Source organism: Bombyx mori, chromosome 21 (genome assembly GCF_030269925.1).
Source record: "Bombyx mori chromosome 21, ASM3026992v2".
NCBI lineage: Eukaryota > Metazoa > Arthropoda > Insecta > Lepidoptera > Bombycidae > Bombyx > Bombyx mori.
In genome coordinates, this window is record NC_085127.1 from 3,548,090 (window position 1) to 3,620,178 (window position 72,089).

Sequence of the window (72,089 nt, forward strand, 5' to 3'; positions counted from 1 at the left end):
AAAAGTTATTATAATCTATTTTAGATCTTGCAACTGTTGTGGTTAATTTCATTAAACTTTCATATTAATACGTGAAGCAAAAACTTTGTATCCCTTTTTACGAAAATTGCGCGGACGGAGGAGCATGAAATTTTCCACACTTTTAGAGAACATAGAGAAGAAGTGCACAATGCTAATATTTTTTTAAAATAATGCATAAAAGATACATTAAATCAATAAAGAAAACATTACACACACTACATACCATGTACTTGACGCACACACGCATGCATACTATTTATTGTCAAACTTTTGTTCTTGACGTCTGTTGTCAACTTGAGAATAGATTAAATATTGTTTGTCTTTATTAATATTTTTTATAGTGTAGCCTTGGCGAAATTTGTGATTATAGAAGTATAAAATACAATCGTAATAGTGTACAAACTTACAATTCCAATTAATTATAGTCGAATTTCGACTACTGCGGGACCTCTAGTTGTTATTAATACGAGTATAATAAATTTTAATGTACAGTTTTAAAGTGTCAAAAGGTATGTCTAGTTGTATATTGGATCCCTCCAAGCTTCTTATACCGCATTTGCCGAAATTAGTTCGCGGAGAAAGTAGTTTAATTTTATTTCTAATCAATATTTATATGTGAATTAGCAAAACTTTGTAATAGGACACACGCGAGGTAAGTGTAAAGTTTTTCAAACCGAAATCAATGCGTGTTAAGTCGAATCCGATTTCAGGGGTTTACGTGATTCGCTAAATACATTATACCGTAAACATAATTTGGGGCAGCCCTGCGGAACGTCAACCAAGAGTTTGACAGTTGACAAACCTACGTACGTACGTCGAAAATTTGCGTCACTCCCTCCATTTTCCACGCCATTTAACCAGGCCGAGCCGCCTTGGGGCAATGGAAATTATTAGCCGCACCGTGAAACGAATTTTTGCGCACACGCCGTGGCATATCCTGTTAAACCCAAATTTGAATAACGGCCAATCAGCGCTCGACTGGGGCGCGGGATGACTCCCATCTAGAAAGGTCCATATTTAGTTGATAGTACATGTATTGGGTATTTCATATTCTTGAGATTTTGATTAGATTTCAATGCCAAGCATGACGCATTCTATGTACCCAATAAAATACCCAATAATTAATTCGGACAGCGAATATAAAATGTCTTTTAGATAGATACGAATTCCAACTGGTAGCTTAACATGGACTTCGAGGTCCCGTAGTAGATTTTATTTGATTGCTTAGACGGGTAGCCCAGTTTCCGGTCCACCATTGGTATTCAGAGGCTGCTGGACCCCACATACCCCACAGCGGGAATGCCGCGACCATTTGTCTATACACAAAGTCTAAGTCTGACTTGTGTAGTATAACCGTCCTACCTTTCAAACTGGAGCGCATTATTGCATCGCGGTAAAATAGGCAGGGTGGTCAGTGTCAGAAGTCAGTGCTACTAACTATCCGAACAATTCGAGGTGTGATTTTTATAACACAGTATCTAAAAGTTGCGATATTCGCGCTGCGAAATTTCTGAAGTACATTAAATGCTTATTATCAAAAAGCCGTCGTGGCCTAAAGGATAAGACGTCCGGTGCATTCGTATCTAGCGATGCACCGGTGTTCGAATCCCGCTGGCAAGTACCAATTTTTCTAATGAAATACGTACTTAACAAATGTTCACGATTGACTTCCATGCTAAAGGATTATTAACATCGTGTTGTAAAAATCAAACCCGCAAAATTATAGTTTGCGTAATTACTGGTGGTAGGACGTCCTGTGAGTCCACATGGGTAGGTATCACCACCCTGCCTATTTCTGCCGTGAAGCCGTAATTCGTTTCGGTTTCAAGGGTCGGGCAGTCGTTGTAACAATACTGAGACCTTAGAGCTTATATCTCAAGGTAAGTGGCGGCATTTACGTTGTAGATGTAACCACTTAACACCAGTCGGAGCCGTGAGCTCATCCACCCACCTAAGTAATAAAAAAAAGCGGGTGGTAGTATAAAAGTAGCATTAAGTTCTCTTTATTACAGCGATTTCAGCTTGGGTGTTATGAGGTCAAAAATCAAAAGACTATTGTTTGCAAATGATCACTAGTAGCTGTGAGCTTTAGTGCGTTTTTAAATTTGATTGAGATAAATTAAATTCCTGTGTATGTACATGTGTGTATGTTAATTTTATGTTATACTATACGTGTGAACTATGGTTGTTGATTTTTTTTGTACCGATGCTGGTAACCTCGTGGGTTTATGCCAGTTTAACCGAGCAAGTAGGTGAGCTCATGGGGCTCTAACCTGACGGCGTTGCTACCACTAGCCCTAGTACTAGCAGTGCTTCGTAGAATCTACCACCGAATCGGAAACGCGACCCACTGAGAAGATCCGGCGAGAAACTCAGTGGGCTGTCTTTGAGGATGGTTGTTGATACCTTGTAACATTAATGCTAAAAATTACGTTAAAATCAAAATATTAGTAAATTACTCGTGAATTGTCCTTATTATTTTTAATTTTGTTGTTATCTTTAAAATAATAGATGTAGAATTTAATAATGATATCTACACAGAAATAGAAACAGTTGAAACACGCACTGCTCTTTCCTATCTATAAAAATGCTCTATCAAAAATAGTTGCAAGTTAAAAATCACTTTTTAGAGTTCGCGCGTTGAATGCGTTACGTCTTTTTTCTGTTATTTTTGTTTATCGAATGTTGATTTATGCGGGGCTTTGTTGAAATCAAGGGATATGCAAAAAGAAAAAGATTTTTTTTTATATCGAAACTAGTGTAGACTCGGTTTTGATTTTAAAATTGAGGATATATTTATTTAATTATTTACTAGCGACCCCCCTCCGCTTCGCTTCGGAAACATTATATTTTATTATTGATAGCTGTGTCCCGCGATGTTACCCGTGGTTATTGTCGTACCGCAGGTGACGCCGCGGGGTGAAGCTAGTCTAAAAAAAGTAGCCTAAGTTACTCCTTATATCATCAGCCTCCTATCGGTGAAAGTCCCGTCGAAATCGGTCCAGCCATAGATTAGCCGGAACAAACAGACAGACAGCAGACAGAAAGACAGACAGACAAAAATTGTAAAAAATGTTATTTTGGTGTTTATACCGTATATAAATTCATAAGCATGCAGTAAAAAACGGTTATTTCAATATTACAAACAGACACTCCAATTTTATTTATATGTATAAATTAAAAACCGGTAATGAGATTAATCCATATTATTACGTATCTTGAGAATCACGTATTAATATGTAAGAGATAATTGGGTGAATGAACCCACCGCCTTCTGATGTAAAGTATTTATTGAAATCTATAGAACCAACGAAGTGAATGAGACGATCGGCACACCTGAAGTGGAAGTCTTGATTGATTTGCATCAGAAATAAACAAGATTTTGGGACTTACCCGTGCGGGTTCACTACTTCTTCTTCGTCGCTTTCTTCATTGCTGAAGGTCGTGTCCCTGAAACTCGACCGTTGCCTGTCTCGTGCGCTGTTTCCATCTCGTCCGGTCCTCAGCTGCTCGAATGGCGGTTGCGACTGGCAACCCAGTTAGAGCGGTTACTTGATCACACCAACGGCTAGGTAATCGGCCGCGGGGTCTCTTTCCTTCTACTTTGCCCGTCACAATCACTTTGTCCAAGTTATTCAAGTAGTTCACTACAGATCCTACTAATAGTAGCGTAAACTATAAGATCATCGGGCATCAACAAATGTTAACGATTGACTTCCACGGTGAAGGAATAACATCGTGTAATAAAAATGAAACCCGCAAAATTATAATATGCGTAATTACTGGTGGTAGGACCTCTTGGGAGTCCACACGTGTAGGTACCACCACCCCGCCTATTTCCGCCGTGAAGCAGTAATGCGTTTCGGTTCGAAGGGTGGGGTAGCCGTTGTAACTATACTGAGACTTTAGAACTTATATCTCGAGGTGGGTGGCGCATTTACGTTGTAGATGTCTATGGGTTCCAGTAACTACTTAACATTAGGTGGGCTGTGAGCTCGTGCATCCATCAAAGCAATAAAAAAAAAACAGACATCTAAGTATTTTGTAGTTGGGTAGAAACCGCGCGAATCTTAAAGTATTAAAAGTTTACAATTCAAAGTGCTTTAACATGTAGAATATCTTAACGATAATTCAGTCTAAATAATGAATAGGCTTGAAACTATACTTCGTTCGACGATTCAAATGCCTATAGGCACGTAATTAGGAACGTTTTGGTATTCGAACTTCGCAAATTAGTTACGTAATGATAGACGTTACGTCAGCTATGTCTATATATACATATATACAGTTATAACGAATTGAATGGTACCACATTGACAGATTAGTAAGTAAATTAGACAAATAGGTGTTTTTGTTTATAAAAAAATTTGGCTCCGACCAAGGTATTGATTGATTTTGCCAATGTCAGAGTATGCACAAAATTACAAGTTTTTTTTTTATTTTTTTTATTGCCTTTGTAGACGAGCGTACGGTCCACCTGATGGTAAGTGGTTACCGTCGCCCATGGACTTCAGCAATGCCAGGAGCAGAGCCAAGCCGCTGCCTACTGCTTAATACTCTCCACAAGCCTCGTTTGAAGAAGGACATGTGTAAGAAGTGCTTAGTAAAACTAATTACAAATAAATTTGATCAGTTTTTCAGATTTTAAGAACAGCATAAACAAATATGTTAGACTAGCTACCATGATCTCGATAAATGGGCTGCGTTCGATAAGGCTGGTGTTACATAGTCCGTATTTCGGCATCGGATTATCGCTTTAAGTCTCATTAGGGCTTAATCAACAATGTTCGTATGTACCGTATTCTTCTTCTCTGGTTAATTTAAAGTAACTCCCAAGGTTTAATGGTCGAGTTTATGTACCGTTTTTTATGTCCAATAAAGTCCCCGTGGAATGGAGCAACATCGTTAATCTGGAGTTTCTAATAAAACGCGGGTATGACGCGGCCGAAGCGTTGCTGCGAAATGATTTTGTTTTGTTATTTTATTACACGCGAAAAATGAAAATACACATTATTAAAAAAAAAAAAACCTAAAAAGGTTCTTCAACGGACTTCTGTGAGTTTAATAACGAAGATAAAAATGTAAAGTCGTTTTGTTGTCGTCGTTAATATATATTATTATAGTAGTGGTGTTAATTCTGTTTTCGGTATAGCGAAAAACACATTTTTGTTTATGGGTAGCTAATAATGTTCGCCCGGTGGTAATCCAGTGACACTTCAAAATCTAAATTCCTTTTCATGTATTACGTTTGTTTTTATCTTTGCTTGTTTTTGAATTTTTTGTATTAATTCAATTTTTCTTTTATAATTTGATCTAGCGATTTTTCGTTGTTAACGATGGAGTATTCGAAAGGTTGGTAATAATACAATTATAATTTAAAAAAACGATGAAAATACAAATTTTCCTTCTTAAAGTTGGTATAAGAACTGTACCTTTTACTGGTGGTAGGACCTCTTGTGAGTCCGCATGGGTAGGTACCACCACCCTGCCTATTTCTACCGTGAAGCAGTAATGCGTTTCGGTTTGAAGGGTGGGGCAGCCGTTGTAATACTTGAGACCTTAGAACTTATATCTCAAGGTGGGTGGCGCATTTACGTTGTAGATGTCTATGGGCTCCAGTAACCACTTAACACCAGGGGGGCTGTGAGCTCGTCCACCCAACTAACCATTAAAAAAAAAGTACCCAAATTGTTTATTGATAGTATTAAAGTTTGTCAGTCTTTGCTAAAGAAAATCGACCGGCAAAAGCAGTAGGAAAAAGTACTGTTCGCTTAGTTATTTATATTTAGGTATAAGAGTTTCTAATCTTATTTATTGCGTAGACAAGTGAGCAGCCTAATAGTCCGCCTGGTGTTGAGTGGTCACCGGAGCCCATAGAAATCAACAACGTGCCGTCATTCACCTTGAGACATAAGCTCTAAGTTTTACAGCACAACGGCTGCCCCACCCGTCAAATCGGAATACATTACTGCTTCACGCCGAAATAGTTACCACTACCCATGGGGGCAGTGGTATCTACCCGTGCGTACCCACCATCTTATCTGCCGCCATCTTGATCTTTGATTGACAAAGCCAAACTGATTGTACGGAAACAGTGGAAGTGGACCGGCCATATACGCCGTCGCACTGACAATCGGTGGGGCACTAGAGTACTGGAGTGGAGATCTCGTACTGGACGTCGTAACGTGGTCAGACAACAAACGAGGTGAACCGACGACCTGGTCAAAGTAGTTGGTAGGTACAGGATGCGATAGGCAAGAGATCAAAGAGAATAGGGTGCATTCAAAGAGAGCTAAACTCAGCATTGGGAGGACACGGGTTGAAGAAGAGAGACTCACCATTTACCTACTCACCTACCACCAGTAATAATGCAAAATATATTTTTTTCCAGTTTGATTGTTATTACCCGATGTTAATCTTGCATTGTGAAAGTTAATTGTGATCATATGTTATACTTGAATGTTTATGTTTTACTTGAATGAGAGATTTGGATATTATCGAACTCGTATCTACTTGGACCACGACGACTTCAAATACACGTGTATAGATAGTTTGATATTTCATTAAGATCTTACTTTGCGTGTAGTCTCCAGCCCAGAGTTTCTCGCCGGATCTTCTTAGTGGGTCGCGGTCCCGATCCGGTGGTAGATTCTGCGAAGCACTGCTCTTGCTAGGGCCAGTGTTAGCAACACTCCCAGTTTGAGCCCCGTGAGCTCACCTACACGTCAAGGAGAAGCTGAAATAGCCTCTAAAGGCTATCAGCATAGATAGGGGAAAAAAGTGCAATCTCAAACGAAAACTAAACACATTCGTGACCGTGTTCACAGATTAATTTTAATTGAATTAAATTTAAGAAATAATAAAAATAATTTTCGCTTTTTGCTTACGATTTCAGGAACAATTATCAGGAACAAACAATAAAATAAAACAAAACACCCCGCCTACTCTTAACACCGAAAAAGCATATTTGTAAAAGCAACTTCTTCCTGACTATAATAGCTTGGACGAGAATTAAGAGTAGAAAAAATTGCTGTCTTTTATTATTAAATATATTCTTTAAATACTTATTTATGGTAAACTGGAAAGATCATAAACACACATATTATGTACATAATAATATTTCCTATTTGAATTTCAGCATTAACTAAGAAATTGAAATATTGTAAAATAACATACTGTATATACACCGAAAGGTACATTTCAGATGCGTTTGACTTATTAAAAAAAAAAACAAATAGAGCTAATAATTTATAAAGAAAAAAAACCACTCGGAAGCTGTACTATCACGTGTTGTAATTGAATGCAGCCCAGGAGTAAAATATTTCTCAATACCGTATTGTATCACGGCGGATGATGTCTGTATCGGGAGCCAGTTGTTTTGCTTAAGCAGCGATCTATGCGCGTCTGGGGATAGAAAAAAGCAAACAGAAAGAACACGCTCAGAATTTATTTTCGCTCGTTTACTGATTCGAACCTATGCTGTGTTGTTTTGAAATGTGAACCAAAAAGTAACTCAATATCCTAATAATAGTAACTAGTGGTCCCGCAGTAGTCGAAATTCGACTATAATTATGTAATTGAAATTATGAGTTTGAACATTACTATGGTTCTAGTGTCAAAGGCTTATTATGCTTCTATAAATATAATCACAAACTTCGCCAAGACTACACTATAGACAAATAATATTACAGATAAACAATATTAACCTGTTCTCAATTTGACCATAGCAATCACTAGCAATAAAGCAAAAGTTTGACAATAAACAAAGAGTATATACTTAAGTATAGTGTGTATGTCATAAACAAGGTAGTGTGAGTAATGTTTTTTTATTGATTTAATGCATTACTAATGCATTATTTAAAAAAAAATAGCATTCTACACTCCTTCTCTATATTCTCTATAAGTGTAAGAAATTTCATACTGCTCTGTTTGCGCAATTTTCGTAAAAAGGGCACAAAGTTTTTGCTTCACGTATTAATATATGGATAGTTATTATTAAAATAATCATCGGCTTAATTGCATCAAACAATACAAATTTCTTTGTTTTAATTGGTTGGACGGGTCAATGTTAAGTGAATCGAACCCATAGACATCAACAACCTTAATGCTGCCACCTAACTTGCGAGAAGAGTTTTCTCATCTCAATATACTACGAGTATAACGGCCCCCACTTTTCAAAGTGGAACGCATTACTGCTTCGCAGTAGAAACAGGCAGGATGATATTACAGGTATCACAAGAAATCCTATCACAATACACAACATTATCTCAAACAAAAATACATTTCACAGTAATTTATTTTTCGTCCTGTGCTGCGTTATAGAACAGATCATTAGGCAAGGCAATGGTAAACAAAAACAATCAAATTAAAGCAACAATAAAACGTTACTCATGTTTATACGTCAGTCGTTTACGCGCGATGGTTTTGTGTGAATTTCACGAAATTACGTCAACGGCCTACTAAGCAGTTACATAAATAAAAAAACGTGGTTATGACCCCGATGTGGGTTCTTATGGCTTCAATATGACGAAAGTGAATCATCCAGTTGCGAAACCGAATCGCTTTCAGTCTAGTTTTATGGCTGCGTTTAGGGGTTAAGTGCGAACCGGAATGCAGATAGGGCGTGGAAACACTTCGTGATTGTGGTATTTTTATTGGAGCACGAAGACACCAAAAGCCTGCGTCGCGTCGGCTAATGGCACTGAGTTTCTACTCAGTTATGTGAGTAAGCATCTTTTTACTCACAACTACAAATAGGTATAGTTGGTGCAAATTCAATAATTTATAATAAACTAGCTTTTGCCCGCGACTTCGTCCGCGTGGAATATTTCACAAATAATGCTTTATTGTAGAACAAATTTGGTTAGCATAAAAAACGTTATAGTGAGCCAACCTTAACATATAGACATATGCTGTCGCGGACTTTTTTTTTAGATCTTTTAAAGGGGAACAATTCTGTCATACATTATTTTAGCGAAACTTTAACCGTTTCTGCAGCGCACGCAGCGGAAGCTCTCAAAAGGGAAAAAAAACCCCGATTTTGAAACATTATTTAATGGTGCTTCGCTTGTATTACTCTTAGCGTGATGTTATACAGCCTATAGCCTTTCTCGAAAAATGGGCTATCTAACACTGAAATAATTTTTCAAATTGGACCTGTAGTTCCCTGTAGTTCCTGAAATTGGCGCGTTCAAACACACAAACCCTTCAGCTTTATAATATTAGTATATATATTTCTTATAATTCGTTTGTGCTGGTTTTCGGCAGCTGATCAGGACATTTTTATGATAGCCTTAGATAGTTTTAGTTTAAGATAGATATATATTTTTATATGATAGTCCGTCTAAAAATTCATAACGTGTCGTAGTGCAAAAGATAAACGCTCGATTACTAGTGTCAAATCTTGCGAACATGTCGATATTCAAATCCCGCAGGCAGGTACAAATTTTTTGGTGAATTTTTTTTTTTTTTTTTTTTTTTTTTTTTTTTTCTTCTTCTCTTCGTCTTCTCAAATGACTTTTACTACGAAGGAATACTATCGTTATATAAAAATGAATTGCTGTTTCGTTAGTCTCGCTAAAACTCGAGAACGGCTGGACCGATTTGGCTAATTTTGGTCTTAAATTATTTGTGGAAGTCCAGGGAAGGTTTAAAAGGTAGATATATAAATATGAAGATGCTCGAAATTAAATAAAAATAATAATTTTGTCTTCCCTTTGATGTGCCCCCGTCGAACAGATTCCTTTTGTTTGTTTTAAGTTTATTTTATACAAAAGTTTAGGTCTTTTATTTATCGATTGAGGCACTACGAAGTCTGCCGGGTCAGCTAGTAGGTAATAAATATTAAGTAATATATACACCGAGAGGGCTGGTGGTCGTGGCGCCGACGATCGCTGGCCCGGCGTCCCGAGGGGGAGGGTGATGGGAGAGATGTGCTCCGCACTAAACGCTTCACTCTCCTCCCCTTGCCTTTTCATGAGTTCTGTCTCATGCGAGGGTTGGACGTTGGTTGTTGAGCGACAGGAGGTTTTAGTCGGTTCGACTCCGACATGCCCCACCCTCCATCCCCAGTGGAGGGTGGGAGTCCGGCGATTTCCTCCTGACAAAAAAAAAAAAAAAAAAAGTAGTATATACGAATACGACGTAAATAAAATATTACAGTTTTACTTTTTGTACTTAACTTATGATAAAGAATGAAACTATTGTTAACGGAAGTCTGTATTTATTGCTACAAACTCGTAGACCCTGTGTAGCTGCGTAGCTCCGGCGTAGATAATTTGCTACGCGCGCTTTTGTTACGTAAAGTTAATCAAATTTATACGTACAGACATTATATTCAATTAATAAATATATTGACGAAATAGATAGAGAAAACAAGCAACTATTATGTATGTAACGTATGTTTGTAAACTCTGAACGTGGTGGAAGTATTCATCACAACCAAATTATAATATCTAAGTTAGATTAGAGAATTTGTTATTGTTATTATATTGATTTGCCCATATATTGACTAACATCAAGGAATATCAAAGTACTTTATAATGCTTATCTATATATTATCTGGAGCAGTAGTATTTGTTACTTACTGCCTTAGACTGCAGGCGAGCATGGGAAGCCATCTGATGATAAGTGCTCGTACTTTATAATGCAGTGAATATTTTACCTGACATAAAAATCGAGTTAAGCAAAACTTTCAGTATACCCTAAGTGAGCACAGTACAAACGTCTGTATTAATTAATTGCTGATTTGCTAATTGCTAATTTATTTTTTTTGCTCTACAGGAAGAGTTGTGCTCAGGATTCAGTGATGACTGGAGTTGACAGGCATCACAAAAACCCGTGGCCTCAGGCTTAAAAGTCAGGTGGAGTGTAATCTCAAATTACACTCTGAACAGAAATATTAGGTCTTTACCTATAAAATTGCAATTTAGTATACAGAAAGATAAAATCTTTTTTTTTTTCTGTCAAGCGAAATATGAACCCATGGTATTAATGCATCTCTGTTAGTGCAGTGGGAAATTTTCAACGGTCTTCTTGAAGAAGTCAGGTATACCTCTGCTATAGAATTTTTTAGAAATAGTAGAAGTCTGTCGAAGCAAATGCTGGTGAGTATGGTGGTGGTCTTCCAACTCTTGCAGATTGGAGACCGTGTATTATATCGTATTAGTTCGAGCGTTATCATTTACCAGCAGCGGGAACGAACGATTAATCAAGGCTGACCGGAGATTCGCGAGCTTCTGCATCATTGTGGCCAGATCTTTACAGTAAACATCCGCAGTAATGCTGGTGCTATTTGGTAAGAAGCTGTGATGATGTGGCACTAGTCCGCCAAACAGTAATCATGACATTTTGGGCGTAAATTTTTGGGAATTACCTTAGTGCTAAATCAAAGTTTAACCAATACGATGACCGCTTACGATTTTCAAAAAGATTGAATTTTTGCATCGCAAGTGACAATGTGGTTCAAAATCCCCCGCGTACCCCCTAAGCGTGGACACCTCGTAGGAGGTTCGACCACCTACCCAAGAAATAAAAAAGCCCACATATAAATTAAGTTTCAAATGACCAGTATTGTACCATATAAACCACTTCACCATCACCACTTCATAGGTACCACTTCATAGGTAAAGAAAACTCTTTTATTAATATGACTGTTTCACATTATAACCGAATAATTTCGTCATTATTATAAGATAATATATTTTATTAAATTACTTTGTTACAATAATGTGATGTTTAATAATGATAATTTAGGAGATTAACGACAAAGACAAGGTTTTCCACCGAGCGGATGAAATTGCTCGGTAGACCGACGGTCCGAATGTTGTTGTTCGGAACTTGTCTTGAAAATGTCCTAAGCGGGATTCAGATATCTGTCAAATATCATGTGTTCTATGATGGCTACCCGCCACAGATAAGATTATGTACAAACCAATTTATTATTTTAGGTATTACCCGTCACATGATCTGTTCATCTATATATTAATACGTGAAGCAAAAACTTTGTATCCCTTTTTACGAAAATTGCGCGGACGGAGCAGTATGAAATTTTCCACACTTATAGAGAATATAGAGAAGAAGTGCACAATGCTAATATTTTTTTAAAATAATGCATAAAAGATACATTAAATCAGTAAAGAAAACATTACACACACTACATAACATGTATTTGACGCACACACGCATGCATACTATTTATTGTCAAACTTTTGTTCTTGACGTGTGTTGTCAAATTGAGAATAGATTAAATATGGTTTGTCTTTGTTAATATTTTTTATAGTGTAGTCTTGGCGAAATTTGTATAAAATACAATCATATGTACAAACTTACAATTCCAATTAATTATAGTCGAATTTCGACTACTGCGGGACCTCTAGTTATATATTAATTTTCAATAAAAACAGTTGAAACTCGTACAAAGAAAAGGAAAAACGCGATCACTGCTCCCATTACAGTACTAAACATAACAATAGTATGAAATAAAACGATTCGAACACAAACTCTTCAGTGAATATCTTTCGATAATGACTGCTTTTCATCTCCACAATAGAGTGCGTTGGATCTAAAGTCGAGCTTTTCAGACGTAGGTGCTTTCATGGAGCTTTCTTAGACTGAAACGAGAGCATTATTATAACAATTCATTATAACGCTATTGAGTTATCTCTATTGTGTTCGCACTCGCCTTTGCCGATTACGATTAGAGGCTTTGTGATTGAGTTGAACGATGCTGTTACTTCGATTCATATTTGATTCCTAATAATTATATTGTGTTGTTATAAATTCTTATTTTTTATTGCTTAGACGCGTGGACGGGCTCACGGCCTACTTTGTGTTAAGTGGTTACCGGAGCCCATAGACAACTGCAACGTAGAGCAGCCCACCTTGAGACATAAGTTCTTAAGTCTTTAGTAGATCCATATATTATCAAGTAGTAATATGACTAGCCCTATCTAGAATTTTCTAGAAAGTCAAAAATAGACAGTTTGTTAAACCTTGCACTAAACTCCGAATACGAAGTGAAAACTTTAGGTGTAACATAAAATATAGCATTTAAGTTATTCAGTAGTTCATCTCAAGACCTCATCCGCGCTTAAAGTTGGGAAGTTCTTTGTAAAACAAATAAGGCATTTGAATTCCTTCGCCCAGGCCCACTTCGAATCGTATGCTCAGCCAGTTCGCTTAAGTTACAAAAGTCCTGTTTTTAAAAGACCTCGGTCATTTAAATACGTTGCGAGCTGAACTAAAAATGTACGACTGAATTTTTTCTGAGTTTCGAAATGATATTTTAATCTTTTTTTTTTATTGCTTAGATGGGTGGACGAGCTCACAGCCCACCTGGTGTTAAGTGGTTACTGGAGCCCATAGACATTTACAACGTAAATGCGCCACCCACCTTGAGATATAATTTCTAAGTATAGTTACAACGGCTGCCCCACACTTCAAACCGAAACGCATTATTGCTTCACGGCAGAAATAGGCGGAGTGGTGGTACCTACCCGCGCGGACTCACAAGAGGTCCTACCACCAGTAATATCCGCTTGGTTGGCATACGCGAATGGAAGCTAAGATTTTGTGGTTTAAGATCGAATTTTGCAAAATTATATTTTGTATTTGGGTTGTTTGGATTAAAAAAACATCGATTGTCTTTGAACTAGGTATCCTTAGATGAGATTTCTCCTGTGTTACGGATCCTCGGAATACCATGACGAGAGTTAAAACGAGGTACAGCTACAACAATACCGTGTACTTGTGACAAAGATGCGCACTCCAACCGGTAAACAAATTTGGACATTCACTAATTACTAGACCAATGAGCAATACATTTAACAAAATTATTGAGTTCAATTTATTTATCGTTTTCTATCAGTCCAATATTATATTTAAGTTGTCTCATATATTTTTGTATTTGTTTGAGTTCTTTGAAAAGCGAAGACTTTCAATACGCTCTTCTTTGTTCCTTAAGGAAATCGCCTGGTTTCCGTCTACACTTTGAGGTCGGTAGTCATTTATACCAAAAAATCATGTAAAGAGATTCTGCAAAAAATGATTTCCTGATTCAACTTTCGAAATAAATATCTCTAGCCCATTAAAAATCAAAGCAATTAAAAATATGTAACAATAAATTAACGTCTATCGATGCTATCCACTTACGTATTCAACTCAATTGCCGGCACCTACAATACGTTTTGATGGCGAATACACTGAAGAAAGGGCGCCAACTTACGCGCATGCGCACAAACATATCCCTCAGTACTCCAGTCATCTGGACTCAGTCCGCGCGTAGACGTCTCGGAGGGCGTTCGTGTCGAACTGCGAAGCTCACGAGTGTTCACGCTACGTTCGTAGTTCAAATGGAAATACGGTAGTAAGAAATGCGTTATGTTCGCGTTTGTGCTAATGTTTCTCTCAGTGCTGGACTGTTGTGTGCCGTTGTATCATCACCAGTTCGCGGTTTATGTGCCTAATGGACTGGACAGGGCCCACGAGATCGCGCACAGACATGGTTTCATTAATCACGGAGAGGTGAGTACTCGATGAGGTTTTAAGACTTGCGGAAGCCCATTTTTTATTTAATTGAGAACAAAAAAAATTTTTTTTAATTATATCTACATCACTCATTACTTTTTAACGTATCCACTGAACTGTTATGCCTTACTTCATATTTTTAAACGGTTTCGAATTCCACAACTTTAATTCTTAAGGGCGTAATAATAAATAATTAAAAAATTAATAATAAAGCACATTTTTTCGAAGATCGAAGATTTTGAATATTTTTTGTAATAACGAACTTTTGAAAATAATTTAATGTTAGCGAAGATAAAGAATCGGATGAAGATACGACACTATCTTGTTACTGGCGATTTGTTTAAAGTAAGCAGCGTTGTAATCAATTTAATGCTTGATTTCCCTCTAATATTTGATAGTAAATTTATCCAAAGAAATTCTCTGGAGTTTACACATAATATAATGTCAGTATCCATTTTAGGAGTAAACTCTTGTCTTATGCACAATAATACAACTTATATATATAAATCGAACACAGAATTGTTTTAGACGAAAATTCAGCTATATTATATATTATAACGAATAATTAGAGCAGTAAAAGAAAGGTAAATAATATTATTTCCAATACATATGTTTCAGTGTAATGATTAGTTATACTATGAGTATGTAGAAAATTACAATGTTATTTGACAAGTCACCTGAAGTTTATGAATTTTCTGCATTGTAATTGTTGTTGTGCCTTACTTGATATATCGTATTTATCTACTTGTTAGGAAAAAAAATTAAAATCGTTATAATCCATCACTCCAAGTATTCATAAAATCATTCAAGCCTTTCTTCGATAATAAACTTAATAAATAGATTACTTAAATATCTCTCGAATGTTCCGTAAATAAAAATCCCTATTTGAGTCGTCTATTATCAAAGGTGGCAATCTGTGCATTTGGACAAAAAAATGTTATTGATATGTCAATACAGATTGATTTGAATATAACCGTCTCCTTCAAAGAATACGGTTCAAAACCTGCATTAAATAAAGGTTAATACCTAGTTAACCTGTTATTTATCTAAGATGTCGTTCCGAAGAGTTTTGTGACTGCCAATGGAATACAAAGTCAATAATTCGTTTTTCTGATTTACCAATCATTGTCCAAAAGTCAGATTGCCGGCTTTGATAATAGTCGACTCATTTATGATCAGATAGTGTATGGATCGTAGAACACGTCGAAAAAGAATCTAAAATCTCACCATCCGAACTTTTAAGTGTTTAAATGTGCCGAAATACTGATACCCGAAAAACAGCTTTATATTTGTAACTATACTGAGATCTTAGAACTTATATCTCAAGATGGGTGGCGCATTTACGTTTGTAGATGTCCATGGGCTCCAGTAACCACTTAACACCAGGTGGGCTGTGAGCTCGTCCACCCATCTAAGCAATAAAAACAAAATTACATTACATTTAAAACGTTAAGAAGTTAATTTTACGAATGACAAGGAAAACGTTTGTTTGTACAAATCGTAGAACTTGAAGGGCCACTTCCCTTAAATGAAATTCTTTCTATAAATCCTTTATATTTTCTATACATTTCTCTTGAACCCATATCAGATTGACTCCTTTTAATTTACTCAAAAATACGTATTTAGCTTCGTTGTTTTGATTACCCGATAATTCGTACATTTTTGTTATGAATATTGCATTTGTTTTTTTTTGTTTACTACTTAGGTGTTGTATTCAAAGATCCTTATTGAATCTTTTTAAAATTTTCGTTCCTTTATTGTTAAATCTGTAAGCATAAATTATTTGTTGATTTTTTTTAACTTTTTCTTCGGCTCTTAACGTTTAGAAGTCAATTTTTGGATTCATTACTTAAAAAAAAATGTTATCCTACAAAAGGGTTTTTTTTTTCAAAATACTTTTAAATTAGTACTAGTAACATAAGGCGTGAGTGAACGAATATTGAATATTAAAAAAAACTTTTTATTTTTTTTGTGTTTGAGAATTTACTGGTGGCCCGTTTCCTAATGACTGACTCGGGCAACGCCTAGTATATCGGTTACGATAAATATGATAATGTATGCCATAGTTATCGATTTTTCTTACAACCAATCTAAATATCGATTTGTAGCTTATAGATCAGAGAGTGACACAAGCAACTCTTTATCACGGGTCTTATCACGGGGGTCATTCAACGGATTTTTAATACATATATCAGAAATTTACCGCTAACTAAACCGCGGCACTTATAACACACTATCTATACATATTTAAGTGTTAACAATAGTGTAGAATATGTTAACATTAACATTTATTTTAATATTGTTTAAGGAAATCGAATTCCATCTTATAGACTGAAGGCAAAAACACCCAATCCAAATCAAAAGAATGAATTATGGATTCGTAATTCTATGAAATGGGCATGCATTAATCTCATCGAAATGATTCGATAAAGTTAATGTTATCTATACATATAAATAAAATTGGAATGTCTGTTTGTAATATTGAAAAACGTATGCTTGTATACCTGAAATGGCAGTAAACAAATAAAATAAATAAAATCTTAGTTTACAATTATTTTTGGAGTTTACTCCTTTAGAATCGATTTACATATATAGGCCCGGGGTATGAAAATTATGGGGACCAAAATCGTACTAGCATGTCACACGAAATGCGTTATGCGCCTGATTGGCTCCTGATTGCGTGATGCGTGCGCGCGCCAATCAAAATCGTACTAGCATGTCACACGAAATGCGTTATGCGCCTGATTGGCTCCTGATTGCGTGATGCGTGCGCGCGCCAATCAGGAGCCAACGCGCGGCCGCGTTATTGCAGGTGACGCCGGGCTGCTGCGCCGGCAGTCCGCCACAAAGCCTCGTACTGATCGCGCGTTTCTCTCATTATTGTATTTTCATATATTTGTTAGTCGTTTGTTTTGTGTCTCGTTAATTTGTTAATAATCTGTAGTGTATCGTGTTGTCGTAATATAGAACTATTTCTCGTATTGTTTCGTTTAATTTTTTATATCCAGTAAACTCCAGTCGTGCGTCGGAGCGGACACACACACTTTTTTTTTTAAATCATCTTCATTATACTAGTCTTTAAGTCTTCAAAACCTGTAGGTACCTATTTTTTTATAAAAATATATACGTTCGTAATTTACGCTCAGGAATGATATTAACTATGAAGGAATCACATAGTGTAATATTAATCAAACCCGAGAGTATTCTGATTAATATTAGTCGTAATGTGAGCTAACACGGGTATGTTTTTCATTGCTAAAATGGCGAGCACACTCGATCCGCCAGGTGTTAAGTGATCACCGGAGCCCATAGACATCAACAACGCAAATATCACCACATAACTTGAGACATGAGTCTCAGTTTTCAGTACAACTACTGCCTAGCTCTTCAAATCGAAACGCATTACTGCTTCACGACAGAAATAGATAGTGATGATACCTACCCTTATCAGCTCGCAAGATATCTTACAACTAGTAACATTAGTCTGCTTAATTCTACGGCAAAACCGTCAACGCTCTGATTTCAAGCGTAAGACGGCTATTAAGCTATACAATTAACCAGTCAAGTTAGTGTCAAAGTGAGTGGTGGCATTAAGATTATGATAATTCCGGTAACCACTCAACACCATGTGGTGCGTGAACTCAATTACCTGTTGATGTAACGGAAAAAAAGCTTGTCATCCCAAACGTAAAGCTTGTTCATAAAGGTTTACAAAAACAAGTTCATCCACTAAACGTACTACGAGCGAACTAAAGTAGAAAACGATTTCAACAATTCTAATAATTACATTCAGCATCTTAAATTTGAAAGGAAATTCATTTCGTCTTACTGGGAGTACGTTCTCAAGGTCACTCGCTGGAAAAATCCTTTCCAAATGATATTCCTGTCGAATTGATCCGAAATGATCCGATTAATTCGACTTATCTTGAATAATTTCGTTCCTTAACTAATTCGATTATTGGTTTTCGTAATACGATGTCCTTAGATTTATCAATTAGATTCGGACAAGAACAACTTAGAGAGCATAAAGTTGGTTGTTTAGTAAATAAATGCCCAATCACACACATAGCTAGAGATCAAAAAAATTTTTTTCTTAGTTTACTTAGTTAGTTAGTGGCTAAACTACTCGGTACTCGCCCGAAAAAATAGAACAAAATGGATTGACTTGACTAAATTATTTACTAACCTACTCGAGTAAATTTTTGGTTTTCAGACACATTTAGCTACTAAATTACTCAGTACTCGACTAAAATACTCGCCTAGTCTGAACAAGGCTTAAAATATGCATATAGTTTAAGCAATTCATTATTTGTTATAATAATATTTTTAAGCTGCATGATTTATCTTTGCCGAGAAGCAGACATGCATTGTGGTTTGAAGAGCAGGAAAATTTCTCTTTACTATTTTAAAACTTTAACCACAGGTCTTGAGATTGGCTACGAGTTATTGACAGTGTGATATCGATAGCCTTGGTGATGATCTTACATCAGGTATACCTACAGTTAGTATTCCAATCTATAGAAAAAAATTAAGCCATTCAAATATTACCACAATAGACTTATATGGCCTGTATGAAGATGGATATATGTGAGAAGGATATGAGTAGAGATTATGTATGATAGGCCTAAATGGAAGAAGAGGTTAAATTGTTGTGTTGGTGGTAGAAAGGCAAGAAAAATAATAATTCGAGACGATTTTAGTTTTAAGACTTCTTTAATTAAATATTGGATAAGTCTGAGTGGATAATGATCCAAAGAAAAAGACAAAATACACACGTATATACTATATAGATCAAATCATTGCAAAATCCACTTCCAACTTCGTGACTGATGTTGAGAAAACTCGGACGAGAAATATTCTCGTTAATAATTTGTCTTTATCCTCATCACTTGAGTTTTGCTTCAACGATTCATTTCCGTCCATTTGGAGGAAAATTATCCGATAGCGATCCATTATCTCGGCTATACAGTGACACTAATGCATCGATAGAATCGCTTACACGCTTAATAATAGTGGATATAATAATGATTTTAATATTATTTTTGCTTTCGTGATAAGTGAGAGAGAGATTGAATATAGGAGATCGGAATGATGAATATTGTGTCATATTTCAAAACTGTGGGCTTTATCTAAACATATAAATAAAATTAGAGTGTCTGTTTGTAATATTGAAATAACCGCTTTTTACTACATCCATATGAATACTTATATCGGTACATACACCAAAATAACATTTTTTACAATTTTTGTCTGTCTGTCTGTTTGTCCGGCTAATCTCTGGAACGGCTGGGCCGATTTTGATGAGACTTTCATTAGTAGGTAGCTGATGATATAAGGAGTAACTTAGGCTACTTCTTTAAGATTAGCTTCGCCCCGCGGCGTCACCCGAAATTATTATCGTACCGCGCGCAACATGGCGGGACTCACCTATCAATAATAAAATTTAATGTTTCCGAAGCGAAGCGAGGGCGAGTTAGTTATATGACGCTATAGTGATTAACAAGGGCTTAACACAAATTAATCTTCGATCTTCATGAAATATGGAGGGATTCAACCGCTAAGCTCCAAGACTTGATAAAACAACCTAATAGTTTAAAAATAGAGTTGGCTAATCAATGTTGCGGGTAGATGATGACGATTAATTCTTCGTATGAATCGTCCATAAAATTGGCAGCTACTCCCAGGATTTCATGATATATCAGTCTTACGACCATACACACAATAAGTCGGGCGTCTTATCTATTAAATCATTTCAAATTTTCTTCAATACTTCAAAAATGAAGTCATGTTAGGTATATGATGTTAAATTTACTAAAGTATTTCAAACACCACTCATTTTAACCGTATTTCAATCGCGTGATTAAGCCTTTATACACTTTATATTTCTAACCTCAATTAAGTTTTAACATCAAATTACCTTTATGTTGGGCGCAAACATTTATGGTTATACGGCTCTATGTTTTTACACTACGAGTTAATTGAAAAGCTTTTATGGCATGAAAAGTTGTTTTGTTTACCGAATATAAGAATTTACATAAAGCCACGACGAGGATGTTGTAAATGAAGTTATAGAAAATAGCGTATACAACTTTTCTCCAATCTATTCAAGCTGCTAATTAATTTTTAGGTGCTAACACTAGAATTATTCGGAGTGGTTCATGCTTCGTTCGCGGTTGTGCAAATCATTAATTACCCTGCTTATTTTTATCGCGAAGCAGGAATGAAGTATCGGTTTCATGATTGGGAGAACTGTTACAGTATTGAGATTTAGATTACCAAATATCTGTTGATATTGAAACAGTGGAACACGTAAAATAAAATTATTTTTAGTACTTACTAAAAAAGTTTGAAACAATTCAGTCTGTTCTTGTTTAAATCAAGACTAGAATTTAATTATGTAGGGCAGTAGCGAACGAAAAAGTAAGTAAGGCGGAATTGCTTACTTATTTCCCAGGTAGGTTACTTTATGCGTGCGAAACTTAGCTTGGAATACAAATGTGGGAGTAGGACCTTAATGTAGACGTTACTTAGAGCTTTAACATCAGGGACTTACGTGCTAAAAACAAAATTAATATCGAGGCTCGTTGGTTCTGAGTATCTGAAAATTAATTAATCAGAGTATCTGAAGATTAATCAAGAGAGCGGTTTTTTTGAGCAGATGTCTTGCCTTCCCTATAATCTTTTATCTGTTTCTCCAGTTAAATTTACTAATAAACCCTTGTTTCACTTTAAATTCTAAAGGGTTGAAAGTTTTTGTCTCCTCTTAAATTGCTTTCTTTCCCATTAATCTGTGTCCTTCTCAGGGACATTCCAATGTGGGTTGGAACGTATTTATGGCATTGTATGTATGAAACTTTAATACTATGAGTTCGAAGAATCAGGTTGGCTGCTTTGACTTTCTTGCTAATGTAATATTGTTATTATTCATCTGGATTTAATCTGCAACTATTGCTCATCCATTAGTGTTTTAAAGTATTTTTCTTCTGATTCTTATCTCAAGCTTTGTCCGAATTTATTGATATAAGCTTGTTTCTTTAGTCCATACGGATATATGTGATCATTCTGCTTTTTCTAGACTAAAGCTGAATTCCAGGTGAATTCTGGACATAAAGAAAGGAAAAAAAAGGAATAATAATTAACAGCTTTTTGGCGACCTGTCCTAGCATTGGGTTGACAATTAAACTCCCTTTGTTCTGAAAATAAATTTTAATCGTAAATACAGAAAGAGTTCTAAATTTCGTATATTCTGTAGACAGAATCTGTATACTTTCTTCGGATGGAAGTTCTTGTATCAGGACACATCTACGGAGCTTTTCACTTTGAAACTTTAGAAGTTCTGAGACTGCTCGAGGATTGCAACATGCATCCAAACAACGACAGTAGCAAAAGATAAAGTTAAGATGTTCTTAAAATCCTGTCGGAAAGCTTCTGTTGAGTTCTTTTTAATACCATAACTGTTGCTGATTTCGCTAATAAGTAGATGAATCAGTATGGTCTTTTATTTTTATGTCGTTTCTATTTTATTTTTTATGGCTTAGATGGGTGGACGAGCTCACAGCCCACCTGGTGTTAAGTGGTTACTGGAGCCCATAGACATCTACAACGTAAATGCGCCACCCATCTTGAGATGTAAGTTGTAAAGTCTCAAGTAAAGTTACAGCGGCTGCCCTACCCTTCAAACCGAAACGGATTACTGTTTCACGGCAGAAATAGGCAGGGTGGTGGTACCTACCCGCGCGGACTCACAAGAGGTCCTACCACCAGTAAACGTACCATCGTACCATCAGTATTCAGAATTAGTAATTCCATGAGTTGATTTGTCTCACACGATCTTATTTCCTCGTCGTGGGCGTAGTTCATGAACGTATTGCCGAGAAAAGTTGATATCCACGGGATTAGAACCCTGGCATAGCTACATTGCCCGATGCCGTTACTGGTGGTAGGACCTCTTGTGAGTCCGCACGGGTAGGTACCACCCACCCTGCCTATTTCTCCCGAGAAGCAGTAATGTGTTTCTGTTTGAAGGGTGGGGCAGCCGTTGTAACTATACTGAGACCTTAGAACTCATATCGCAAGGTGGGTGGCGCATTTACGCGTCGATGTCTATGGACTCCAGTAACCACTTAACACTAGGTGGGCTGTGAGCTCGTCCATCCATCTAAGCAAACGAAAAATGCCAGTACGCCGCTTTTCTTATTCTTTAAACCAGGACATCAGATTAGAACACATTACAAAAATTAAACCAATGGTTTTAATTTATTTAATAGAGAGCAGAGCATGGCCAAAATACAATCTTTACTACTAATTACTACTATTGCTACTAATATTATAAATGGGAAATTAAGTGTGTTTGTTTGTTTGTTTTTTCCATCTTTTAAGTCGAAAAAAGCAATGCATTGATTTTTTTAAAGTTATTTTTTTTAGGTCAGGAGCATGTCTATGCTTTTTATCTCTAATATTAAATCTAATTCCTACGGCAAACCACACTGACGCTTTTGAACGAACCACACCACGCAGGCGAAGCTGCCGGTGACAGCTAGTAATCTACATATTATATCTCTTAATGCCGTAAATCCGTGCATTAAGAAATATAATGACTCGCAAAAACTGGCATTCATTGACTCGGGTTATCTCAACATATTTGTCTTGCTTGTCCCAATACAGAGCTGGTCTGAGAAAAAAATTGAATTAGACAAAGTCGGTGGGGTAGGACCTCTTGTGAGTCCGTCTGGGTAGGTACTACCGCCCTGCCTATTTCTGCCGTGAAGCAGTAATGCGTTTCGGTTTGAAGGGTGGGGCAGCCGTTGTAACGATACTTGAGACCTTAGAACTTATATATCAAGGTGGGTGGCGCATTTACGTCGTAAATGTCTATGGGCTCCAGTAACCACTTAACACCAGGTGGGCTGTGAGCTCGTCCACCCATCTAAGTAATAAAATAAAATAAAACTTTACACTGGTGGTGGCCGAATTTCAGCTATAGTTTGACAGGAGACCAGTTGAGTTCAGAGGATAAATTTTATATTATTACTAGCTGATCTGGCAAACATTGTTTTGCCTTAAATAAGATTTCTAGGGAATTTCTAGTGTAGTAAAAAAAACTAACTTATTGTAAGTGTGTAAGGATGTGGTAAATGAGTGAAAGAGGTATGTAGTGCTGTGAACGATGAGGGAATATATAATAAAAATAACAAAACCTCATTCAACCACATAATACCTCATTATAAAATAAAATATGTCCAAATAAAAAAAATATATGTTAGGGGTGGACAACCCTAATCACTTAGGGGTATGAAAAATAGATAGTAGCTGATTCTCAGGCTTACTGAATATGCATAAAAAAATTAATGAGAATCGGTCAAGCGGTTTCGGAGGAGTATGGGAACGAACATTGTGACACGAGAATTTTATATATTAGATAATATTATCGATCTTACGCGACACCAATTTAATAAAGACATCGAACGAAAATAACAAACGTAATCCGCAATAATTCACTGTACCAATCCCCCTACATTTCGGATTTGGGATAAAAAAAAAAAAAAAAAACTTTTCACTAACATCACTAAGTTCATAAGTACCGAATTACTTAGCGAACTCCGGGAAAAGTGTCCGAGAGTTTCCTGACAATTTATGTCCATTCGTATGACGGCTTAGCGTTCACGGAACTACTTCGGGAGGCTAGTGACTGCATCGCGACAGTTATAGGCAAAAGGGACCTTTTTCTGGGGAATCCGTAGGCAAAAGGGACCTACTCTTGTGCTTTCGGGCTTATAATACATCGCACTACCAGTAAATGCCAGTTGACGATCACGGTAAGCTGGTTTAATACTCAGAGAACACTGCCATTTTATTTATTTATTTTTATAGCTTAATTGTTTGGACGAGCTCACGGTCCACCTCGTGTTAAGTGGTAACCGGAGCCCATAGAAATCTACAACGTTTATGCCACCCACCTCGACACATGAGTTGTAAGGTCTCAGTTTTAACAGTACAACGGCTGCCCCAGCCTTCAAACCGAAACACATTACTGCTTCACGCTTCAATCCTCCAGCAGATACCTTAGTCGCCTTTTATGACACCCACGTGAAGAGTTCGGGGTGTTGCTATTCTAAGCTGTCGTCGTATATTGCAAAGGCTGTAGTAAGAACATACATTTTTTTTATTGCTTAGATGAGTGGACAAGCTCAAAGACAACCTGGTGTTAAGTGGTTACTGGAGCCCATAGAAATCTACAATGTAAATGCGCCTCCCACCTTGAGATATAACTTCTAAGGTCTCAGTATGGTTACAACCCTTCAAATCAAAACGCATTACTGCTTTACGGCAGAAATAGGCAGGACAGTGGTACCGCACAGGTGTGCGGACACATAAGAGGTCCTACGACCAGTAATTATTAAATAAGTTATTCCTCCACCCTGGAAGTCAATCGTGAACATTGGTTAAGTACGTATTTTATTAGAAAAATTGATACCCGCCAGTGGGATTCGAACACCGGTGCATCGCTAGATACGAATGCACCGGACGTCTTATCGTTTCGGCCACGACGACTTCGAATTAAAACTACAACTATAGATCCCTGGTTGGATGTTGCAGTATTAACTTGTGGAGTTCGGCATCGCGTATCCGAACTGTATAAACCTAGAAAACGGGTATTCCACGTTTCGCTCACAACACCCCTCTAACCACAATTCGTGGATTGTAAAACAGTTACAATCTATTTATCCATTCATGCAGTCTGCGAAGCACGAGAAGGAGGACGTAAAAAGTGCTGAGTCGTAAAATGTTTACGATTGTCGTGTGAAATTAGAGGCTGTTTTTTATTGAGTCGCGAAAGTATGCAGAAGCTTACTAAAATATGTAGGTAAATGTCTTTGTTATATTATTAACACTTTCGAGTGAATTTAGATAATGTTCTAATTAAAATTTTAAATAATAAATAAAAAAAAGAACAATGATTTAGATTTTATGTATAATACTTATCTATATTTTCACGAATTTCATTGGTTTTTTTTCCCTTGAGAGGCTATTTCAGTGTAACCTAGTAGGTGAGCTCACGGGGCTCAAACCTGACGACGTTGCTAACACGAACCCTAGCAAGAGCCGTGCTTGGCAGAATCTACCACCGGATCGGAAACGCGACCCACTGAGAAGATCCAGCGAGAAATTCAGTGGCCTGTGTCTGTGGATTAATTTACTTGTCGAGCCCTTCGTCGCAGGCGACGGGTCCGATGAGAACGATGACCGGTGCTTGAGGTACCTAAAAGCACCGTTAGTGGATCGGGAGGATCCGAAATGACGTGTTTTGGGCGACGTCGACTGTTTTCCATTCTGTCCGCAGGATCGGGTATGTTCCATTGGGGAAACCGTTCTATGATAGAACTGAGACTTCGAACTCATGTCTTAAGGGTCAGATTTTTTTATTATAAATTCCAAATATGTAGAAATATTGTCGGCAAAATATCAATAAAAGTATCATGCGAAAATATCATTTTATATACACGCAAATAAATTCGCTAATCATGTTTGTAGTAAGCATAAGTAAGTATCAGGATTATAAGTATAATAAGTCAGTATCGGGACTTCTGACGAACGAATCTTGGCCAGCTTGTTCACGATTGACTTCCACGGTTTGCGTAATTACTGGTGGTAGGACCTCTTGTGAGTCCGCACGGGTAGGTACCACCGCCCCGACTATTTCTGCCGTGAAGCAATAATGCGTTTCGGTTTGAAGGGTGGTGGCAGCCGTTGTAAGTATACTAAGACCTTAGAACTTATATCTCAAGGTGTGTGGCGCATTTACGTTGTAGATGTCTATGGGCTCCAGTAACCGCTTAGCACAAGATGGGCTGTGAGCTCGTCCACACATCTAGGCAATAAAAAAAAAGGTAATGCAGGTCTGTTATATCAACTAAGAATCATCCTTATTAAGATGTACTGATAAAAAAAGGAAATTTCATGTTTCGCTTTATTTATATTTGAAAGAGAGCTCTGAATGTCTTGGGTATTTTTTTCTTAGAGGTAATAAAAATAATTAAAAAATTTAAAACGTACACGTATTCTTTTAAAGCATTTTCTTTCATGTCACGACATGTGCGCTGAATTATGCAAACTAAAAAGAATATAATCTTCGTGTAAAATTAATGTAATGTACATTTGCAGCATATCAAAGTTGGACTGATCATTAATTTAGTTTATACGCTGTGAAGGCTTCGTAGCATTAAGGAAAAGAGGTTTTAAATCCTTTGACATATACAAAAAATTCTAAGTAAATACGAATCAAAGGCGTGTTCACGAACTATTTTAATGATCAAGGAAGACCTTCCTGCAATTAAAATGAAGCTACTAGTCTAGAAAGTACTGTGTGCTACTATTGATGGTAAGGCGTGAGCCTTCACGGGTAGGAACCACAATCCTGCCTATTTCTGCTATGAAGCAGTCATGCGTTCCGATTTAGGGTTGCACACCAGTTATACAATATTGTTAAGCGCTGGGGTTCGGGATAAATAAAATTTCATCAAAGTAAAACTTAAAAACTGTATTCAACACTTACTTAAACACTTTAAAACACTCAATTCGCTTGTTCCGCTTCGCTTCAGGTGATCCGTTCGCTGTTTCGCTTCGAGTAGTTCCGATTACTGACTGACTGCGCGCCATCCCTACAACGCTTTTATAGCCGATACCTCATTCCTGGAATTATCGAGAATATTCCACACATCTCTAGTCGTAGTTCCCGCTATCTGACAGTAGATGGCGTTGTAATTCTCGAGCATTCTGGATTTTTCGATATTCGTTCGACTATTCGGCGATAGATGGCGTTACTCTTACCGGCGTAACAATACTTTTAAGTTAAAGACCCTTAACAATGAAAATGTACATACATACATGACAATGGAACAAACGTAGCCTATAGGCATAGCAAGGGTTCAAGTTGGAGTTAAAAGATTACCGGTGCATGGGCTCTGGTGAACGGCGAGTTCGATGACCTGAGCCGAGGATTTCCAACATTTTAAAAAACAGCTTTACTAAAATGGACCTTCTGAACAAAAACCAATTAAAGCCATTCGGAGACTATATTACCACTTCAGACGGTTCTAGCTTCAAGAAGAAGAAATTTTGAAGGCCAGTTTATCGTGCATCTTCCCTCAATTGTGACTGTGATGCTCTATCCATCTAAAAGGCGCTTTTAGAATCCTTTGGGGATTTCTGATCTCGAGGCTCATATCGATGGCTATCAGCTTTGCTCTTCTCGGCTTAGGCCCAATAATGAGTTAGGTACATAAGAAGGTCAACAGCTCAACGTTTATGACAGAGCCTGTCAATTATTGAGCAACCAGTTGTCTTTAATGTAATCTAAGAGCTGAGTCCTAATCACCGATTCCATCATCTTAGACAGAAAGGATGCTATCAAGATAGGCCTATAAGTTGAGGTGTCTGAAAGATCCCCCTTTTTGGAGAGATTGTGGTAATAAATTTTTCATCGATTTTTTGCTGGTGGTAGGACATGTTGTGAGTCCGCACGGGTAGGTACCACCGCCCTGCCTATTTCTGCCGCGAAGTAGTAATGCGTTTCGGTTTCGTTGAAGGGTGGGGCAGCCGTTGTAACTATACTGAGACCTTAGCAATTATACCTCAAGGTAGGTGGCGGAATTTCCGTTGTCGATGTCTATGGGATCCGATAACCGCTTAACACAGGGTGGGCTGTGAGCTCGCCCACCCACCGAAGCAATAAATAAAAAATCACTGGTCTTTCATGAAGACGGCAATCAAATACTATCGATAGGTACTCTAAGGTAATCTTATAACTTAACCTAATCTGTGATTACCAGGCGTTGTTACCTAATAAAAAAATCCCTAATAGAACACACAAAACAACATATTGTATTTTGTTTAGTGCGGAAAAAGGACCCTGAACACATAGATTACACCCTTAGCGTATCTTTAGGGCTGTAAATACAGTTTAAGGGTTGTTCGAGCAGCTATCCATTTTGTGTTCGGCTACAACGTTTAAATAAACATGTTGTATACAAGGGTGGCGAGGCGATAACCTTGCTAACTTTGCCAAATGTATTATTTTGTTCACCTATATACTAGCTACATAGAAGATTCTTATAATTCACAGTCAGAATTAATGAAACACGTCACATTATTTTCCACTTTGTGCAGAATAACAAAAGTATTCTTTTAATTTATTTATTTTATACTAGCGACCCGCCCTCGCTTCGCTTCGGAAACATTAAAACACACATGAAACCAAAAAATAATAATAAAAAAAAAAAAAAAAAGTAGCCTATGTTCATCAGGGACAATGTCGGCTTCTAATGGAAAAAGAATTTTTCAAATCGGTCCAGTAGTTTCGGAGCCTATTCGAAACAAACAAACAAACAAATCTTTCCTCTTTATAATATTAGTATAGATATAGATTTGGAGCATTTTATATCGCTATAATTATTTGGGGCTTGCTGAATGGAAATTTTTTTTTAGACATTTCCATAACTTCAAGTTCAAGGATGAGTAGACGGTCAACGCTCTCGCGGCCGATCGTCCACAAGGTGGACAGACTTGGTTAAGTTACCTACGAAGTGTTCCCTTACTGAGTGTACACCTACCGCCACAAATAGAGAAAGATGGAGAAGTCTCTCAAAAGCCGCAACCAAACATTAAGACTCACGTAACCACGACCACTCCGCCAGGAGTGAACGACTGAGAAGAAGAAGAAGAAGAATGAAAATTGATGTTTGAGTAAAACTCACGTTTCACATAATCTAATATATAAAATTCTCGTGTTACAATGTTCGTTCCCATACTCCTCCGAAACCGCTTGACCGATTCTCATGAAATTTTTTATGCATATTCAGTAAGCCTGAGAATCGGCTACTATCTATTTTTCATACCCCTAAGTGATTAGGGTTGTCCACCCCTAACATATTTTTTTTATTTGGACATTTTTTTTTGTTATAATGAGCTGGTATTATGTGGTTGAATGAGGTTTTGTTATTTTTATTATATATTCTCTCATCGTTCACAGCACTACATACCTCTTTCACTCATTTACCACATCCTTACACACTTACAATAAATTAGTTTTTTTTTCTACACTACAAATTCCCTAGAAATCTTATATATGGCAAAACAATGTTTGCCGGGTCAGCTAGTAATAATATAAAGCTGATATTTTTAAAGGTTAAAAGGCCAGAGGCATACTCGTGTCGAGCGATACGATTGGATGTTCAAATTACGTACGTAGGTATCTAAAGTCGTAATGACGTGCTTGACACGTGTTCAAATGCGCATGTCATTAAAATTAAATCTTGAAATTGTATACGTTATTTCTGGTGGTAGGGCGTGTTCTCATGCACGGGTAAGTAAGTAGGTCTGCCGGGAAGCGGTCAGGTAATTCGGTTTTGAAGGGCTAAACAGCTGTCATGTAAAAACGAATGAGACAAATACGCCATCGGCAATCGATACTAAAAATATCGATAAATTAATGCTGTAAATTTCCTCGCACTAAGCAAACAATTTGGGTTAAGCTCCGGTTAGTTTTTCAATTACTTTGTGTTCGTTCTGAGATGCGCGTATTACATAAATCACGCAGCAAACTCCATTTTTCACGTATGCCCTGACTAAATCGATGCAAACTCACACGTCCATGTTTATCGTTACGACATTAAAGTCGTCGTGGCCTAAAGGATAAGACGTCCGGTGCATTCGTGTTGAGCGATACACCGGTGTTCGAATCTCAGGCGGGTACCAATTTTTACGTACTCAACAACTGTTCACGATTGACTTCCACGGTGAAGGAATAATATCGTGTAATAAAAATCAAACCCGCAAAATTATATTTTGCGTAATTACTGGTGGTAGGACCTCTTGGGAGTCCGCGCGGGTAGGTACCATCACTCTGCCTATTTCTGCCGTGAGCGGTAATGCGTTTCGGTTTGAAGGGTGGGGCAGCCGTTGTAACTAAACTTGAAACGTTAGAGCTTATATTTCAAAGCGGGTGGCGCATTTACGTTGTAGATGTCTATGAGCTCCAGGAACCACTTAGAACCAGGTGAGCTGTGAGCTCGTCCACTTATCTAAGCAATAAAAAAAAATTTGTCTGGCTAAAGAATAATAGCATTGCTTCAGACAGCTACGTCAGTTCGGGTTGAAAATTAATAGACGTTGGAGAAAACGTATGTGTTAAGTGAAATCGATGAGCTCTCGTCCCCTGAGGCTGGTAGCAATCCATCAATTAAGTATTCGTTCTTTAATTTTCAAAGGCAGTTTCTGTCGCACCAAGAAAAATCAAGACCCCGTTCGATAGTCACTGATTTCCATCACATGTAATCAAAATTATGCAAAAGATACTAAAAAGATTAGTAAGGAATTTCTTGAAAAATAAGAAGGGTTAAAGTATGAAATTATATGAATATTATATACGAATATACGTACCATCCGGCTTTGGAATGAGCTCCCCTCTACGGTGTTTCCCGTGCGCTATGACATGTCCTTCTTCAAACGAGGCTCATGGAGAGTATTAACGGTAAGCAGAGGCTTGACTCTGCCCCTGGCATTGCTGATGTCTATGGGCGACGGTAACCGCTCATCATTAGGCAGACCGTATGCGCGTCAGCCTACAAGGGCAATAAAAAAATATATTTTATAACCACTTAGCACCAGCTATACCGAATACTCGTTGGCCATGATTAGGGATTTTTTTTCTGCTTATTTGCAGAAATTTTACCAACGTTTTAATTCTATTCGAGATCCTTTTTAGTTTCGTAATTCTCTGTTTCACAATCAATACAATCAGAACTTTACAACGCTGTCATAATTTTGCCCGCATCGAACTAAACCGCCAGATGGCATTCTAAGCTCAGCTCGTAGAAATTTCCAGAAACTTCCAATGCTTTGTTTTAGTTCGTTCGTTGATCAGAAATAAGCCTTATGCGCTGAAGAATTACGGATCATTTTCCTAATTCGTTGATTTAATTGAACGCAGTACTCCATTAATTAGTACCGTAGTAGTAAAAGCTTTGTTCGTTTCGGTTTTGGATTTAAGAATTTGTTATATGTATTTCCCGTAACACGTTTTATAGTCCATAAGACGCGAATAATAAATTATTCACAAAAGTGGTCAATTAATTAAAAACGAAAAGTCGCCGTGGCCTAAGCGATAAGACGTCCGGTGCATTCGTGTTGAAGAGATGCACCGGTGTTCGAATCTCAGGCGGGTACCAATTTTTCTAATGAAATACGTACTCAACAATTGTTCACGATTGACTTCCACGGTGAAGGAATAACATCGTGTGATAAAAATCAAACCCGCAAAATTATAATTTGCGTAATTACTGGTGGTAGGACCTCTTGTGAGTCCGCGCGGATAGATACCACCACCCCGCCTATTTTCGCCGTGAAGCAGTAATGCGTTTCGGTTTGAAGGGTGGGGCAGCCGTTGTGCTGTGAGCTCGTCCACCCATCTAAGCAATAGAAAAAAAAAACACTGTTCATTTTAAAATATCAGTGATATTCTTTCAATCAGTAGTTACAAGTTAAGATAGTATAAAGAATACAAAAAAAAATAACTCATCAAGAAAAGCTAATCACAGATGTTATGTGGCTAATCGTGTTTATTTACAGATCATGCACTTTAGTCTCTAATGACGTCACACGTATAGAATACAAAAAATTTTGCCTGTTTTTTTTTTTACTTTTTGGCTTTACTGTTTTATTATTGTTGCATAAGCGAAAGGGGCATTTATATATTATGGTAGAATCTTAAAATTCTATATAATACAGAGGAGTATAATTATCTATGAAATTGTTGTGGAAATAGAAATGTAAATTGCTTGATGTGGAAAATTATTAAATCTGTTAATAGATTTCTCTTGAACAAGCTTTCAAAATGAATAGAGGCGATTGAAACGGTAATAGTATGATGCATGTGGATACATTTAACTAAAATAATACTTGCTTTATCTATACATATAAATAAAATTGGAGTCTCTGTTTATAATAATGAAATGACTGTTTTTTACTACATACATATTATTATTACGGTACATACACAAAAATAATATTTTTTACACTTTTTGTCTGTCTGCTGTCTGTCTGTTTGTCTGTATGTTTGTTCCGGCTAATCACTGGAACAGCTGGACCGATTTTGACGAGACTTTCACTGATAGGTAGCCGGTGATATAAGGAGTAACTTAGGCTTCTTTTTTTAGACTAGCTTCGCCTCGCGGATTCACCCGCCGTACGACAATAACCGCGAGTAACATCGCGGGACTCGGTTATTAATAATAAAATTAGAGCGCTAACTTACAAATAAAATAGTAGAAAATGCCAAGGTCTTGAGATAAGTATAAGAAAATACTGATTTAACATCTTTAATTGTGCTTCTTCAAACGAGGCTTGTGAAGAGTACTTAACGGTTGGCAGCGGCTTGGCTCTGCCCCTGGCATTGCTGAAGTCCATGGGCGACGGTAACCACTGACCATCAGGTGATCGTATGCTCGTAGGCCCACAAGAGCAATAAAAAAAACTATATTTCGCTTCACATGTTGGAAAAACGGACGAATGCCTTCGATGCTACTTGAACATTCTAGATACCACTTCGGACACGAGCCGTCGACCTAGTTCGGAAAAAAATCGAAACTAAATGTGCTCTTCGAAAACCAATAGTACTTACGGTTGAAACCGAGAAGCATTTGTATGAATAAATTATTTAAGAAGTTTTAATTTATAAGCATCGGTTTCAAGCAAAAAACGACCTTATTTTCGTATTAAGAATTCGAAGTCCAAAGTAAGGCTTCGATTAATTGGTTGTACATTTACGTATCGTTGAACTAAAATAGAAGCATTAGACGTTCTATAAACAAAATAAGATGTTTAATAATAAAAAATCTCCCGCCTAGTCAGGGACGTCTTAAACTAGGATGGGGCCCTTGGGCACAAAATAATTTGAGGCCCTTTTGGAAAGTAAAAAAAGCGAATTATAATAACATTTTTTTACTAAGTATGACCATTTATTATAGGTAAACAAATACAGTATGATATAATGTCATTAATGATATTAGAATGCTGCTGGTTTTTTGGTTACGATTTCGATAACGGTTTCTTTCGGGATTTCTGTTGAGCAAAATCTTCTATTATCTGCATAGTATATGCCTTGTGATACTGTGACCTTCAGTGACCTTCTGATTACTGATTTGTGAAAAAAGTGTTATGTGCCCGACAAAAATGTTTTGAGAATAAACGTGTGAGATAAATTGTCGGTCTTTCGGGGCCCCCTCAGAATGGGGGCCCTGGGCACGGGCCCCGTGTGCCCTTTTGGTAAAGACGGTATTGCCCTAGTGTAATGGAAGTAACCTTCAAGTATTGAGCTTGTGGATACGTCCTTATTATCACTTTGGATGGCCAAGCGATCTAATGAACGCATTAGGTCGAATATTCAATTGAAATGGATAGCGATTGTTTGTATCTAAAATAATAATAAAAAAGTAGTATTTTGGGGCAGTAATACATACAGGCTTGTGGGTACGACCTTGTTATCGGTTTGGATGATCAAGCGATCTAATACGGTGAACGCATGAGGTCGAATATTCAATAGGAATGGATAGCAATTGTACTGTATCACTACATAGTATAAAACAAAATCGCTTTCTCTGTCCCTATATCCTTAATCCTTATGTATGCTTAAATCTTTAAAACTACGCAACGGATTTTGATGCGGTTTTTTTTAATAGATAGAGTGATTGAAGAGGAAGGTTTATATGTATAATAACATCCATTAAATGGTGGAGAAATCAATAATAAATTACAGTTTCCGAAGCGAAGCGAGGGCGGGTCGCTAGTCTAAAAATAAAATAAAAATTGTAGTACTTTGGAGCAGTAATACATACAGGCTTGTGGGTACGACCTTGTTATCGGTTTGGATGGTCAAGCGATCTAATACGGTGAACTAATGAGGTCGAATGTTCAATAGAAATGGATAGTGATTTTTCTGTTTCTAAAATCTCTAAAAATTTTGTGGTACTTCATGATAGTAATACATATAGGTGACTATTTATTTATTTATTGCATGACATGGCTGTCCTAGTTGTATAGTGGTTCAAATCTATAAATATCACCACTTTAATGCTGTCATCCGTTTTAAGACATCAGGTAGAATTTAAAATTATATTGTATAATGACCGTTTCACCCTTTAAATCAGAACTGATAAATATTTTGTAGCAGAAACAGGGAAAATGGTAGTACAAACGCGTCCAAGATTTAGAATACCCCTTTTGCGTATGCCATCATTAATTACGCAAATTTATACATTTTGCATGCCCAAGTTTTGTTGCAAGATGCCATTCCTTCATCGTGGCAGATGCTCGTTAGCATCTGCTAAGCCCGTTTTTTTTTCTCGCAAAAAGAAGGCATTTTCTTGCCGAATTTGAACACGTTTTTTTTAACCCGTGTCCTCCCAACGCTGAGTGTAGGTTTCTTCAAATGCACTCCAAGGCGTCTGTGCATGAAGATTATTGGCCTTAAATTAGAACACAGGTGTAGTTTGAGCTTTTGGGTCACGAAGACTTCGATAACGCATATTTATACATTTTCTAGATTCGAGTTTTGTTACACAGACGCTTATTACCAACAAAACGGATCATCGATGCGATAACAAGTCGATCTTTAACGCACCGACACTTCTTTCAAACCAAACAATATTCATTTAACTGAAAGCATAAAATTTAATTTCCGCAGACACGTGAAGTATCGACAATCTCTCGTTTGACTTTATAAATTTATACGCGATGGAAATTTAAACGTTTGTTCCCATTAATTAAATCTTCGTTTGGCTGAAAATATCGCAGGACGACAATGGGACGAGCACAAAGAAAGTAATTGAAACCTCGTTTGAAGGGGGCCGGTGTGATTAATGTGATGCGTCGCGGCTCCGGAATGGCCTGTCGTGAGATCCTGCTAAAATCCGAATATGCAAGCGCCAGTTCCGCAAATTTCGCTTTTGCGTTAATACCAAATCTTCCTATTTGTACACTCTTGACAGTATGGTTGTGGTCATGTATCAGTCTGATCCTGCGGTACCGATGCTCTTGCGATGCGACGAGTGAGAGTAATCGTTTATGTTGGAGTGAGTCACAGATTTTATGATTTTACGAGGTCGGTCCAAATACCATACCAAATACCAAATACCAAAACTTGTAAAAGCAATATCGAGTAGATTTATATTAGGGTTTAAGTGATTAACTGACTGTGTAGTGGAGTAGATAGTCCTAACTGTTGCACCGATACTTGTGCGGGTTCGATTCCCATATCCGGCAAACATTAGTAACACAGGGAATCCTAATTTGGGGCTGGACGACCGTCTGTCCGACCTTAAAGAGCAAAATAAGTTTTTAATTTCATGGTAACCTTCATTACTGCGTCACTGCTGTGACTTGTGACGGTGCAAACCAAACTTTTAAACTTTTGAGACCTTAGAACTCTTATCTCAAGGGGGGTGGCGGTATTTACGTCATAGATGTCTGTGGGCTCCGGTAACTATTTCACACCAGGTGGGCTGTGAGCTCGTTCACCCAACTATGCCAAAAAAAATCCACCCATCTAAGCAGTAAAAAAAAAGCGACAGCTTACTCCGCTGCTGGGTCTGGATGCGTCTAATCGGCTTCAAGTGCATCCTCGAGATATCTGACTTGTTCAAAACTAATGTAGTCGGAAAATGCAGCTTTTCCTAGTACAGATCACAGAAAATTGATAAGTCGATACCGACCATTGACTTATAAATTTTCTGTGGTCCGGCCACACTGATTAGTTGTCCATTGGTCGATAACTCGAATGGCGGTTGAATAATTTATTAACTTTTTCCAGAAGTTACAGGAAAATTAATTTTATGTCCGCTTTTCGTGGAAGAAACTCGTTATTGGAACCGAATAGTGGATTCTTTTAATTTATTACTTAGAAAGGTATATAGTGTAATATTATGTTATTTAGAGGGAGTTTACTGGTGGTAGAACCTCTTGTGAGTCCGTGCGGGTAGGTACCACCACCCTGCCTATTTCTGCCGTGAAGCAGTAATGCGTTTCGGTTTGAAGGTTGGGGCAGCCGTTGTAATTATACTGAGATCTTAGAACTTATATCTCAAGGTTGCTGGCGCATTTACGTTGTAGATTTCTATGGGCTCCAGTAACCGCTTAATACCAGGTGGGCTGTGAGCTGGTCCACCCATCTAAACAATAAAAAAATAAAAACATATTTACAAAAATACGTACATATCGACGCTTGAAAGGCAAACATGAGTAAGCGACAATAACTGCTTTGTACACTTCGATCAACAATAGTAACTAGATAAAGGGATACGTACAAAATTAAAGCAAAAACTGTCCGCGTGAATATATACTTATATAGCTACATTCGTTTACTAACAAACGGAGAAAAAAGTTTTGAAACACTTTTACTTTCAAACTAATAACAACTATGGCACCTAGTAATAAAGTCACAAATCTCCAAAACATTATCTAATACTTACGATCATTCGTCACATAAAACGAGCAAAGCAATAAATTACTCCTGTCACTTACCAATAAAAAGACATATTTTAAACAACTTTTAATATTAAATCAATCTTAAAAGACAACAAATAAAGTAACTTTTCCCTTAATTGCTCTGAGAACTAACATCGTTTTGCTTTATTTATTTTTGCTTCTTGAAATGCCGATTTCTATTTACTACAGGAGGTAAGGGAGTCGCGCTTAACACTAAAATAATTTATTAATGAATTAAAGTAAAAGTTTAGTTGTTTACTTTTTATGTTTTGGAAATGTATGTTTGTTAGTATCTATACATTACTTATTATTTTATTAGCGTTACGTTTTTGTGTAATATATATTTTTAAGTTTTCGCGACCAGTGCACATAATAAAACAACGTTTAAACGGTTTCAAGCGTGGTATTTTTATTACAATGTTTCGGCCACATTTCAGTAGCCGTGAGCACGGAAGGCAAAGATGTCCAGTGTCAATAAGCGGAGTTCTTAGCTGGCTTATAAAAGTCATCTCTTGTTTCTCTGGCGACAATCGAGATCCATTCTGCACACGTGATTGCTAGGAAAGCTAAAATAAAAATGGAAAGCTAAGTATCTAATGAGAGTCCAACAAACAGACACAAAAGCAGCATTAACCAATTTTAACCAACTAATTTTGAAGTGCTGCTAACAAATTTTAAAAAAATATTACAACACATATCTACTCCATGCATTTACTGTTCTGTTAAGCAAAAGTTTGTCCATGTGTTGGCCGAGCCTTGGCCAACATTTGTAGCGGTGGTTAAAAATCGGTAATTTTGTTCAAAATTTAATATTATTTATAAGTTTAAAGTTTACAATATAGTTTATACTTCATGTACTTACCGAAAGTAAGATACTCCGGCCGTTAAATTGCTTTTTCGGGCCTTATTTTTGCAACTTTTGAATACACACTGCGGTATTGTGAGACGGGTTGACATTGGCTGTGTTTGAAGTGAACTAAACAAAATAAGAGCTCACATTTCAAGTGCGCTGTTATTTGACGAGACGGATTTTATGCACCGACCCGAAATCTAGTTACTATTGTTGATCGAAGTTTGTACATAAATGATAGGCAATAACCTTATTCGATGCGCAAAAAATATATTTCTAGGTCTATTAAAATCATTTCAATCCTACAGCTACTAGCTAGATTCTACTACAGCTAGATTCGTTAAAATAAATTTTCTTTTCAGGTATTTCAACTTTAAATTCTAGGGTCAGCAGACTAAAGCACATAAGTCAAAAAACTCTACTTTACAGGAATTAAAAAAAACTATTTAGAATCTTATACATTAACAAACTTCATAATGTTTATTTGAATTATATAAGTCTATAACACTAACTTATTATTAAAATTAAATATTTTAAAGTAAATGTGATTATTTAATAATTAGATGACTTAAGTTATAAGGAACACAACAATAGTATGAGTTAAGTGAAAAAGATCAACAATTAAGATATATATTATAATAATATAAGTCATAAATATAAATAACAACTCAATGTTTAATTAAAATTCTTCTTCTTCATCGTGTTTTAAAATATCTGGATCAGTATTTCGTAAAGTTTCCAACGTGGGAAGACTTATGTAAAATTCATGGAAAATATCTAGTATTAAAGGGAGCAGCGAAATTAAATCTTTTTTTTTCTCGATGGATATGGGTAATGGCTGTGTAGATATTATATCATCAGTTTGAGAACCCCCTATGGATGATCTCCTTTTCATAGCAACTGTCTTTATAAAATTGTCACTTTCATCTAACGGTTTCATTAAACATCCTCGGCAGACAGGTTCATGTTTACCATGCACAGTAAAAAAGTATTTTTATGTCTTCATTCTAAGCTTTTGCTTTTCAGGTTCAATAGCTCGTATTCTTTGCTTAGATTTATCTTGAATTTCCATTAAAGACGCCAAGTATGCAGATCTTTTTGCATATGACCCCATTTGCCAATATTCTGTAAATATGGCACGCCTATCAGTTAATGGTATACGTTCTTTACATTTCATTCTGCAAACAGGTAACTCTTTCAAATTCAAAATCATTTATTTCAACTTAGATGTCAGTATAACACACTTATTGAATGTCAAAATATAAATAACAATGTTATCTCTACCACCGGTTCCAAAAAAAGCCACAGTCCTGAGAAGAACCGGCGAAACAAACTCAGCGGGCTTTTTTTTTTGGTTTTTCTCAAATATATTTTTTTATTCATAGTGCGATCTGATGTACATTTTCCTTTTAAAGTTTTGTATGCCTGTCCTAAGTTACGTTTTATTCTTTTTTCTCTTTTTATAGTACGTATACTCTTTTTTGGAGACACATTAGGATTCATTGAAATTTCATCACAAGTACTTGAACTTGATGTGATTGGAAGTCTCGGTAATTCATAACATGGATATCATACAGAATCATCACTAGAGAAGTCAAGTACAGAATAGTATGTTAAGCTACTGACTTGACCTGATGATGTCGACGGTATAGGATCGTCTACTACTAGGTTCTACTAGAACTCTGTGTTCAAAATCGACTGTTGATTTACATTTTCTAAAAAAGGACAAGACAATTAATTATCTATTTATAATGATATAATATTGATATAATTACGTAATTTGCAAATCATAATTTTGAAGATATGTGAAAAGTGGATGACGCCATTTCAACTAATTTCTTGCCTCTTTGAATATTCATCTTAAATAATTAAAATACTTAAGCACTCACACAAAACTAACCAACAAACTGTGCACAATCGACAACATTAGTAAATTAAAACCACTTACCGAAGTATTGTTTACGTTATAAATATTTTTAAGTAACCACTTTCTCTAAAGAAATGTTACATTTTGATGTTCTTTATAACATAAGTCAGACTTCTTACGTTAATAACTTTGTACTTATGGTGTTCCTTAGAACATAAGTCCAGTTATGTTTTTTAGTTCGTTTGACTATATTAGGATTTGATAAGGTTGATACAGAACGCCGCTTGAATACGCCATGAAATACTTGAGTTTGATTTATGTGCTTTAGTCAGATTGTGTGTTGAGCAAAATGTAAACCGACGATGTAATAAAAAATAAATTGAAAATTTTGACTTATGTGCTTTAGTCTGCCGACCCTAGAATTAGTCTACTGTAAAGTTCACGCATAGTCACGTTTGCCTTTCAAGCGTCGATATTCATATAAAGATAATAAGCATTCATATCATATTTTCAACGGTTTTATTTAAAATTTATTCGATTTCTGCAGTTCTAAGATATCACGAAGCCTTCCTACTGAAATGAAAAACATAACACATCACCTGCAACAGAAGCTAAGAGTCTCAGTTCATCTCTGGCACCTAGAACTGTTGCATTAATCAATAGTATGTTTTAGGGTATAATTTTTGTTCTATAAAAGCCGGCACTTGAATTAATTATCCACCACAAAGTTCCTTGAGCGTTATGGGGCTCGAGGTTTTCAAAGAGGACCTCACATCACTGAAGTCCATAAGAGGCGACAACTTTTTACGTTCAGTTAGGCTGTAAACTCATCTCTTTCATATGCAGCACGTGAGATTATCATTTACAGATTCAACATTCAGCCACAAAGAAGGTCTTGAGAGTCGCCCACTAACAGTACCAAAAAATATATAATTTCACTAAGTGCTATCGTTTGATTGTTATTTGTTTTGTTCCAGATTGGAAACCTGAAGAATTTTTATTTATTTTCCCACCCACACGTCAGTAAAAGGTCAACGAACGCAAGTATAGATTACGTCAACCGACTGAAGAATGACCCACAGGTGAGTTGTGAAATTTTCCTGCAATAGTGCATTTAGCATTCATTTTGTTACTATCCTGACCAGGATCGTCAGGATGAAAAACAAAACGATTTGCCAATTTTTAATTGTCATATTCAAATATTATTATGGAGAGACAGAGAGAGAAAGAGAGAGAGAATAAACTTTATTGCACACCAAAACTCAAAGTTAAAAAAACAGTCAACAAGCAGACATATTTGTAAAGTAAATAATATTTCATGCACGCCACCCTTAGTTTGGAAGCAGATGTTTAATCTGTCGCAACTTGAAAGGACTACTCATCTCGCCTTGATTTAGTTCTGCCCATGAATTTCCGATATTACGTCCAATTTGTGCGGACTTGAATACGTAATCACTGTGATTATGTCCGTGCCCGCAATGCTATTTGTTAGGTAAATGGTCGCTTGATAGTGGACTCTGATATTTTCATAATAGAGCTGAAATGCCATACAACTTATCACAAAAATCGATATAGACTTGTCTTACGAATCGGAAATTTGAGTCTTTGGATTGGTTTTAAGTCGCTTGTGTGCTGCTTCGTCAGCATCTTTGAGATGATATCCTGTCGATAATCGATATTAGAATATTATAAAGTAAATATCACCCCTATTAGCTGGCACAGTTGCTATCGACAGTGCTTTTCAAGAAATCATTTCACCACATACCATTCCATTATGAAATAAACCATTTTTGTATTTTACAAACATGAATTTTTAAAGAGTCCTGAGCCGTAGTTTCCGGTATTTTCATTGATACTATTGCAAACCCCAGAACCAACACCGTTAAATATTAAATCCATAAAATGCGGGTTTAAATTTTAGGATGACTCTTTGTGGCAACAACTAAATTTGTTTGAAATCTCGGCCAAACAACTTTTGTATTTGTTGTGATGTGTGGCATTGTGTGTAATGTTGTGACGGTTATTAGAAGATAGAATGAGAATCTCTTTATCCCATTTGAGACAATTCCAATCGAAGTCTCAATTCTAATATAGTAACTAATTTTAAACTCCTCAAATTGGAATGTATGACCGATTTGATGTAGAAATAGGTATGATGATGGTAGATAATGCAAATCTACGATAGTCCTACCGCTGGTTTTTACGTGAATTTCTAAATTTTGCGAGCATGATTTGGACCCCATACTTAAGGTATCTTTAAGGAGGCTATGGATCCAGAAACCACTGTAAACAGTACCGTAAGCAGTACCTTAAGTATACCGTGAGCTGACATTAAAATTAAATGACACTCTGATAGTCTGCTTACCTTCTGTGCAGGTAAGATGGGTGATGCAGCAAAAGGAATTAAGAAGAACGAAACGAGACCATCAGTGGAAGCCTCGACATGTAATGAGGCAATCTAGCGCACCGTCTTTTCCTGATCCACTGTTCAAAGAGCAGTGGTATTTGGTAAGTAAGATTCTTGTTACTATGCGGGTAAAAATAAATTAAAGAAAATAATTTAGGAAGGAAAAATTTAACATGGTTACGTCGGAAGGGTAGAGGGAATGTAGTGTTAAACCGACCCTGGCCAGTTAAAACTTGGCCAGGGTCGTGTCTTCCTTGAGAATAACCGAATAGCCTGTAGCGGGTGAGCAAGTCGACTCGCACACTTCAACAAAGCACCAAAATCATAAGATTTTGCCTCACATCAGGTGATCCAAGTGCCGTGTGCAAAGCTAGTTAAACCAAGCCCTCTGCAACATGCCGCCGGCGCATTTTATTTGTCGAAGTGGTAAAAAGACAAGATGGCCACGCTTTGATCTATTGTTCTTCAGGCGGAGGACATGTAGAAAGGGGCGGCAACTTCTTCGCAAATTATTATTGACTATAATAGTTTTAATTTTTACTATAAATACGTTTGTGCCGTCATTGTGATACAGACCATTTGTATTATTACAAACCTGTTCATGGTATCCTCTGGCCACTCTGAAACGTCAATATCAAAGCAGCTTTTTTGCTTTTACTACCTTTTTAGGTTTTTTTTCTCAGATTCTGTACTTCATATAGATGCACTTTTAAAATTACGCATAACGAGTTTAGTATTGCATTCAATCAGAAATAAAGGAGTCAGTGAACTCTGTACTTCAATGCAGCCATGTGGAAAGACAACCATTTTAAATGAAATTTATCGAGCGAGATGATTGTCTGAGACGAATTAATTCAATGGTACTTCGAAATGTTAGAGATAGGGAACGAAATTGTTTGTGTTCTTTTAGTTTACATTTTTAATGAATTGCTGGAGCAAAAACCTCGTTTTTTGTTTAAGTTTTTTTATTTTTATTATTAACTATTACATGACTAACAAATTTCTTCAAACAAAACTTTACGGGTCTCAGAGATTATTGTGGAAGACGGGCAACCAAAAAGGTCGTTTTGGAATGTTGAAGATTTTTATTTTTAATTCAATGACAAGTATTCTAAATGAATTGTTTTATTAATATAGAAAGTTCAAAGAAAAGCTTAAAAAAGCTTTATCGGTTATTTGAATTAAATTACATTTTTCGCAATGAGATATCGCACCAGACGCAATAAATTATTTTCGACGTGTTTCGAGTAAAAACTTTTAAAAAGCTTATTTTTTTTTTGGAAGTTACTTGACATTTTAAATCTTATGTTCCAGACATACGACATACATACTTTAGGGAACCTGTAATTGTCTTATCTATGGTCCCTCAATATCTGTACAGTAAATAAGTAATCGAATCAGCCCGTAAGTTCCTAATAAAGTTAGTCCGTTCTTTCTAAAGTTCTAGGTTTATCAATTAGAACTATAAAAATTGTGAGTTCGGTTGAGTCTCGTGAAAGTTTTTACTCAAAGTTTCACCTGTCAGCTTAAGCGATAAGGCAATTATTGTTAAATATATTTACTAATTCGAGAGACATGTCAAAATTTTCGAACTAGAATGTATCATTTAAACTCAAAACAATTTCAATAAAAATAATTATTTGTGTAGGGAATTGTTTTTCTAATTTTAAAACATATATTTTTAATACTACTACTAGTATGATAAATTGCTGTGGGCAGATATTATGTGCCTCACGAGTAATCACCACTTCTCCCGGTTTATGGTGAGCCTGGTAAACTCGTGCAAATAGCCGCCAACTGCCGACTTGACTTAGTCGGTCCATCGCATGGGCAACTTTCCACGCGGTCTGGTGCCTTCTACTTTGTCCTGAACGAAAAGGCGCTCTATGGAGTCATTTCCTCGCCGTGAGATATGTCAAAAAAATGATAGTACGCTAATTCACATAGCATCTGCCTATAGCAATGAATGACGATCACGACCGCTCTGATAAGAGTGATCCATCAAAAAAAGAAGTATGATAAATGTATAGGTTATGTATGTAAAAACGTAAAGTATATCCTATATTTTCGTGATAGGCATTTTACGATTAAAAATATGTGCTGCAAATATGTACTATGCTTTGCCTTTATTCATGGATCTAGTTTGGCCACATTCCAATGGATCATTTGCTATGCAGATCCATGGGTATGTTGAGTATATTGATAAGGGCCTACAAACATTTACTTCGTAAGAAATTTCAGAGCTAAAGGTAATAACGATGGTGAAAATACGTAAAAAATGGGTAAGTTATGAGTAATTGAGGTTTTGCCTTCTAGAATGGTGGCGCAGCTGATGGTCTCGATATGAATGTCGGGTATGCTTGGAGGAAGGGCTATACGGGGAAAGGTGTCGTCATTACTATACTCGATGATGGCATACAGCCTAATCACCCGGATCTATCACAGAATTACGTGAGTCAGTCAATCTTTAGATTTTGATCTTTAATATGTTAGAAGTTCAATTTTATTACTATTGGATGGTTTATTGATTTATAAATACGTCTTTTATTTAAGCGGAATAGCAGATTATAGAACGATTACATATTTTTATAGTTAATTTAATAGTTATAACTTTTAATAGTTAATACCATCGAGATAATATGTACTACGCGTTGGTTAATACATTATAATAATATAAGTACAATAATCGTCACAGGATCCGGCCGCTTCAACTGACATAAACGGGAACGATACGGACCCGACACCACAGGACAATGGCGACAATAAACACGGGACCCGTTGTGCAGGAGAGGTAGCTGCCGTCGCTTATAACCGATACTGTGGCGTTGGTATAGCATACAATGCTAGCATTGGAGGAGTGAGAATGCTGGATGGCGTTGTAAACGACGCAGTGGAAGCTCAAGCACTCGGATTTAACACGCATCATATTGATATATATAGTGCGTCGTGGGGACCGGAGGACGACGGAAAAACTGTCGACGGCCCGGGTCCTTTAGCTCGAAGGTATTGTTTAATTAGGGACGTTCAAACAGCTGGATCTGGTTGATTTAATAATTCGTTTTCAAAGAATTTAGGAAAAGTTTGTTTTTCCATTGTAATTTTATTACATATTTGAGCATCTACAATTATGTTTGTATTTAATTAGTCTCTGATTTGTCGAAATTTCTAATCTTCTATTACGTTTAAAATCATTTTCAAATATAATTACGAAATTGTGAAATGTATTTTTTGTTTTCATTTTGCAAAGCAATTAGTACGATATTCAGCAAACAATCATTCCTGTTTGAGGGCTCCCGACTTAGAAGAGTTAGAGGCAAGCTCATTAAAACGGTTTTGTTCCAGAGCGTTTATCAACGGAGTAACGAACGGAAGAGGGGGAAAAGGATCCATATTCATATGGGCATCAGGAAACGGGGGGCGGCACACTGACTCTTGTAACTGCGACGGGTATGCTAATAGCATATTCACTATATCCATATCTAGCGCAACGCAAGGAGGGTACAAGCCTTGGTATTTAGAAGAATGCTCTTCGACTTTAGCTTCAACGTATAGTTCAGGTACACCAGGACGAGATAAAAGCGTTGCAACCGTTGATATGGACGTCCAATTACGAGCGGAGCATATCTGCACGGTCGACCATACGGGTACCTCAGCATCCGCACCATTGGCTGCAGGAATTTGTGCATTAGCTTTAGAAGCTAATCCGCTATTGTCGTGGAGAGATATGCAGCATTTAATTGTAATGACGTCACGTTCTCAACCCCTAGAAAAAGAAGAAGGGTGGATCGTGAATGGTGTTAAAAGAAAAGTTAGTCATAAATTCGGTTACGGACTGATGGATGCAGCTCAAATGGTCAATCTAGCTGAGCAGTGGACTAATGTGGCGCCTCAGCACATTTGTAAATCCCAAGAAATAAACGAAGACAAATCCATTGAAACGTCTTTCGGTTATACGATATCTGTACACATGGACGTGAATGGGTGCAGCGGGACGACAAACGAGGTCAGATTTTTGGAACACGTTCAATGTAAAATTTCGTTAAGCTTTTTTCCGAGAGGTAATTTACGAATATTGCTTACATCACCGATGGGAACCACATCTACGCTTCTATTCGAAAGGACCCATGACGCAATTAGTTCGAATTTCGACGACTGGCCGTTTTTGAGCGTTCATTTCTGGGGTGAAAACGCCGAAGGGAGATGGACTTTGCAAATTATAAATGCGGGCAATACTCACGCGACGCAAGCTGGAGTATTGAAGAAATGGCAATTATTTTTTTACGGTACCGCTGTCTCCCCCATACGGCTACGAAATAAAGACTATATGAACTCGAAAAATTCGTACCACGAAGAAAAAACATATCACATTAATGACGTATACGATGCATCTGAATACTCTCAGTTTTTAAACGAAATTGAACTAGGTATTTCAGACAGGCGTAGCTACGAGAAAAACATTCCATCGGCTCAAAGAAAGAATGTTTTAGCGGATGCTAATGATAAGCAAGTGCAGAGACTATGCGATCCGGAATGTGATTCGCAGGGCTGCTACGGCAAAGGCCCAACGCAGTGTGTCGCTTGTAAACATTACCGTTTGGATAATTCATGTGTTTCAAAATGCCCCCCCAGGAGTTTTGTTAATCAAGGCGGAGTCTGCTGGCCATGTCACGAGTCTTGTGAAACGTGTGCCGGAGCCGGACAAGATTCATGTTTGACTTGCGCGCCGGCACATTTACTGGTCGTGGATTTGGCTGTCTGCCTGCAGCAGTGCCCAGATGGTTACTATGAAGACCCAGATGCCAACGCATGTTTTCCATGCGCCGAACATTGTGATACATGCACAGAGAAAGCAGACTTGTGTTCTTCTTGTGCCCACAGTTATGTTTTGTACAATGGATCTTGTTTAGCGGCCTGTCCACCAAGTACTTATCAAAAAGACTACTATGGCTGTATGCCATGTCACGAATCTTGTGACTCTTGTTACGGACCGAGCCAAAATTCTTGCGTGTCCTGTAAAATTGGAGACTTTGTCTTCAAGAACCAATGTATTTCGAAGTGTCCTTCAGGCTTCTATGCGGATTCGCAGAAAAGGGAATGCTTAGAGTAAGCGTTTTTCTCGTATTTTAAATAATTTTATAAGATCTATTCCATTTTAAGCTGTGCATTTTGTTCTTTAGGTGTCCGATTGGATGTTTGGTATGCTCTTATGGAGTGTGTTCTTCCTGTAAAGAGGAGTGGACGCTCACTAAGGGAGGAAGTTGCTTTCCCGATGGAAACGAAAAATGTGATACAAGTAAGCAATGAAATGTAATGAACAACATTAAGAACATATTCGGCTAACTTTTTTTAATTATAATCCATTTTTCAATTTAAAAGAACACAAGTACATTTTAAAACAATACTTAAAGTTAACAACCAACCAAATACTTTTGCTATTTAATTAATTTTATTTCTAATTTCGAAAGTTTAACACAATTCTGCATTTTTAGATGAATATTACGAGGGAGGTCGATGCAAAAATTGCCATTCAACATGCGAGAAATGTAGCGGACCGAACGAGTGGGATTGCATCTCTTGTTCAAGTCCTCTTCTGTTACAAGGGTCGAGGTAACAGAAAAACATATCACATTCACTTTATGATCCATACATTGTCGTGATCAAACATCTATTGCTATTTTCATAAAGAATATTTGTAAGACATTGATATAATATGTTTCGCGTAACAAAGACGCAACTACTGCCAAAACGTTACACTAATTAGTTTTGTTGTTTTGTGTTCACATTTTTTTATAACGGCCGTCTGGTGTAGTGGTAAGTGACATGGTCACTACACAAGGGGGTCGCGGGTTCGAATCCCGCCAAGGGAAGATATTTGTATGATAAATATAAATGTCTTTTCCAGGGTTATGGATGTATATTAAATATGTGTATGTGTATAATAAAAAAATCTTATATTTATTTCCGTTATCTGGTACCTGTAACACAAGTTCTTTACGAACTTATCACGGGACCAGTTAATGTGGCGTGACTGTTAGTAAATATTTATTTATTATTATTTATTTTATAAACTATAATTGGGTTACTACTACGTTGGGTTTCAACTATATTTGATCACCTTGATGCATTCACAGTCTGGGTGTATGTATTCTTTAATATAATATTCTAACCTAACTAGTGTTGGAGTGACCGTCTAGGTTTCTTATAATATAGACTTCAGATTTTCATGGATAGTTTTTATTCTATCGGCAACTAGATTTGTAAATGTGGATGGGTAGGTCATACAGCACTCATAACACAAGAAAATTCTGACTTAGGGAAAATTCTGACTTAGGGTCGTTGAAGGTGAAAAACTAATTTTATATACATATGTGTATATTTATTTTAGGTGTGTGGCAGAATGTGGACGCGGGTATTATCAAACCGCCGGTAAATGCTCACATTGCCCCCACACATGTTCGTCATGCGTTTCACGGCTGAACTGTACATCATGCACGGGGGCTTTGCGCTTACAATCTGGTACTTGTCGAGCAATTTGTGCCCCAGGCTATTACCCAGATGACGGGATTTGTTCTAAGTGCTATCTATCGTGTGAAACATGTACTGGACCCAGGAGAGACCAGTGCGCATCGTGTCCGCCTGATTGGCGCCTGGCAGCAGGAGAGTGCAGGCCTGAGTGCCCACAAAACTTCTTTCCATGGGAAACCAGCTGCCGACGGTGTCACCACTATTGTCAGGACTGCCATGGTGCAGGACCGCAAAAATGTACTTCCTGTCCTCCACATTTTTCATTAGAAGATGGTCTGTGCGTGGAGTGCCTTAGTTCTCAATATTATGAAGTAAGGACCAGGAAATGCCGTCCATGTCATGACTCTTGTAGATCCTGTTCAGGGTCTGGACCAACAAGTTGTGTTACTTGCGCTCATCCACTTCAATTAGATAGGTAAGTTCCAATTATGCTATAAAAAACTTCTGATTGATTTACCAATTAATGTGGACTTGTTTTTGTTGTTTTAGAGTCAACTACAAATGTTTACCTTGCTGCTTAGAAAATATGGCATCTATTTACTTAACAGTCAATGAAACATCAGATTGTTGCCATTGTGATAAGGATATCGGTAAGCATGTAACTTAGAACAACTGATTCTAAAGCGTATTGATTTGGGGTGGGAAAATTCATTAAAACACACTTGTAAATTTTAGGGGGGTGCTTAAATGGTTCATCGGCTGGTAAAAGAAGAATAGCTGAAAATATAAGGACACATATTACTGCATCATATTTCATAGAGGATTCGAAGGATTCTGCAGATACCATCGATTTAAACTATGTTATCATTTGGAGTGCGGCAGCTACTGTTATTGTGATTGTCATAGTAATAATAATTTTAAAGGTAAGTTGGTGCTTTTAATGTGTATAAGTTAGTAAACTAAAACTATTTTCACAGATCGACAGAAATTTATCTGATATTTCATAAATGAAATGAATAATGAGAGTAAAAGATGTATTGGGTCCATCAGGAAATCACAGTCATACCTATTTCTCAGCTAAGCAGTCATGTGGTTTCTATCATAATAATTCCTATACAGTTTCGACATTGGTATTTATATGCTCCGATATTCATATGAGGCGGTCTTGGCATACCTTTGATACATTTTCTCAAGCATCATCAAGACCTGAAAAATTATTTTTCAACAGGTAAAGTCAAGAAAGTGCATACGCAGAACATTGTTCCCGAAGGCTCAATATTCTCAACTAACAACAATAGACGAAGACCTTATACTACTGACCACTTCGACATCACTGAAATCGAACGAAGACCAAAACGTAGGGGAGCCAACATAGCGATAATCTTCTTAATATTAATTTAACAAAAACGCAGACTGATATAGAAATTGAATGCTCTGTAAATATTTTGTTTAAGTTAAATTATTATTGTGTAAAGTGCAATATATAAGATATAAATTGGTATCAATGGATATGTTGATGGGATTATAATTAATGGTATCTGCACATTTTGGGATCGTTGTTTTTTTTTTTTTTTGTTTCGTGAGAAGTGATAATGTTTTATAGGAAAATAGATTAGGTATCGGCTGTTGTAATATTGTGAATCGGTCTAATTGTTTTTATATAGATTACATCTATTGTTTAATGATGTGTATTTACGACCAAAATTAGTTTGTAACTTTTGGATGTGTTACACTAACCCTAGCAAAATATTATGTGAAATGGGGTCATATTGATTTCTTTCAAAACACTCAAATCCAAAGTCTATTTTGTAACGCGCTCGTGTTTAGGAGTGTTAAGAGTAAAGTGAAAACATTTGTTTATATTTTATGGGCTGCTTTGATCTTAACAGACCTCGCCATCATCATACACCGGCTGTTATGTTCGTACAAAGTTACTTCGAAGGGTTTTTATGGATACTAATATTTTCGTTTCTTGCATGCTGAATTCATTAGGACCTTTATGCAAAGTAAAACGGGTAGCGAGCTAACATATTGAATTTTAAATCACTTTATTCAAATAAGTTTGAATAGACTTTATTCTATCATGTTTTATTTTCTGATGGCATTCAAAAAATTCATAATGTAAAACATTTTTTTTTAGAAAATCGAATGATAAAAAACCACAATGAAGTCAAAATTCATGCAATCTAATTAATGCACTACTTATGGAAGTTATTATTGATCCACGTTTTAAACAAATAGTATAATAATCTAAATATGTATCAATTTGTCATGTCAAGTTAAAAAAACACTCACACCGTGCCATTTTTGTGCATTGTTGTAAGATCTACTCCATGTTAATTCGTTGCTTATGTTGGCTACATTATATTTATATACACACATACATATCGACGCTTCGAAAGGCAAACATGACTAAGCGACAATAACTGCTTTGTACATAAATAATAGGCTATGACCATATTCGATGCGCAAAAAAAATTTATTTCTAGGTCTGTTAAAATCATTTCAATCCTACAGCATTTCAATCCAAATTTTGTTTTCAGGTATAAAATTATTTATATTATATTAACTTTAAATTAGTCTACTGTAAAGTTCACGCATTGTCGCTTAGTCACGTTTGCCTTTCAAGCGTCGATATATATTATACTATATTAAATAACTCTCATAATATTCCAAATACAATATGAAAGTAAATAATATGATTATCATACTTTAAAAGAGCCATTAATGCTAAGTAGTATCAAACATTTTGAAAGTATTCGAACAATCAATGAAATATTCGATCGCCGACGGCCTCCGTTGGGAAAACAATTTTAATTTTGACAAACGCCCCAAAACGTTTTAAAACATTTTTGTTTTCAAATATCACCTTTATTTTGTTCTCACGTTGATCCCGGTATTAATAAATTACGTGATTAAAAAAACAAAAAAAAACAGCCATTATTTTTCGAAATCAATCCGTCAGGGACATTTTTTAATATGCGACACTTTTTCACTGGTGGTAGGACTCTTGTGAGTCCGCACGGGTAGGTACCACCGCCCCGCCTATTTCTGCCGTGAAGCAATAATGCGTTTCGGTTTGAAGGGTGGGGCAGCCGTTGTAACTATACTGAGATCTTAGAACTTATATCTCAAGGTGTGTGGCGCATTTACGCTGTAGATGTCTATGGGCTCCAGTAACCACTTAACACCAGGTGGGCTGTGAGCTCGTCCACACATCTAAGCAATAAAAAATAAAAAAATATGCGAACACGATTTGACGAAATTTTGTTTTATTTACAAAGACGAAGTATTTATTGGAAGACTTCGTTAATAGTAATTATAAGATCAATTTTAGTATGTCCTTATATACACGTTATTAATACAATACTGAAAGCTAGACAGAAGGTGAGATTATATCACGGGCTCCGGAATTGCTTCTCTGTCAGACTCGTTCACAACAAAGAAACTTAGTTAGGGCATATAGTATTCGAATTCATTGTTACTATGTAACTGTCGGTTCTCTTAGTACGACAGAGAATTCTATCTTGGGACCGATTGTGTGATGAGCGTTTATTTTTTGCAATCATATAGCCTTTTCTTTATAGCCTACGAATATTTTTTGGCGGATATGATTTTTATTGCACGATATTATTCCTTCGTCGTATAAGTGGTTCGAGAGCATGTGATATGTATCTTCTTAGAAAAATTGGTAGGTCCCAGATTAAAAGACTGGTGGTACATTACTGGTAAATTACAGGTGGTAGGACCTCTTGTGAGTCCGCACGGGTAGGTACCACCACCCCGCCTATTTCTGCCGTGAAGCAGTAATGCGCTTCGGTTTGAAGAGTGGGGCAGCCGTTGTAACTATACTTGAGACCTTAGAACTTATATCTCAAGGTGGGTGGCGCATTTACGTTGTAGATGTCTATGCACTCCAGTAACCACCTAACAGGTGGACTGTGAGCTCGTCCACCCATCTAAGCAATAAAACAAGAAAATACGGATTTGAAAAATAGCATAGCTCGCATTGCCACAAGTAGGTACACCGGGTGTCTTATCCTTTATGACCTAAACCTAAATTTTTGGCAATTACGACTTATAAAGCTTGTATGAATCATATTAGAATACACACATCTACTATGTTACAATAATGAGAACTGTTGATCTGTAATTAAAGTGATTAACACACAATCCCAGCCTTAATTTATATACTCAAAAGTAAAATCGACAATTTTTTTATTTTTTTATTGCTTAGATGGGTAGACGAGCTCACAGCCCACCTGGTGTTAAGTGGTTACTGGAGCCCATAGACATCTACAACGTAGACGCGCCACCCACCATGAGATACAAGTTCTAAAGTCTCAGTATAGTTACAACGGCTGCCCCATCCTTCAAACCGAAACGCATTACTGCTTCACGGCAGAAATAGGCAGGGCGGTGGTACCTACCCGCGCGGACTCACAAGTGGTCCTACCACCAGTAAATTAATTACGAAGCTTACAAACATTTCTTCATTATCGTAATTTTGTGAAGTAACATTTGACACATAGATTTTGTTGTATTTGCTATGTCACATAAATAAATAAATTGTGGTAAATTTCATAATGTGTTACTTGTTTTGCGCATTTGAATTACGTCGGAGCTATTATTATAACATTTATAAAGGATGTAAATAAAGTTCAATTATTAAATGTGATTATTTGTAAATATGTAAATAACCGAACGGTGTAAATAAATTGATGGTTTCTATGATGGTCGTTTGTTTTATTTGAATACTTCGGTTTAATAGATACAACAGGCCATAAAAAGTCGATACAGAAGCTAAGCCAACGGCGGATCCGGTCATGGGGGTCATGACCCCCCCCCCCCCCCCCCCCCCCCCCCCCCGAGCTAGTTCCAGGACTTGAACTAACTTGGACTAATTGAGGAACATCATGATTTATTTATTATCTATTGTTATCAAAATTAAATTATAAGTTCTTAACTTGCCCACGACTATGTGACCCCCTCCTGGCGCCAAAGCTGGATCCGCCCTTGAGCTAAGCTAACGATTAGTTATGGTTGCTAAGCTAGGTCACAGTTACTGCCCACCTCATTTAAAGCTAACCTATACTACGACTTGCAAATCAATTCAACATTTTTTATTCAACATAAATGAAAGTACACACTTGTTGAAGGTCAAAAAGAACTACTGCCAATTCACAAAAACTAGCCACCGTCCTGAGATGAACTGGCAAGAAACTGAGAGGGCATGTCTTTTTTTTTAAACGTTAGATTTTTTAAATATTCATTTTTACAAGATGTATTGTTGATGTTGATAATTTCTTGTTCTTTATGTGGACTTGCAATATAACTTCGGTGTTACATGGAAAGAGATGACTCCCAGAGAGGACGGATGTTAGTAAAGTACCTACACAGTATTCCCACACATTATGACATGTTTTCGGGCAAACAAGATTTAGGAGTCAAGAGCTAAGCAACAGCGTAACCTCTAGAAATGCTGATAATGGCTTTGATCAGTCAGATGGACCGTATACTCATCTGCCTTTGAATGTTTGGAGAGTAATGACAAAGGGGAGATATTCCACGGAGCGGGTGAAATTTCTCAGTAGACCAACGATCTGAATGTTATTGTTCGTAACTTGTATATATGTATCTTGTATAAGTCGTTAATAAGATTCAAGAATCTGTCAAATATATCTTGTTAGATGATGGCTACCGCAAACAAATGCAGAAGATACTGGCAATAGGTGAAAGGAAGGTGTAGGATACCTATTGGCCGCGTGTGTTACAACAGTATTGTCGCTTCTGCCTTTCCTGATTATATCCTTGACCGGGCTTAGAAGCTTGCACGAATAACCCCGGGTTATTAGTCGCTCGCAAACCACTGTCTTTAATATGCGGTAGCACACCCGCATACACAGAATCAAAGTTAAACACCATTACGCAAATGTTACACTGAAATATATTACCTAATTTTCACGCAATGTCATCCTTTTTGTATGACTGAATTTGATAAAATCCACAAAATGCGAGAAAACACGAAACCATTATAGAATAAATAGGGCTTACTTATTTTATGACAAAAAAGTGTGACATTTTCGGATTTAAGACGTGCTCAGGACGTCTGTTTTGTCCGCTAGTTGAGTATACATATTATGATGTAAACAATTTGCTCTGTTTGGGTGAACTTAATGCTTACCTTGTATCATCGTCAACCCAAGACGTCTACTACTGGACATGGGTCTCTTCTAAGGTTCGCCATAATGACCGGCCCTGCCCAACTCGCATCTAGCGGATTACCGCGATCTTTAGCAGGTCGTTATTCTGTGTCCTGTGTTTTCCGGTGCGCGGTCACCACTCGAGAACTTCTCGGCCCCAGCGACCAAACTGTTCTCTGAACAATGTGCCCTGCCCACTGCCACTTCAACTTCGCAAACCTTGTATCTAATTTGGTTTATAATTAGGTTGCAATAGATCGATACTTCCGTGTAGACTACACAACTCAAACTGAATCGTATTTTGGAGCGTAAATTATATGTTATAATTATTCTGTTTGCTGTTGAAGAATAAATGAATTTCTTTATTTCGCAACACAAAACCGAATGCGATCAGTTCTTCTTTCGACATACAAACAGACGCTCAGGAACTTTGGTAAGTTTCCAAACAACATTTTAGAGATAATAGCAGCTTATATAAAACCCGACCATTAGTGGCGCGACACTAAAACAAAATCCACATTCGATACTTGTGGGAGTTTACTTATAAAACTCAAGGAAATAAAACAGGGAAAGGCGGTAGTGCCAATGAATCCCAACAAGGTTGTTATATTCGACTTTTTTCGGAACGAATACGTTAAAGTGGCCTGTGGTTGGAGTTGACTGATAGAAATCGTCAGGTAATGAAAAAGCGTTATGTCTATAGTTGTCTTTTTTTGTTTCCGGGCAGGAGGCCTTGGCTCATGAAATAGGTTACAGTGCCTAGAGGGCGCGCTGGATATGTCGGTACTGACAGTTCACATATGTTGAGATGCGGACTACGGGCTCAAGTTTTAGGGTTCTACCCACCAAAGGACTCCTCTTGCAATTTCTTACTTGACGTCCGATCTCCGTTCGGGGTCAGAATCCGAGCAGAATAAGAGGGTTCCCGCGATTAGCACTAAAACTAGACTCGTGGCTTCGGAATGGAGGATGCCCGACTCTAGGCGATTGTCGTCTAACCATTGACAAATAAATGTCATTGTGACCTCTAAATGTCATAAAACTAAATCTCAATGCATTATTCACATACGCCTCGTTCGGATAACAATGGCGTATTTTAAATCAAATCCTTTTCAATACTTTATAGAGCAGCACACGAATTTTTGTACAGTTCACGTTCATTATTATATTACCTAATTTTCATATCACGTATTATCCTATAATATTAAATTACGTAGCTTGATTAAGGGAAAACGAACTTCGTAACTGGGGTCCCCCGACCGTATCCGGATATTTTAATATGTTTTCTGCATAGACGAGTGAAAGAGCTCCAGCCCGACCCATAGACAGACTGACGTGAATGCTGACGTGAATCCACTTTGAGACATAAAGGAGACAAGGCTTACAATATGTCGACCTAAAATTAGGAAAATTAATATGTTTCCAGTATGAATATTTTATTATACACTTACTTCTGATTTCGTTTTTGTCATCGCCCCGCCTTCCAACGAAGCAGAGCTTCACCATACTACCTACAACTCCGGCGTTCATGCACAGTGCGTTTTCAGAGGTATTTTTTGCCACGTACCATCCGGCTATGGAATGAGCTCCCCTCCACGGTGTTTCCCGATCGCTATGACATGTCCTTCTTCAAAGGAGGCTTGTGGAGAGTATTAAGCGGTAGGCAACGGCTTGGCTCTGTCCCTGGCATTTCTGAAGTTCATGGGCGACGGTAACCACTCACCATTAAGTGGACCGTATGCTCGTCTGCCTATAAGGACAATAAAAAATAGAGTACCGCCACAAACCGATCTCTCAGTGTTTTTAAGATGGTTCTTCTCATGTCAACATTTGTAAGAACTGGTATTAGTTGCTTTGATATTTAACGCGTCAACTGCCATCTAGATCACCGGTGTCCTACGCGGCGCACTGAAGTAATTATTCCGATTTCTCCCTTTGATCTTTTTATTGAAGCGCCGGAATATTTAGTAGATTCTAGGAAAGACGAATCCGAAGATACTGAGAATAAATCTATTTCTGACAGACGTATACGACAAAAACATACATTAACAAACAAAAGAAGGCAAAGTCAGGCAATCCAGAAGCTTAGTAACGGAAATCGATATAATAACTTCATAGCGCCGCGTAGGGTACCGGTGACATACGTGGCAGTCAACGTATTAAAGTATCATTGAAGACGAAAAGATTGATTGTTTTTCGGAAGAGAAAAGTACAAAATACATGAAAACCGTTTGTCAATGATAAAGACACACATCATTACACATTCACGACGAGCGAATTAACCCATAGACACAGCCCACTGAGTTTCTCGCCGGATCTTCTCAGTGGGTCGCGTTTCGATCCGGTGGTAGATTCTGCGAAGCACTGCTCTTACTTAGGGTCAGTGCTAGCAACATTCCGGTTTGAGCCCCGTGAGCTCACCTACACACGTTAGGGTGAAGCTGAAATAGCCGCTCAAGGCTATCACCATAGGTAGGAGAAAAAAAAAAAAAAAAAAAAAAAAGTGTGTGTGTCCGCTCCGACGCACGACTGGAGTTTACTGGATATAAATATAAATTTGTGTCAGTTGAATACAGTAAAATATGGAAGTTACGTATTCTAGTGAGAATGATCCGGGAGTTGCGGAACACGTGGATGCGGTAATTAAGTAAGTCTATATAATTCACTTTTACAATTAATATATAAGTTGTCCATTCACTGATAGAAGGAATTGTTTATATTTAATAAGCTTTATTAATAAATGATTTGTAGCGGGTTATATTCGGGTATCAACCCACTAACAGTTGATACGTTCAGGAATCGAACCCGAACGGCGTCCGGCCACAAGCAAAACGATGTCGGTAAATTAAACGAAACAATACGAGAAATAGTTCTATATTACGACAACACGATACACTACAGATTATTAACAAATTAACGAGACACAAAACAAACGACTAACAAATATATGAAAATACAATAATGAGAGAAACGCGCGATCAGTACGAGGCTTTGTGGCGGACTGCCGGCGCAGCAGCCCGGCGTCACCTGCGATAACGCGGCCGCGCGTTGGCTCCTGATTGGCGCGCGCACGCATCACCATGGCCAATCAGGCGCATAACGCATTTCGTGTGACATGCTATACTCTCTAGTACGATTTTGGTCCCCATAATTTTCATACCCCGGGCCTATATATGTAAATCGATTCTTAAGGAGTAAACTCCAAAAATAATAATTACACTTTGAAACGCTTATAGCATAACGGTAACATGTAAGAGTATATAAGAAAAAACAATAATATGACATCGTAAACCAACGCAACGAAACAGCCGTACGTTGTCAAGTTATGTGAATTTACATAGCACAAAATCAGCTTTTCCAACACACGAAAAACTAAATCGCCCTCTCTGATCTACTTAGCCGTATCTCACGCTACTAGCGCTCCTGATAAACTGTCTCGCATCCGAAATACATCTCCTGGAAAGGAACAAATGCCGTGAGAGAACCCGCCTTTATTTCCATAGCACTTGGAGTTACGATAATGTGTTAAATGACTCCGCAGATGAGACCGGCCTCGGATATCTAGAATTGGATTTAGACCTTATGCTTTGTGTCTGAGATTCGTAATTTCAGACGCAATTTACAACTATCGTCTGCTGGTCTAGATTAGATAAGACGGGATTTTGTAGGCTTAAAATAGGTTTATAATTTAATCAAGGCTGTCATGGGATATGTTACAACATATTAGAAGATATAAAAGTTTTGTTTCATGTAAATATTTTATTTACTTTTATATTCACCTAGAGATATACGATACGTTTGATATTTAATTCACAGTCAGAATAAAGGCTGTCATAGTAATTTGAAAAAACCGAAAAAACCTAAGCATTTCCATGTCTCAATTTTAATGCTAAAGTAATGTGCTTTACTAGAGGTTTTCTTTGCCTAAGAATGTCTGGTGACGAAGGGTAGCATGGTTGGTAGCACAATACAACTCAAATTTCAACTTTAAGATGTAAGCGCAATGTATCCCATTATTTATTTATCGAATTAATTTCCTATATAATTAGTAATTACTCTAAAACAGTTGTCATCAACGCTCTATTCCACGAAATAGAGATTAAAATAAACCCACTCGCAAACAAATGAAAACAAAAAGAAATCGAATCCTTGAACACGATGAGAAATTGCTCGAAAACACCAATTTCTTAACAAAATCTAAGGAATTGCGAAACAAAAAAAGCAAGAACCTTCGAGAGATTTATTCTTGGAGGTCGCTAAATTAACTCCAGAATGTTATGCCTCCTCTCGCATTCTATTATTTAACACTCGGACTTTGGGTTTTAACACAAAGGCCCAGCTGAGTATAAATGTGAAATAAAATTTTGCTACCCACCTTTTAGGGTACGCCCGCAAAGATTTGCCCTTAGAACAAAGGAGTTTTCGGGATATTATAATTATGAATGCAATGCAAATTCGGCTCCTTTGCAGAGACGTGGGTTTTCGTGGTAATTTCTAGTTGCTCGGCTTTTACTCTTAAATGCCTTTAATGTAGGAATATTTAAATTTCAATTATGGAATATGTGCTTGGTGTACCAAGATCGATTACTTTGCGGGGAAATTGATACGTGGATAAAGTTTATAGCGGTATCCTTTATTGTTTTTAGTGCCGTAATTATTTAACTTTCTCTTTCTTACGAGGTTTCAGCAGAATTTTCTGCGGCAGACAGTGGTGTTGCGTTGTGGTGAATGAAAGTGGATTGTGTTTATTGGTTTAGATATCTTTATTAGTCCATAAGTGACAAATTAAATATATATGAATATAAGAAATACGAAATCGATGTGTCGCCCTTCGCGGCTGGAATTGAAAAGGGGTAAAGCGTCATAGCGGACGTCGGTTGTTTGACACTTTTGACGTTCCGAATTCAAACAGTGGCTTTGCTGTCCTTCTGGTATAGCTAAAGTACCCGAGCGTCAATGATCATTCGTCGCCAAGTGGACCATATTATGTAACTCTGTCTACGAAAGCAATAAAAAAGTTAGAGAGTTTTTGTTTTAGATGCTCAGATTCAAATCATTACTTTTACAATTTATAAGACATGCAAGGAGTCGTCTCATCTTTTAACAATTGTTTTTAAATATATATTATTGCTGACCCGGCAAACTTCGTGGAACAAACAAAAGAAATCCGTCCGACGGGGGACAACACATCAAAGGGAAAACAAAATTGTTATTTTTACTTAGTTCCGAGTATTTTCATATTTATCTACCTTTTAAACCTTCTCTGGACTTCCACAAATAAATCTAGACCAAAATTAGCCAAATCGGTCCAGCCGTTCTCGAGTTTTAGCGAGACTAACGAACAGCAATTCATTTTTATACATATATATATTATTCATATGAAAGAGATATACAAAATTTACCATTTCCATAAATAAAAATTTCCAAAATATTTAGGTATAACAAATCAGATGACTGCTCTAATAAGAGCGTTTATTTTAATGAAGTCAACATAAAATTTTCGTTAATTATGTTCATTCCCAAACGTTTTATTCCAAAGAAACTATTGAAATATTCACAGGCATCAACCGAAGGCCGGATCGTGGCCTCAATCAAATGTTTGTGGTGGCTTTGTACATGTTTATGTGTAACTTAGGAATAAATAACTAAATTCACGCTCACCTTTGCGGCTCGAGTGAGAAGTGAAATGTTTATTTTTACGACCCAAACGTTGTAATAATTTATTTATTTCGTTTTGTAACACACAGCTCTATTTGGGAAATGTTGGCGGAACGTGATACAGTGAAAAATTTACATATTATATATATTCCATCAACAGGTGATTATGGTAAGATATCCGATACCTTACTTAGCCTATATTTTCAAAATATAGGTATGACAAAGTTCACTTTACGCCAAAATAGTCGTCATGATCAGTATCGATCCGTGGATAGCCAACATAATATGTTAGCCAGCGTTAAGTGGATCGTTTTGAGTATATTAATGCAAATTTATAATGCAAATGAAAAATATGAGAAACGATATTATATAGTTTATAGGTACATATTATATTTCAATATTTTTTCGTAATTTGTTATTGTTACTTGTTTAGTGTGTCTAATGACTATTCATAAATAATGAATATGAAAATAAATCATTGTTACAACTTTGACTACTAGTGCTTTGTAGTCAAAGTTGTCACATTGATTTATTTTCATATTCATTATTTATGATTGATTGGATAGATAAGACCTCACATTCCACCGGGAGTTAAATGGTTGCTGGAGATCAAGGACTCAATTGACTTATAAGGGCTGTCTCTGACAATATCCCCTACCACTAGTACGACTACTTGTTATTGAATTCTTATAGTAATATCATGACTATTTTAACAGTTAATTTCTTGATGTGTTTGAAAATAAAAAAATGAACTTGTTTTTTTGTTTAAGTATGCCTATAAAGATATTTTAAAATTAACTCTGGTATCGATTCTGAAAACAGTTTTACCAATAGAGGAATCGGCAAGAAACTATGCCCTTTTCCAATCGGGACATGTTTGCTTCACACATGAATTTATAACATTTACATTATTTAAAATAAACACGACTCGAACTAGAACAGCTCTGAATTACCGAGCACCGGTAATTCATCTAGAACCGGTTCGGTAATATGCTGCGTGTAGCTCAATTACAAATCCACGTGTGATTTTTGGAACGAAGTTCCCTATGGGACGATGCGGAGGGGTACTCTAACCGGGAAAAAAACGTCCGTAACATAAGATTTTATTATTTATGTATAGTCTTAGTATGATGGCTATACAGTGTCTAATGTATAAGTCTACGTGATGACGGTTATTATTATTATTCATATAAATAGCTGTTTCTTTGTATATTATTATTACATATTTTTTATTAATCATTTTGAATAAAATAAAGTTGATAACTTTGTAAATTATAAAAATCATAATAAAAATGTATACCCGAATAATTATTTTCTTTATACCTCGAATAGAACTTAAAATTAATATTTTTGTAATAAGGAACTTCGTTCCTATCCGGTGTCCCACGACACCACATATTTTTTTTCATGTGGTTTTATCATAGTCGTCGACTAAGCTTAGACTTTCTTTTAACACATCCTTACGGATCCATCAGATCCAATAACCCTTACATTTGACGCCTTCAGCTCTAACGCTAGGAGCAGGCTTAGGGACCCCGGTAACCGTACTCGTCGAACTCGGCAAAGAGTTCGACGTGCAACCTAACCCATACATCAGCCCGTTGAGTTTCTCGCCAGATCTTCTCAGCGGGTCGCGATTCCGATCCGATAGTAGATTCATTCGCGAAGCAGTTGCTCTTGAGTTGTTAGATCTCTTTTGGAGGCGTTGGGCAGCTGTTAGAAATTCCCACCCCTCCTGGCTGAGCCCGTGCTCGCCCACCTGTCCTGGTGAAACTGGAAAGGCCTCTGGGCCACTAGCAATCCGTCATTCATAAAAAAAAAAACTTACTTTTAAGGCACTCTCGCCTTTATAAAAGCTAAGATCCAAAATATACGATAAACAATCTTACGTGCGAACACTAAAGATTTAACAACGGCAAATGCTTAATTATAATTTTGGCGTCTTAATTTTCATTTCCTTCAAAATCCCCGATAAACCGAATTTACGCTTACGCCACGTAAAAAAATATTCCACGCTTTATTTTTATTTTTTATTACCTTAATGCCGATTGCTTTAAGTTAGTGTCGTGGTTAGCCCGAAAAGGAGTCACGTGATGTTAGTATTTAAAAAAATTACAGTCTAAGGCAATTAACTGCGAGAGTTTGTTTACTGTTTTCAGAATACGATAAGTAATCTCGTATATTTGTTTTTGATGCTCTTAAAATCACAGATTCGCGTATGGAAAAACTGACCAAATTTATTTGTATTTAGATTTAGTATTTTTTTTCTCTTTAAGCACCTGTCATATTTGTATATACTTTGACATTGGAAAAATCAATGCCAAAGGGGTTGGAGCCAAGTACTTTAAAAAAAAAATAGTAATCTCGGGTCTGTGGAAGCGCTAATTTTTTTCTCTGTTTTTTGTAAATGCAAATCACTGGTTTTTTAGTGGCTAAGTGTGGACCGTGATATTTATCCAGGGTTTCTGTGCCGCAAAGCAGTCATGCATTTTGATTCGACAGTTAGGAGAGCGCGATGTATCGTAAAATTTTGACTACGACTTTCTATCTCGGTGTTGGTAGTGGCACTTACGTTTGTATATATCTATGGGTTCCGGTAGCCTCTTAAGAGCAGGTGGGTCGTGGACTCGTTTACCTCGTCCTCGCGTTCTCTTACCGGGGAACAGATTGGCCTTCGGGGTAAATCCCTCTGCTGGGCGTGGTTATGTGTTTGCTGGATTGTGGACTATCAGTATGTTCTAGTGTGACTTATGTTTCAGATCTTCCCTTTTCCTGTACTGATTTCTTCTCATTAACCCGCGGGTGGCAGTAGCTTCTCCCCGTTTTTTCTCCTCCCTAAATCTAACTTATGTCTACCTCACTAGCTGTGATAGTGACACGCCTCCCCAGTGGTGCTCAGAGTGTTAAGGTGGTACGCACCACTTGCCTAATCCTAACTAACCTACCTATCTTAAATACGGGGGAGAGAACTGAACCGCTTTTCTTCGCTGGAGTCCTCTCCCCCTCTCCCCAATTATTATTGTGAATTACAGATTGGGTATAGACCGTGAGGATAAAACCCAGAACCATTTAATATTAGCATTTTTAGTCAGACCACCGGTCAGTGAACTCATTCACCCGTCTAAGCAATAAATTAAAAATACGCGGATTTTATGTGTCTAGGCAGGTAGCAACGTTCAGATTGTTCTGTGCATTTTAGTTATCACTTTATAACAAGTGTACAATGGAGCTGGATATAAAATTTAGTATTTTAGTTTTTTTGTACCTAATTATTCTATGAGTTCTTTTGATTGTTTTGCACTGTGTACTTACTATGTTTAAAAGATGGATTTTGCGTTCGAGCCTTGTCGCCTTTAAAGAGCGGGCAGTGAATTCCGAGGGTTCAAAGGGAGCCAGATTATTACAAATATTTTACGAGGTTTTTTTGCCTTTCGTCGTGAAAATTTTACTTGTGAGTGAAATTCTTAGGCGCGATAAACTTTATAACCAGTAGGTTTAAAACTGGGTTTCTGGTCTAAATTGTTTTTTATTCATTTATTTTATGGCACCCAGGAAATCATTTATAATGATCATATCTTTATTGATTTGTCTTTTGTCCAACTTATTACTCGCTTCTGTTTTAAAGCATACTGTACGGCCCACGGGGAATACTCAAAGGACTTTTTTGGAATGAAACAATTATATTCAATTTACAAAGCCACTAGCTGCTAGTCCGGTGTTAAAATAAGTTACCACTGCGCTCAACTGAGGTAATTTTTTAGAGATTATTTCTTCCATGCTGGTGATAGGGCATCTTGTGGGTACCAACGTCCTGCCTATTTTTGCCGTGTAGCAGTAATGCGTTTCGGCTTAAAAAGAGTCCCGAGAAGTACGTATCGGCGTTGCTGGACTCTTGGTATAGAATTTGGCATTGAACTCATAGCTGATGTAATGAGCGGCGGTAAAAACTTGCCATTATGTGGATGATATGCCAGTCGATTTGGAAGGTAATAAAAAAATATTGGTTTAATCTCGCTTTTTTTTTATTTATTTATTTTTCACCTGGCGCATGTCCTTTGGACATAGGTCTAACCCAAGGTTTTAAACAATAACCCATCATGCGCGGCCTGAAATCAGCGGTTTTCCGCGACTTTTTTAAATTATTTCCAACGAATTTCGACCAACTTTACACTTTTTGCAGTCACGCCAGCGAAAATGATGGTCGCGCAATAAAAAAAACGCCAGATTAAACCGTAAATGTAAATATCTTTAAGTACATCGCGAAAATCGAAGAAAATATTTTATATAACTAAGTTATAAAACAATTGAATTATCTATTTTAAGCATTATACATAAAAGAAACCTTGATACAGTTTTTTTCCTTTTGACATTTCGAAGCACCGATTTCTCTTCTTATTTGGATTAAACAAAATTTATCTAAACAGTTTTATTGAATTCGTAAAATCGTCAATCGAACGATTCGAGAAACATCGAATTGAATATTCATCGACCCGTCTCTCAGCGGAGGTGGAGTAAAATAAATAATTAACTTAGTACTCTCGAAATCTTTTCGGGATTCGTTAAACAGTTTCACGGGAATCACGGAATAAAGTAATTAATGCGATTCGAACCTAATGCAGACGAACTGAATACAAATTAACTATGTAATATTTGTCGTTCGTATTTTGTCCTGACGCAATCTATACTATCTATAATATTATAAAGCTGAAGAGTTTGTTTGTTTGAACGCGCTAATCTCAGGAACTACTGGTCCGATTTGAATTCATTCAGTGTTAGATAGCCCATTTATCGAGGAAGGCTATAGACTATATAACATCACGCTTAGACTAATACAAGCGGAGCACAAATAAATAATGTTTCAAAATCGTTTTTTTTTTTTCCTTTTGAGAGCTTCCGCAGTGTGCGCTGCAGAAACAGTCAAAGTTTCGCTAAAGTAATGTATGACAGAATTGTTCCCCTTTAAAAGATCTTAAAAAAAAGTCCGAGACACCATACCATAATATATGTTAAGGTTGGCTCACTATGACGTTTTTGCTACGTAAAAGCATACGTTTTTGTAAAAGCTTATTGCTATTTGTGGACTATTCCACGCGGACGAAGTCGCGGGCAAAAACTAGTAATATTATAAAACTGAAGAGTTTGTTGGTTTTTTTTTTGTTTTTTTTTTTTTTTTTTTTATAACAACGAGAGGCAAACGAGCAAGACGGGTCACCTGATGGTAAGTGATTCACGGCCGCCCACAGTCACCAGCGTTTACGCCAGTGCGTTGCCTGCGTTGTTTGATTGAACGCGCTAATCTTAGGAACAACTGGTGCGATTTGAAAAATTCTTTTAGTATTAGATAGCTCATTTATTGAGGAAGACTATAGGCTATATAACATCACGGTAAGATCGGACCAGTAATTGGAGCACCAATAAATAATGTTTCATAATAGGGGTTTCAATAGCTCCTTAACATTCTATAATTCAAAAATATTTTAACTTTCTCTACGTAAATGAAGTGGGGGCTAAAATTTAGCATTATACGAAAAGTAACTATTCCCCACGCGGACGGAGTCGCGGGCAAAAGCAAGTATTTAATAAGTATGTGTGTTTGCAATAGATCAGTATTGGTTAACAGAACCCCTACCGGATAGTTTTATTTTTCGTACTCCGGTTGAAATTGCGAGACAATAGTTATTGCCATGTCATCTTGAATCCGATGTCTCGAGGTTATGCCGCCGCATCCAATTGAAAAGTCATCTACGTAACACCAGCTGGCCTAATATGATAAGATAGATATGTGGTGTTGCCCCAAAACAGCGCTACGCTGTATTTTCTTGTGACAGTTATAAGAGGCAACTTAGGGATTTTTCTGAGAATAGGAAATAGGGTTCTCTGAGTATTATATTATATTAACGTACTGCAATCTATTTGGTGGTGGTAGGACCTCTTGTGAGTCCACACTGGTAGATACCATAACCCTGCCTATTTCTGCCGTAAAGCAGTAATGCGTTCGGTTCGAAGGGTGGGGAAGTCCTTGTAATTATACTGAGACCTCAGAATTCATATCTCAAGGTGGGTGGCGGCATTTACGTTGTGCATGTCTGTAATCACTTAACATTAGGTGGGCTGCGAACTCGTCCACCCGTCTACGCAATAAAAAAAAGTTAGTTTTATTGAAATCGAACAGAAAAGGGTATAAAATTCTGAATAAATCTGGACTAAAATACAAAGTCCGCTGATCATATATTTCACTCCAAAATGCATTATGTGCGATGAAGCTTCTCTTTCGTGACTATTTATAAATATATTAAAGATACTAATGCCCTATTGTTTTGTATAACGGCCATTCTAAATCAGAACGTAAATATGATTCGCGGCGAAACTCGGCAAGGTGCTTGAACCTTCTTCTATACGGCTCACAATACGACCTACCCTCAATAACAAGCCGCGCGTAGTCCCACTTAAATTGATATTAATATGCCAAAGATAATCACGAACAAATTAATATAAAATACAACGAATAAAGCAATCTACAAATATGGATTTATCTATTAAGAAATGTTAATGACGCCAAAATTTAAACATTGTAAACTAAAGTGGACAATTAAAGGGCTTTATTTTTCTCAATACTTTGATGATCGACCTGACATTAAGATAACAACGTTTAATGTATGTAGATATCCTTTATGTGCACTTTTTATGATTGTTAATAAAGCATAGGAGGAATAAACAAACCACAAAAAGAAATAAAGCCGCAATTGTTATAAATAAATATAATTTTATCTAAAAATTAACTTATGATGGTACCATCTCGAACAATTCCTCAGAGCACTCCCCATGACACATACGGTACAAAATACAGAGGGAACCGAAGTCCCTCCGCAGTTTCCAAACGATCTTGCTTCGTCTAATTTGATTTGTCACTTAATCTGTTTAAAACGCTTGAAGGAGACAATATGCAGACACAAATTAGTGAAAAATATTAACGTTTTTCAATTATTATTTTGTCAGCCACCTTTTTTTTTTGGCCCAAAACGATAAGCAAGTAGCCGAAAGCGTACAACACTTGATTGAAATAAACTTAGTTATAGCTGTAGAGCTATTTTGAGGATGTTAATTGAATTCAATGGAAAGCGCCCTAACAAAGCTCGAAAATCGAGACGATTTTATAACATCAAACAGCGAAAACAGAAATGTGAAATTTGTGACGAATAAACTCTTTATAGGCCGTAAGTTGCCATTCCCGGCCGATCGCGATGAAATTCATTTTATCTTAACATTGTCGATGGTCTTTTTGATAGCGTTTAGTGGTTACTTGTATAATATATATGTTTGAGTATAGTATATGTATATGTGGTATGTGAAAGGATATAGAGGAAGAGGTAGACTTAAGAAGAAATGGATGGATTGCGTGAAAGACGATATGCGTAAGAGGGGAGTGAGCGAAGAAATGGTATATGATAGAAGAGTATGGAAGGAGAAAACATGTTGCGCCGACCCCAGTTGACTGGGAGAAGGGCAGGAGAATGATGATGAGGTATGTGTAGTATACATTTTCAAGAATCGCATATATGATTTAAAAATATTATTTAGGATCCTTTCTTGAGTAAAGGAAATATGTTTGGTGGATAATCAATAATTAATCAAAAACTATCTGGATGTAGTTGATACGACATTGAAGGTTAGATTTGTTGTCAGTTAATTTTCAGTGTACCTCCTGGAGATGAGACTTGTAATATACCTGGATCAAAAGTGTAAGAGTTTAAAATATGCAAGTTTGGGTAAAGAGTTTGGAGAGTAAAAGCTTTTTAAACGATTATTGGCATGACTTGGGAAAGTTATACAAGTTAAAATCATATTGATTCATCAATGATATCAATGATATGATTTGATAAAAAAAAAAATTGTTCCATAACAATTGATGTTTTGACACTTTATAGGCGATATTAATTCACGTTGTGACCTTATGGATTCAGTAACTACTCAAGAACCCACCTCAGTAAATAAGGTATTCATAATAAAACATAAAACCCGCGTGTTATATATACAAATGTGGTCAATGTTCGCCCGATGTACGGACATCGACCATAATTACTGATATCATAAGATTTATATTGATTTTGTGTATTAGATTTACACTTTTGATTTATAATTGAGTTTGTAAAAAAAGTATTACTTCTATAAAAATGTTGGCAGCACTAAATCTCGTCGTTAGCTATTAAACAAACAAAAAGGGAAATTTGATTGATATATATTACATTATGTAGCTGTTACGTAAAGTACTTAAGTAATTTTGTTATGTCATATAGAATCATCCAGAGTAAAATGCCTTTTGCACAAATATTTTTCGTAATGATAGTAAAAATGTGTTTTTTGATAATCAATTGCAATTTTAAGCCATATATCCACAATAAATATCTCTAATCAATAAACTAGAGCCTTCATTGATGAACCAGAAAAAATAATACAAACCAATCACAATTTTATTATTCAAAATAAAATATACGAAAACCGCTAAAACAAGCAACACGCATTTTTGTCGGCGTGCCTCAGAGATAATAAAATTTAAAAGGGCAAACTTCGTCGGGAACTGGATGGAATGAAAAGTGATTTGCCTAATCCACTTCTCAATTTTCCGACCCACTGATCTTCGGGATTTACACCCACTACTCGATCCATTCTTTTCTAGTTGCAATTACTCTTACTTTTTTTTCGTATAATCAAATTTATGATTTTTTTGCTGTAACATGTAACAACATCACAAAAGCTTACACTAAAAATCTATTTTTACTTCAAACTTAACTGCAGTGAAGTTAAAACATCGAAATTCGCTTCAGCTGGATGGTTTTATTACATATTATTATAGACTCTATAATCAACACTTCAGTCCACCTTGTTATCCGAGAATAGGCAGGAGTGGCGCAGGATAATCCAGAAAAAAGTTATTAGAGGGAGCCACGATCCTCAGCATTGAGGATTATCGATGCAAGGAGGAAATTACATATAGACAAAAACAATAAAGCCAATCTAACAAGTTACGCATAACGCTTACAATATCAAAGAGATTCAGAAAGATTCAGAGATTCAGAAAGATAAGTTTTTATTTTTTATTGCTTAGATGGGTGGACGAGCTCACAGCCCACCTGGTGTTAAGTGGTTACTGGAGCCCATAGACATCTATAACGTAAATGCGCCACTCACCTTGAGATATAAGTTCTAAGATCTCAGTATAGTTACAACGGCTGCCCCACCCTTCAAACCGAAACGCATTACTGCTTCACGGCAGAAATAGGCAGTGTGGTGGTACCCACCCGCGCGGACTCACAAGAGGTCCTACCACCTAATTACGCATATTATAATTTTGCGGGTTTGATTTTTAATACACGATGTTATTCCTTCATCGTGGAAGTCAATCGTGAGCATTTGTTGAGTACGTATTTCATTAGAAAAATTGGTACCCGCCTGCGGGATTCGAACACCGGTGCATCGCTTCAACACGAATGCATCTGACGTCTTATCCTTTAGGCCACGACGACTACTACATATACATATAAACAATAAAGCCAATCTAACAAGTTATGCATAATGCTTACAATATCATAGAGATTCAGAAAGATAAGATAAGAATTTCATCTATTTGATTATGAGTTTCGATGCTCTAATCAATCAACTAGGATAAACTATGGTCCCTTGTTGGGCTTTTTCTCAACTTCGCTACAGGCGTTAAGTCTCAGCCCTAATGCAAAAAGAGAAATACAACCATTATCAAAAGTACTCCTAATATCAGAAGACAGGCAGCGAATGTCAAAGAAAAGTTCTGGGAAGCAATAAGTTTCGAGCCCCTTTGTCGTCGGAATCTTTATATTAATTACGCGAATAAAAATGATAAATGAGCGAAATCTGGAAACAATGCTGAGGATCCCGTATTTATTGGAGGCCTCTGGTATTTGTCATAAAGACAAATTGTCACCCAATGTTTGTTATCGTCGGCTTTTTAGTATTTTTGGGCGCGACGAGTTCAGAAAATCGTATTTCGTGTTTCAATATTTATTTATTTTATTTGCGGATTTATGTTGCCGTGAGCAGGATCCACTTATACTAAGTTATAATTGTCAATTGATATCAATTAACTCCCAATGAACTGTTTGTCATGAATTTTATAATGTTGTGTTTAGTTTGCCGTTTAATTCTTAGGCAGCGTGCTTAAAATTTTGCGTTTTTGTTTATGACAATGATTTTAAAAGCCTACATTTAAAGTTAAAAAAAATATGGAAGATATTGTAATTATTGTTAATTGAATCTATTTGTGAAACTAAGAAGAGCTATAAAAACATTAACGTAAGATGTCCATTTTGTGTGTGGAAAATTTAATTATTAACAATATAGTTGATATTTTCGTACCCTAATATATAATATTATTGTTGAAGTATTGTATACATAAGTATTCAATGATTCAATAAAATTTACTATACATTTAAAAGAAAACATTCCGTTAAATATTTAGTAAAATACAATTTTATATTAAAACATAAAAGCCAAAAGCCGATTCAGAAAGTAAGATGATTTTAGGTGAACACACATATAGACATAATATATCTCTACTATATTTATATAGATTTTAATTTAAATTTCTGGGATAATTTGTAGCTAATTATTCCATTACCTAGTTGGCAGGGAGACTGGAGAGCTTCTCTATTAGATAGATAGCTCTAATTTAATAAGATTAGTCAACAATTTATATTGAATCTGTACGTTGTCAGAATATTGCAAGACAAATATTTATATATGATGTCACTTGATAAATTCAAGCCTAATTCAAATGTAATAATATGATCACGTATATCGATACCAATTTAAGGTATAAAACAAGTCAAGCCGTGAACAAAAGCCTTTCATTTTAAATTAACGAGACGAGGTGTTAAAAATTTAAAACAAACACAAATTAATCATGCCTAAGTCGGCCATTTTGTATTATTCAAGTAGGTATAACATTAACAAATCAAGTAGAATCATTTTTTGAATAATCAAGAATAAGTGAAAGCAAAATTCAGTATCTGCTATTAGCTAATAGGTACGATACTAGGTAAAAATGGAATAAGGATAATTGAAGTCGCAAAGAAATTATTTAAGTGTGCATTAACGTCGAAGTACACCAGATCAAAAAAAAGGGTACTGACATTTATACAATAATTTATTATTGTTTTTGAAGGATGGATTTTTGATTGACCTCATTCCTGAACTTGGTCTTAATCGTCATGATTCATTCTTTATATCCCAGTGAATCGTATCCAAGGGCTGGCAGCCGCGGCATATACCGCATGAAATACAAACATTAGCTGTAATTAAATCATACCTAGCAATCAATACACAGTCTAATTTGTTCGTAACTTTAAATGAATTGTTCTACATTTGTCCTTTTAAACTCGATCGATTAACGATTTAAACATGGTTTGTTATATTATTACATTCGCTATATAAAAACAGGCTAGGACGACTTAGATGGTAGTTTTTAGAAGGCGCTACACCCACTATATTGTAAAAAATCCTTTATCATATAACACCAAATTCCTA

At 36.7% G+C, this 72,089-nt stretch overlaps 1 protein-coding gene and 1 long non-coding RNA gene across 2 annotated transcripts; one reads left to right on the plus strand and one right to left on the minus strand.

Moving 5' to 3' along the window:
• Positions 1-14,292: 14,292 nt before the first annotated feature.
• LOC101742208 (furin-like protease 2) lies at positions 14,293-53,404 on the plus strand. Its single transcript, XM_004926699.5, has 12 exons — positions 14,293-14,544; positions 40,778-40,882; positions 42,177-42,308; positions 44,524-44,658; positions 44,903-45,210; positions 45,550-47,310; positions 47,385-47,500; positions 47,697-47,814; positions 48,593-49,147; positions 49,222-49,322; positions 49,408-49,595; positions 49,901-53,404. Exons 1-12 carry the CDS (start codon positions 14,401-14,403, stop codon positions 50,045-50,047), a joined length of 3,810 nt encoding a protein of 1,269 aa, XP_004926756.2. The 5' UTR covers positions 14,293-14,400; the 3' UTR covers positions 50,048-53,404.
• Positions 37,467-38,166, minus strand: LOC134200839 (uncharacterized). Its single transcript, XR_009975907.1, has 2 exons — positions 37,946-38,166; positions 37,467-37,649 (listed from the first exon to the last, which is right to left on the minus strand). It is a non-coding gene; the product is annotated as an uncharacterized LOC134200839 (long non-coding RNA).
• Positions 53,405-72,089: the final 18,685 nt, after the last annotated feature.

Excerpts from the sequence above, each read along its gene's own strand:
- LOC101742208 (XM_004926699.5), top strand. The coding sequence starts at position 14,401 with ATGTTCGCGTTTGTGCTAATGTTTCTCTCAGTGCTGGACTGTTGTGTG. Across the intron at positions 47,815-48,592 it reads CTTCTGTTACAAGGGTCGAG|GTGTGTGGCAGAATGTGGAC; the intron begins GTAACAGAAAAA and ends TATTTATTTTAG. Across the intron at positions 49,596-49,900 it reads TAGTAATAATAATTTTAAAG|GTAAAGTCAAGAAAGTGCAT; the intron begins GTAAGTTGGTGC and ends ATTTTTCAACAG.